Source organism: Anolis carolinensis, chromosome 4 (assembly GCF_035594765.1).
Source record: "Anolis carolinensis isolate JA03-04 chromosome 4, rAnoCar3.1.pri, whole genome shotgun sequence".
Taxonomy (NCBI): domain Eukaryota; kingdom Metazoa; phylum Chordata; class Lepidosauria; order Squamata; family Dactyloidae; genus Anolis; species Anolis carolinensis.
The window spans coordinates 3672347-3744435 of NC_085844.1; the positions used below are offsets into that span (position 1 = coordinate 3672347).

Below are 72089 nucleotides of genomic sequence, written 5' to 3' on the forward strand. Positions count from 1 at the left end.
CACAGAAAGGAGAAGGAAAAGCAAACCCAAGATACAGGAATATGAAATAAAGTAAATATGCTGAAGATGTTTCATTCATTGATCTTATGGTTCTTTATAGACATAGAAAGAGATTCCTTTTAAAGGAAGTGGATAAAAACTTACTTATTAACAGAAACTTGCCAAGGATTCCAGATAATCTGATGATTAATGATCCTATAAGGGAGATTTGCATGTGATGCCTAAAACTTAACAGGAAAGACACATGGATGATGTAACACTCAGATCTAAAGACAAACTTGGAACTATAACTAAAATATCCATTAATATCAGTATGAAATTACAACAATTTTAGGCGAAGGTCTAAAAACAGTTCGGCGGGATCATATTCGAAGCGGCAACAGTCTTCTTAGAGGCAGAAAAAGCTTTTGATGGTGTCAACTTGATCTATTTTGTTTAGAGCCGGGGTCTAAACAGGGCCAAGTGTCGGCGGTGGCCGGGAGGGCTTTCGCACAACTCAAGCTTGTGCGCCAACTGCGACCATACCTCGTGAAGTCTGACTTGACCACGGTGGTCCATGCCTTAGTTACCTCTAGACTGGACTACTGTCATGCGCTCTACGTGGGGCTTCCCTTGAAGACGGCCCAGAAACTACAACTGGTCCAGCGGTCGGCGGCCAGACTAATAACTGGGGCGAGTTACAGGGAGAGATCCACTCCCTTGTTCAAGGAGCTCCACTGGCTGCCTTTTATTTTCCGGTCCCAATTCAAGGTGCAGACCATCTATATATATAAAAGAGTGATGACATCAGGGCAGTGGACAAAACAACAAAACTACAGGCCCCCCAACCTCGAAATTTGACAACATAACCCATCATCCACGCCTCTAGGTTGATACAACAAAAAGAAAAGAAAAATAAAGTCCTAATTAGAGGGAAAGGAATAATTGTTTTTATCCAATTGCTGCCAGTTAGAGGGCTAAGCTCCGCCCACTTGGTCTCCTAGCAATCTACTCAGTCCAGGGGACAGGCACAGTTACGCCTCAGGCCTCTTCCACACTGCCTATAAGATACAGATTATCTGATTTGAACTGGATTATATGACAGTGTAGACTCAAGGCCCTTCCACATAGCTATATTACCCATTTAGATTTATATGATCTGCTTTGAACTGGATTATCTTGAGTCCACACTGCCAGATAATTCAGTTCAGTGTGCAGTTTATACAGCTGTGTAGAAGGGGCAGTTCTAGGCAGATAATATAAGATTACAAATATACAGTACAGTCTCACTAATTCAACATAAACGGTGTCCTCTATCCTCACCACTTTCACAGTACACAAACAACCAAATGCATACTAAACATAAAGACAAACATACAACAGACATTCAATACCACCACTACCTCAACAATTTCTCACCAACACCACCAGACAAGGCCACAGCCACGCGTGGCCGGGCACAGCTAGTCATTTATAAAGCCCTAAACGGTTTGGGACCCACCTACCTTCGTGACCGTATCTCCTATCATAAACCTGCCCGATCTTTGCGATCATCAGGGGAGACTCTCCTGTCGCCACTGCCGATATCTCAGGCCCGCCTTGTGGGAACAAGGGAGAGGGCCTTCTCTGCTGTGGCCCCCCAACTGTAGAACTCACTGCCCATTGAGATTAGGCAAGCCCCCACTTTAGCAGCCTTTAAGAAAGACCTGAAAACATGGCTCTTCCGTTGTGCCTTTGGAGAGTAATCACTACATACATCCCTTTTGCTGCTCTCCTTCAATATTGGTCCTCCAGATCGCACTGCCACTTTATGACCCTTTCCCCTGTGGTTTTTACTCCTACTTCCTTTCTCACCCCAAGTTTTAACCAGTGTTCATGTGGCCCGCCCTTGGTTTTATTGCTCTTTTGATCTTGTTTAATGTAGTGTATATTTTCTTTTATTGTGTTGTTTAATGTGCTATGATTTGTTGTTCTATTATATTTTGTTATATTGTATTGTTCTGGGCATGGCCCCATGTAAGCCGCCCCGAGTCCCCGTTGGGGAGATGGTGGCGGGGTATAAATAAAGTTTATTATTACTATTGACACAACAACGTTGTATGACACAGCAAACAAGATAGATATGCTGGATTTCGTTTCACAAAACCACAAGTCGAACACTTCCCAAGTGTCTAGGACTGTGTGATGTATTTTCGGATGATGAGTGCAGATCCCAGTAAGGTGGCCTTTTGCAGTTGGCAGATCGTGATTTTGTCTATGCCTATTGTTTCCAAATGCTGGCTGAGGTCTTTAGGCACGGCACCCAATGTGCCCATCACCACCGGGACCACCTGCACTGGTTTCTGCCAGAGTCTTTGAAGTTCAATCTTGAGGTCCTGAGAGCGGCTGAGTTTTTCCTGTTGTTTTTCGTCAATGCGACTGTCACCTGGGATGGCAACATCAATGATCCAAACCTTGTTCTTTTCCACAACTGTGATGTCTGGTGTGTTGTGTTCCAGAACTTTGTCAGTCTGGATTCAGAAGTCCCACAGTATCTTTGCGTGTTCATTTTCCACGATCTTTGCTGGTTTGTGATCCCACCAGTTCTTTGCTGCTGGGAGGTGGTACTTGAGGAATAAGTTCCAATGAATCATTCGGGCCACATAGTTGTGCCTCTGTTTGTAGTCTGTCTGTGCAATTTTCTTACAGCAGCTGAGGATATGATCAATGGTTTCGTCAGCTTCCTTGCACAGTCTGCATTTTGGGTCATCAGCTGATTTTTCGATCTTGGCCTTAATTGCCTTTGTCCTGATGTCTTGCTCCTGGGCTGCAAGGATCAGGCCTTCTGTCTCCTTCTTCAGGGTCCCATTCGTGAGCCAGAGCCAGGTATTATTATTATTATTATTATTATTATTATTATTATTATTATTATTATTATTGTTGTTGTATGTAATACAATGGACAACTTACGAAAAAGTGGCAAGAAGAGGTTACCTTGATTCTGAAGGAGAGAAATGCAAAAGAAGAAGAATTAGGATGCTTCTACCAAAGAAAAATATGATGAAGCAAATTTAAATTGTATAGCTAGTAATATTAATAGCACGACAGATAGAGAACTATGCAAATCAGCATGCAAATAAACCAGGAAAATGGTTGGCACAGAAAGGAGAAGGAAAAGCAAACCCAAGATACAGGAATATGAAATAAAGTAAATATGCTGAAGATGTTTAATTCATTGATCTTATGCTTCTTTATAGACATAGAAAGAGATTCCTTTTAAAGGAAGTGGATAAAAACTTACTTATTAACAGAACTTGCCAAGGATTCCAGATAATCTGATGATTAATGATCCTATAAGGGAGATTTGCATGTGATGCCTAAAACTTAACAGGAAAGACACATGGATGATGTAACACTCAGATCTAAAGACAAACTTGGAACTACAACAAAAATATCCATTAATATCAGTATGGAATTACAACAATTTTAGGCGAAGGTCTAAAAACAGTTCGGCAGGATCATATTCGAAGCAGCAACAGTCTTCTTAGAGGCAGAAAAAGCTTTTGATGGTGTCAACTTGATCTATTTTGTTTAGAGCCGGGGTCTAAACAGAGGGCCAAGTTCATGGTCCCTCAAACTATTTGGGGCCCAGAATATAGTTTGTTGTTGTTGTTGTTTGCTCTCAAGCCGTTTCAGACTCAGAACAACCCAAGGCAACCCTCTCACTAGGTTTACTTGTCAAGATTATTCAAAAGGTATTGTTGGCCCCATTTTAGGAGGCAGTGAGACTGTTGTGACTCAGACACAGTATAGACAGAGTGAGGATGAAGAAGGGGATTCTGGGTTTCAGATACAAGAGCCAGTTGAGCCAGAAGATGGGCTGCAGGAAATACAGGCTGATTCAGAGGCTCGAGAATTGCACTTTGAGCAGAATTAACTGTTGACCCCAGAAGCCATAGATAACAGCCAGGATGACATTCCCATGGGAATTAATGAGCTCGAGCTCTCAAGTCCCAGTTCAGGTGCAAGATAACGAAGACCTTGAATCATCTAGGGCTGACCGTTTGTTATGGAGAGGATTTCAGGTCCGTAGGAGTGAGAGGCTAGCAGGAAAGAAAGAGGCCACTTCTGGGAAAAGAAATGCCTTCCTGGGGTGCTTTTAAAAGTGTGTAGTAGTAGTAGTAGTAGTAGTTGTTGTTGTTGTTTGATCTCGAGCAGTTTCAGACTCGAGGCCACCCAAGGAAACCCTCTCACTAAGTGTACTTGTCAAGATTTATTCAAAGAGGATTGGTCTTTGTCTCTTCCTCTGAGACTGAGAGTGAGACTTGCCTAAAGGCACCCAGTGGGTTCAAAGCCACAGTCCCAGCTTCAAACCACTCAGCCACACTTTCTGGATTCCTTTCCTCTCTGTTTCCTAGTTACCTTTCTGTCTTCCCTTTCTCCCTCCCTCCTTTTCTTTTTCACTTTTTCCATTCTTTCTCCCTTCCTCTCTCGCTCCGTCTTGGGGGAAATTAGAGAAGAGAGGAAAGGAGAGTCAAGAAGCAAGAGGAGGATGGTTTAGATGCAGGCATGGGCCAACTTCGGTGCTTTGAACTTCAACTCCCACATTTCCTAACAACCTGTTGTTGTTTATTCGTTCAGTCGCTTCCAACTCTTGGTGACCTCCTGGACCATCCGAGGCCAGACATCCTGGTCAGCTGTGGTCACCACAGTTCCTTCAAGGTCAAGCCAGTCACTTCAAGGATACCGTCCATCCATCTCGCCCTTGGTCGACCTCTCTTCCTTTTTCCTTCCATTTTCCCCAGCATCATGATCTTCTCCAAGCTTTCCTGTCTTCTCATGATGTGGCCAAAATACTTCATCCTTGACTCCAAATCATAGAATCATAGAATAGTAGAGTTGGAAGAGACCTCATGGGCCATCTAGTCCAACCCCCCGCTAAGAAGCAGGAAATCCAATATCCTTCCCTCCAGGGAACAGTCGTGTGTTCTTTCCTGGAGGATGGGCTGGTGAGCAGCCGGCTGCAACAAATCACTCTGACCGGGAGGTCATGAGTTCGAGGCCCGCTCGGAGCTTATGTTTGTTTTGTCTTTGTTCTATGTTAAGGCATAGAATGTTTGCCTTATATGTGTAATGTGATCCACCCTGAGTCCCCTTCAGGGTGAGAAAGAAGGGCGGAATATAAATACTGTAAATAAATAAAATAAATAAATTATTACTACTATCAACATTTTCCTGGGCCATTGTAAATGCTAGGACTTGAACACCCATGGATTTCCGCATCCTAGAACCGAACCCAGCAGGTACTGGGGGTGACCCAAGCGTCATAAATGGAAACCATTGAAAAATATATCCTATCTCTCCTGCAACGTTCCCTAAAACACCTCGCAGCAGAGGTTTATCTGCCCATTTAGTACCACGGAGTTGGAAAGCACCCTGAAGTTCACCCAAGTCCTACCCTGAGGTCAATGCATGTCAGAGCGCGCGGTTTGGTTAAATACACATGCAGCGGAAGATCAATGAAGAATCACTGTCACCAATAAAGAGGCTGAAGCCTGTTTGGCTATCTACAAAAAGGTTTACTAACAAACGGAAAACTCTCAAGACGATATATACAGACAGAAGTGAGGCAGAGAGCAGAGGGCAGAGCAGATAACACAGGGAGCTATTTATAACCACCTCTGCTGTCTGATGCAATACACAGTTAACTCTACACACTCGCATAGTGGACAGCAGACAGTGCATGATGCAATTTCCAGCTCACATTGCAACACTATAACTCAATTACATTTAAACAACTCTATATACAATCATTCCCACTTCAACAATTCCCCCTCTTTAAATGTAATTGAGTTATAGTGTTGCAATGTGAGCAATGCTATAGGAATTATCCAGCTACGGGGGTCTGGAGTTATTTTCGTGAGCTTGCTAACCCTTCTTCCATGTTTCAGACACAAAAAACCAGGGCTATGTTGACTTTGACAACAGATACCTTGGTGTGTTTTTCTGGAGAAACTGTGTTCAGTGATTATCAAGGAGAGAACAGGTGGCTCTCGGGAGGAGAAGAGGCATGCTTCCTGGAAGGCAGGGATTCAGGTATGTAAACAACTAATACTCAGCTAAATTGTACTGATTTGCATAACTTAATAGTAATTCTTTTCTTCCTTGAAGGTGGTCTTTAAAAAGCGTGGCTCAGAACGAGACAGGCATCATCTTGAGCTTCCTCTGAGCCTCTGGTTTTGAGCAACCCATCTTCCATTTTGGACTGGTAAGTATTCCCTCCTTGGCATTCGCTCCTGGATCTTCCTATATTAGGTGTTCAATCAAGTAGTCATTAAGGAAGACGTTATACTCCTGTGTTTTTAATTGTATTGATTTCTTGAACTCTTTTCTCCCACTCCTAGTTTAAGGACAAGAAGTCCTGTTTTGTGGTTCACCAAGAAGGGCCACCAACATCTCTGTCTCCAGGTGAGTTTCATCTTCTTGCTTATCTGTTGGGAGGGCTTGGGTTGTGTCATCCGCATGGCAGAAAGAAGGTTGACTAGATGGCCTGCAACAGTTTTACAGGAACACTTAGGTGAAGTATTGCCAAATTAAACATCCTTATGTTAAGGACAAAGCAAATCCAATTGAACAATTATATAGTTACTAGCTGTACCCAGCCACGCGTTGCTGTGGTGTTGTCTGGTGATGTTGGTGAGAACTTGTTGAGGCTGGATGGCCCTCTGTCAGGAGTGCTTGGATTGTGTCATCCTGCATGGTAGAAGGAAGTTGATCTGGATGATCACTCCAAACCTTAGGATTGTATGATGATGTTGTTATTATTATTAGTATTAGTATTGAGAGGCTGGGTGGCCATCTGTTGGGAGTGCTTGGATTGTGTCCTGCATGGCAGAATTGGGTTGGGCTGTATGGCCTTTAGGGGTGTCTCCTAACTGTCTGATGCTATGATTTGATGTGTATTATTATTGTGCAGATATTGGATGGGCATCTGTCAGGAGTGGTTGGATTGTGTCCTCCTGCATGGTAGAAGGAAGTTGAACTGGATGACCCTTAGGGGTATCTGCTAACCTTAGGATATTATTATTATTATTATTATTATTATTATTATTATTATTATTATTATTATTATTATTATTATTGAGAGCCTGGGTGGGCTGAGTAGGTTGCTAGAAGACCAAGTGGGCGGAGCTTAGCCCTCTAACTGGCAGCAATTGGATAAAAACAATTCTTCCTCTCCCTCTAATTAGGACTTTATTTTTCTTTTCTTTTTGTTGTATGAACGTAGAGGCATGGATGAGGGGTTGTGCTGCCAAGTTTAGTGTTTCTGGGATGTGTGGTTTTGTTGTTTTGTCCTAGGCCGAAACTTCATTACTCTTTTATATATATATAGATTGGATACCTTAACAAGAATATACGTTGCTTTTGTGGAACAGATACTGCAAATACATTACTATTAGTTGTTGGATATACAACAGGGACGGGACTAGGATTTATCACCGACTACATTTAAATCCAGTTCAGACCTAAGTAGGTACGTCACCGCAATCCCTTTCATATACAAGTTGGAAAAGATTTTTTTTGCCACAGTTTGTATATATTAAAGATTATATTACTATAGAAATATAGAACTTATAGTTACTTTAAACTATATTATATACAGTAGAGTCTCACTTATCCAACATAAACAGGCCGGCAGAATGTTGGATAAGCGAATATGTTGAATAATAAGGAGGCATTAAGGAAAAGCCTATTAAACATCAAATTAGGTTATGATTTTACAAATTAAGCACCAAAACATCATGTTAGACAACAAATTTGGCAGAAAAAGTAGTTCAATACGCAGTAATGCTATGTAGTAATTACTGTATTTACGAATTTAGCACCAAAATATCACGATGCATTGAAAACATTGACTACAAAAATGGCTTGGATAATCCAGAACGTTGGATAAGCGAGTGTTGGATAAGTGAGACTCTACTGTACCATACTTTTCCTTTTCTCGTTCTACTTTGGATTATTTATTTATTTATTTATTTGCAGTATTTATATTCCGCCCTTCTCACCCCGAAGGGGACTCAGGGCGGATTACAATGAAACATTCAATGCCAACAGACAAACAACATTCAGTTTTAGACAGACACAGAGGCATTTTTAACATCTTTCCAGCTTCACGATTCCAGCTTCACGATTTTAGATATTATACTGATTATACCACAGATTATAGACATCTGCGCGTTTTGCTTCATATTTGCATTGTCTGGGGACCCTTTATGTTTTTTTCCAGAATCTCTTCCTTCTGGCCATTTTGCACTGACCAGTTTGGAAAGAGGTCCAGCTCTTCAGACAACTGACCCTTGGTCTGGAGCCAGCACTTCCAGCCCACTGCCCAAATGCATTAGAATCATAGAATCCTAAAGTTGGAGGAGACCCCAAGGGCAATCCAGTCACACCCCGTCTGCCAATACAGGGATATTCAATCAAAACCTACCTAATAGATCAGGGGTCCTCAAACTTTTAAAGCAGAGGGCCGGTCCACAATCCTTCAGACTGTTGAGGGGCCGAATTATCATTTGGGGAAAAAAAATTCCTATGCACACTGCACATATCTTATTAGTAGTGCAAAACAACAATAACAATGAAAGAACAATACAATATTTAAAAATGAAAATAATTTTAACCAACATAAACCTATCAGGATTTCAATAGGAAGTGTGGGCCTGCTTCTGGCCAATGAGATAGTCAGGTTAATTAGGGTTGTTGTTGTTGTTGTGTCTTCAAGTCATTTCAGTCCAAAATTATTTATTTATTCATTTACTACATTTATATCCCACCCTTCATGCGGGGACATGAGAGAAGCCTCCCACAAGGATGGTAAAAACATCAAAACATGCGGGCGTCCCCTGGGCAACGTCCTTGCAGACGGCCAATTCTCTCGCTCCAGAAGCAACTCCGGTTGCTCCTGACACGAAAAAAAAAAATCCCACCCTTCTCACCCCGAAGGGAACTCAGAGCAGCTGTATGTACATACAATATATTATATTATTAGCATAGCACAATATTAGCATTATATATTACTACTAGCTGTGCCCGGCCACGCGTTGCTGTGGCAAAGTGGTGGTATTGGTTAAAAGTTGTTGTGTAATTTTTATTTGACGTTATTTGTATTTTTTTAATTAATTTTATTGTAACTTATCTTTTTTATTTATTATATTTTATTATTTTGTTGTATTATTTTTAGTTATTTTATTGTAGTATTTTATTGTATTAATTTTTTAGTGTTTTTTATTATTTTTATTGTATTATTTGTATTTATTATATTTTTTATTCTTTTATTAACACTGGGCTCAGTGGGTTGCTAGGAGACCAATGGGCGGAGCTTAGCCTTCTAAGTGGCAGCAATAGGATAAAAACAATTATTTCTCTCCCTCTAATTAGGAATTTATTTTTCTTTTGTTTTTGTTGTATCAACCTAGAGGCATGGATGAGGGGTTGTGATGTCAATTTTCGAGGTTGTGGGGTGTTTACTTTTGTTGTTTTGTCCGCTGCCGTGATGCCATCACTCTTTTATATATATAGATTAGCATAGCACAATATTAGCATTATACTATATTGAACTATACCACTATACTGTAATATTATATGTAACATATAATTAATATGATTATATGGTATTATTGTTAGCATTATATTGTATAAAATGATAATATTCTTATCAATATTATATGTATATACAATATATTATATTATTGAAACTGATATAAAAATCTTATATTATAAATGAGGGCGGGGGCCAGGTAAATGACCTTGGAGGGCCACATCCGGTCCCCGGGCCTTAGTTTGGGGACCCCTGTAATAGACGGCCATTCAGTTGGGGAGATGATCTCCATTTTACCAAGAGGGGTTAACCACTGGATCCCTCTGATTTCCACCTCGGCTTCCCTTTCCTTTGGCAGGATGGTCAAGATCTGGATGGGCCTGCTGGCCACCATGGCGATCCTGGTTGGACGCGGAGAAACTTTGACCTGCAATCCCTGGCACTACAACCGTGGTAAGAACAGCAAGGGGAGGTCTTTCTCCATAGGGCTTGGTGAATTTCACCCCACTGACCATCTCTGGAGACCTTGACTGCATGGTGGTGTCCAGAACGGGACCTTGGCTCTTGCCTACCATGTCACTATCTTCAACACAGCACTTCCCCAGAGGTTTAGACCAGGGGTCCCCAAACTAAGGCCCGGGGGCCGGATGCGGCCCTCCAAGGCCATTCACCTGGCCCCCACCCTCAGTTTTAGATTGAGGCACATGACCTTGGAGGTGTCTACGGACAACGCCGGCTCTTCGGCTTAGAAATGGAGATGAGCACCAACCCCCAGAGTGTGAGTAGATCAATAGGTACTGCTCCGGCAGGAAGGTAACGGCACTCCATGCAGTCATGCCAGTGGCCACCTGACCTTGGAGGTGTCTACGGACAACGCCGGCTCTTCGGCTTAGAAATGGAGATGAGCACCAACCCCCAGAGTGTGAGTAGATCAATAGGTACTGCTCCGGCAGGAAGGTAACGGCACTCCATGCAGTCATGCCAGTGGCCACCTGACCTTGGAGGTGTCTACGGACAACGCCGGCTCTTCGGCTTAGAAATGGAGATGAGCTCCAACCCCCAGAGTGTGAGTAGATCAATAGGTACTGCTCCGGCTGGAAGGTAACGGCACTCCATGCAGTCATGCCAGTGGCCACCTGACCTTGGAGGTGTCTACGGACAACGCCGGCTCTTCGGCTTAGAAATGGAGATGAGCACCAACCCCCAGAGTGTGAGTAGATCAATAGGTACTGCTCCGGCAGGAAGGTAACGGCACTCCATGCAGTCATGCCAGTGGCCACCTGACCTTGGAGGTGTCTACGGACAACGCCGGCTCTTCGGCTTAGAAATGGAGATGAGCACCAACCCCCAGAGTGTGAGTAGATCAATAGGTACTGCTCCGGCAGGAAGGTAACGGCACTCCATGCAGTCATGCCAGTGGCCACCTGACCTTGGAGGTGTCTACGGACAACGCCGGCTCTTCGGCTTAGAAATGGAGATGAGCACCAACCCCCAGAGTGTGAGTAGATCAATAGGTACTGCTCCGGCAGGAAGGTAACGGCACTCCATGCAGTCATGCCAGTGGCCACATGACCTTGGAGGTGTCTACGGACAACGCCGGCTCTTCGGCTTAGAAATGGAGATGAGCACCAACCCCCAGAGTGTGAGTAGATCAATAGGTACTGCTCCGGCTGGAAGGTAACGGCGCTCCATGCAGTCATGCCAGTGGCCACCTGACCTTGGAGGTGTCTATGGACAACGCCGGCTCTTTGGCTTAGAAATGGAGATGAGCTCCAACCCCCAGAGTGTGAGTAGATCAATAGGTACTGCTCCGGCAGGAAGGTAACGGCACTCCATGCAGTCATGCCAGTGGCCACATGACCTTGGAGGTGTCTACGGACAACGCCGGCTCTTCGGCTTAGAAATGGAGATGAGCACCAACCCCCAGAGTGTGAGTAGATCAATAGGTACTGCTCCGGCTGGAAGGTAACGGCGCTCCATGCAGTCATGCCAGTGGCCACCTGACCTTGGAGGTGTCTATGGACAACGCCGGCTCTTTGGCTTAGAAATGGAGATGAGCTCCAACCCCCAGAGTGTGAGTAGATCAATAGGTACTGCTCCGGCAGGAAGGTAACGGCACTCCATGCAGTCATGCCAGTGGCCACATGACCTTGGAGGTGTCTACGGACAACGCCGGCTCTTCGGCTTAGAAATGGAGATGAGCACCAACCCCCAGAGTGTGAGTAGATCAATAGGTACTGCTCCGGCAGGAAGGTAACAGTGTTCCATGCAGTCATGCCAGTGGCCACATGACCTTGGAGGTGTCTATGGACAACGCCGGCTCTTCGGCTTAGAAATGGAGATGAGCACCAACCCCCAGAGTGTGAGTAGATGAATAGGTACTGCTCCGGCAGGAAGGTAACGGCACTCCATGCAGTCATGCCAGTGGCCACATGACCTTGGAGGTGTCTACGGACAACGCCGGCTCTTCGGCTTAGAAATGGAGATGAGCTCCAACCCCCAGAGTCAGACACGACTGGACTTAACGTCAGGCGAAAACCTTTACCTTTACTTTTAAATCATGAATTATAAAATTAAAAAATGTACGTGTAGTTAAATTTGTCCACTCACACCTTCGTGTGCACCTTGATTCACGTCATATCGACCTCAGATGTTACTCCTCGAACGCTTGAGTACATATTGTAGACTTTTCCTCTGGGTGGATCTTTGTCTTTACTCTTGTGCCTTGCTCTTGTTTCAGATATGTGGGCCATTGTTATGCAGACAGATTTTAGTTCAAATAGGAGTAAATGCTGCAGCTCCCTTGGTGTGCCATCAGTTCTTGGTGATTTTCTCCCATGTGCTCTGAGTGAAGCTTCTGTTTTGCTTTCTAACCGTCACATCGTTCTTCAAATGAACCCATTATCCCAGGGGTCCCCAAACTTTTTAGGCCAAGGGCCGGTCCACAATCCTTTAGACTGTTGAGGGGCCGGATTATCATTTGAAAAAAATACAAATAAATTCCGATGCACACTGCATATGTCTTATTTGTAGTGCAAAAACAACAACAAGAACAATGAAAGAACAATACAATATTTAAAAATAAAAACAATTTTAACCAACATACATTGATCAGGATTTCAATGGGAAGTGTGGTCCTGCTTCTGGCAAATGAGATAGTCAAGTTAATTAGGGTTGTTGTTGTTGTTGTTGTTGTTGTTGTGTGCCTTCAAGTCATTTCAGACTTTGGGTGAGCCCAAGTCTAAAATGTATTTATTTATTTACTGCATTTATTTACTACATTTGTATCACACCCTTCTCACCCCAAAGGGGACTCAGAGTGGCTTACAAATTATATGTATATACAATATATTATATTATTAGCATAGCACAATATCAGCATTATATATTACTATATTGAACTATACCACTATACTGTAATATTATATGTAATATAGAATATATAATTAATATTATTATATGGTATTATTATTAGTGTTATATTGTATTACATTATAATATTATTATCAATATTATATGTATATACAATATATTATATTATAAAACTGAGGGCGGGGGCCAGGTAAATGACCTCGGAGGGCCGCATCTGGCCCCCGGGCCTTAGTTTGGGGACCCCTGCATTATCCTTTCAGCTCTTTTCCACCCCTTTTCAGTGCATTCTTTTCATTGCCTATTTATCTCTACTTCATCATGTAATGCAGGGGTCCCCAAACTAAGGCCCGGGGGCCGGATGCGGCCCTCCAAGGCCATTGACCTGGCCCCCGCTCTCAGTTTTGGACTTAGGCTCCCCCAAAGTCTGAAATGACTTGAAGGCACAACAACAACAATCCTACTTGATTATCTCATTGGCCAGAAGCAGGTCCACACTTCCCACTGAAATCCTGATAAGTTTACAGTCTGTTGGTTAAAATTATTTTTATTTTTAAATATTGTATTGTTCTTTCATTTACCAATACAGTAGAGTCTCACTTATCCAACATTCTGGATTATCCAACGCATTTTTGTAGTCAATGTTTTCAATACATCATGATATTTTGGTGCTAAATTTGTAAATACAGTTATTACTACATAGCACTACTGCCTATTGAACTACTTTTTCTGTCAAATTTGTCATCTAACATGATGTTTTGGTGCTTAATTTGTAAAATCATAACCTAACTTGATGTTTAATAGGCTTTTTCTTAAGCTCTCCTTATTATCCAACATATTCGCTTATCCAACATTCTGCCGGCCCGTTTATGTTGGATAAGTGAGGCTCTACTGTATTGTAAATGAAATATTGTAAATGAATGATATGGTAATAATATAATGTATTGTGTATACATTTAATATTGATAATAATATTATAATGTAATACAATATAATATTTATTTATTTCAGTATTTCTACCACCGCCCTTCTCACCCAATAGGGGACTCAGGGTGGCTAATAATAATAATACAATATAATAATATTATATAATATAATAATATTAATTATATATTATATATTAAATTTAATATTACTTATAATATTACGGTATAATGGTATAGTACAATATAGTAATATATAATGCTAATATTGTGCTATGCTAATAATATAATATATTGTATGTACATACAACTTGTAAGCCGCTCTGAGTCCCCTTCGGGGTGAGAGAGGGTGGGGTATAAATGTAGTCAATAAATAAATAAGTAATTGTTGCTGGGGGCGTTTTTTTGCACTACAAATAAGACGTGTGCAGTGAGGATAGGAATTCGTTTGTTTTTTTTTTTTTTCAAATGATAATTCGGCCCCTCAACAATCTGAGGGACCATGAATTGGCCCTCCACTTAAAAAGTTTGAGGACCCCTGGTTTAGACCGTTTCCCTTCTTCTTCCCTGCTTCTTCTATTTTTCCTTGCTTCCACGCTGGGCTTCTTTCTTATGCAGATCAACAGCTTCGCTCTCACTGCGCCTTCTCTCACACCCAGCTTACACAGGAGCTACACACAGGAGCTTTACACACAGCAGCCTTCACACTGGAGCTTCACTCATGAGGCCTTCAACCTGGGGATTCTCTCATCAAAGCTTCTCACACTGAGGCCTTCTCACACTGAGGTCTATTAAGATACAGGCACACCTGCTAATATTGAACTGCAGCTTTTGCTGAATCATTGCAGCCATTTAACCTTTTAGAGACAAAAAAAAATTGGAATTAATAAAATTAGAAATTAAACTTCAGATTTAAAAACCAGAGTACCAAGCCGTTCCCAGATTCCAATTTCATTTTTTTTTTGGTGCCCAGTGGTTTATATATCCCCTTCTCTATATGTTTGAGAGCATAAATAGGTCTCTAGTTGTTTTTTGAAGGACAGCAAGGAGGGGGCCATTTTAATGTCCTTAGGGAGGGAGTCCCAGAGGCAGGGGGCGACCAGAAAGAAGGCCCTTTCTCTCAATCCCATCAGACGGGGGTGGGACCGAGAGCAGGGCCTCATCCACTGATCGCATCACCCGGGCAGGCTTTTGCGGGGGTGGGACCGAAAGCAGGGCCTCATCCACTGATCGAAGCACCAAGGCAGGCTTTCACGGCGGTGGGACCGAGAGAAGGGCCTCATCCACTGATCGCAGCACCCAGGCAGACTTTCACGGGGGTGGGACCGAGAGCAGGGCCTCATCCACTGATCGTAGCACCCGGGCAGGCTTTTACGGGGCTGGGACCGAAAGCAGGGCCTCATCCACTGATCGAAGCACCAAGGCAGGCTTTCACGGTGGTGGGACCGAGAGAAGGGCCTCATCCACTGATCGCAGCACCCAGGCAGGCTTTCACGGGGGTGGGACCGAGAGCAGGGCCTCATCCACTGATCGCAGCACCCGGGCAGGCTTTAACGGGGCTGGGACTGAGAGCAGGGCCTCATCCACTGATCGCATCACCCGGGCAGGCTTTTGCGGGGGTGGGACCGAGAGCAGGGCCTCATCCACTGATCACAGCACCCGGGCAGGCTTTCACGGCGGTGGGACCGAGAGAAGGGCCTCATCCACTGATCGCAGCACCCAGGCAGGCTTTTACGGGGGTGGGACCGAGAGCAGGGCCTCATCCACTGATCGCAGCACCCGGGCAGGCCTTTACGGGGGTGGGACCAAGAGCAGGGCCTCCACTGATCGCAGCACCCGGGCAGGCTTTTACGGGGGTGAGACCGAGAACAGGGCCTCATCAATTGATCTCAGCACCCGGGCAGGCTTTTATGGGGCTGGGACCGAGAGCAGGGCCTCCTCCACTGATCACAGCACCCGGGCAGGCTTTTACAGGGCTGGGACCGAGAGCAGGGCCTCATCAATTGATCGCAGCACCCGGGCAGGCTTTTACAGGGCTGGGACCGAGAGCAGGGCCTCCTCCACTGATCACAGCACCCGGGCAAGCTTTTACGGGGGTGGGACCGAGAGCAGGGCCTCATCCACTGATAGCAGCACCCGGGCAGGTGTTTACGGGGCTGGGACCGAGAGCAGGGCCTCATCCACTGATCCTAGCACCCAGGCAGGTTTTCACGGGGGTGGGGCCAAGAGCAGGGCCTCATCTACTGATTGCAGCACCCGGGCAGGCTTCTACGGGGGTGTGACCGAACGCAGGGCCTCATCTATTGATCGCATCACCCGGGCAGGCTTGTATGTGGTCGGCCAAATAGTCTGGGCCCGAACCATTATTCTGAAGGTATGGGTGCAGCTGGCACACAAGTTTTAATTGTGCAAAGGCTTTCCTGGACACCGCCGACACCTGAGGCTCCAGGGTCAGCAATGAGTCCAGGATGACCCCCAAGATGCGAACTTGTGTCTTCCGGGGGAGTGGGATTCCATCCAGCACAGGCTGTATCCCTAAATCCTGATCTGCCTTCTGTCTGACCAGAAGCTCCTCCGTCTTGTCAGGATTTAATTTCAATTTATTGTCCCTCACCCAGTCCATTACCAATGACAGGCACCTGTTCAGGATCAAGACAGCATCTGTGGCTTTTGGTTGATAGGAGTAATAGAGTTGGGTGTTGTCTACATATATGTGACACTGAACTCCAAAACTCCGGATGATCTCTTCCAATGGTTTCATGTTGATATTAAACAGCATGGAGGACGAAATATTGCCCTGAGGGACCCCACAGGCCAGGGAGTCAAATTGGAATTCCCCAGCACTGCCATCTAGGTCCGATTCTCTGGGAAGGAATGAAGCCACTGTCGAACTAGGTCTCCTAGCTCCATCCCAGAGAGGTGGCCCAGAAGGATACCATGGTTGATGGTATCCAACACCACTGAGAGGTTGAGGGACACACTCCTTCTGTCTGGCGCTCTTCGTAGATCATCTACCAAGGTGACCGACCAGTGCTTTCTCTGTTCCATAGCCAGGCCTGAAATCAGATTGAAATGGATCCAGATAATCGCTTTCTTCCAAGAAACTTTGGAGCTGAGAGGCCACCACCATCTCCAGAACCTTGCGCAGGGCGGGAGATTTGAAACTGGCCGGTAGTTGTCCAGTTGAGTGCTACTGCAACTCCAAGCATTCCTCTATTGAACATCTTGGGCGGCTGAAAGGCCACCACCATCTCCAGAACCTTGCCCAAGGGCGGGAGATTTGATACTGGCCGGGAGTTGTCCAGTTGAGTGCTACTGCAACTCCAAGCATTCCTCTATTGAACATCTTGGGGGACTGAAAGGCCACCACCTTCTCCAGAACCTTGCGCAGGGCGGGAGATTTGATACTGGCCGGGAGTTGTCCAGTTGAGTGCTACTGCAACTCCAAGCATTCCTCTATTGAACATCTTGGGGGACTGAAAGGCCACCACCATCTTCAGAACCTTGCCCAAGGGCGGGAGATTTGAAACTGGCCGGGAGGTGTCCAGTTGAGTGCTACTGTAACTCCAAGCATTCCTCTATTGAACATCTTGGGGGGCTGAAAGGCCACCACCATCTCCAGAACCTTGCCCAAGGGCGGGAGATTTGAAACTGGCCGGTAGTTGTCCAGTTGAGTGCTACTGTAACTCCAAGCATTCCTCTATTGAACATCTTGGGGGGCTGAAAGGCCACCACCATCTCCAGAACCTTGCCCAAGGGCGGGAGATTTGAAATTGGCCGGGAGGTGTCCAGTTGAGTGCTACTGCAACTCCAAGCATTCCTCTATTGAACATCTTGGGGGGCTGAAAGGCCACCACCATCTCCAGAACCTTGCGTAAGGGCGGGAGATTTGAAACTGGCCGGTAGTTGTCCAGTTGAGTGCTACTGCAACTCCAAGCATTCCTCTATTGAACATCTTGGGGGGCTGAAAGGCCACCACCATCTCCAGAACCTTGCGCAAGGGCGGGAGATTTGAAACTGGCCGGGAGGTGTCCAGTTAAGTGCTACTGCAACTCCAAGCATTCCTCTATTGAACATCTTGGGGGGCTGAAAGGCCACCACCATCTCCAGAACCTTGCCCAAGGGCGGGAGATTTGAAACTGGCCGGTAGTTGTCCAGTTGAGTGCTACGGCAACTCCAAGCATTCCTATATTTGTGATGACCCATGGGCCTTGTAGTCCTGCTCAGGACATTGTAATTCCTGATGAAGATGAAAACTTGGGTTTTTTACCTTCCCAGTCTGAACTGGATTCCTCTCAGCCAGATCTTTCCCAGGCAGATCTGGGAACCTTGCACCTGCAAGAAAGTTGTCTCCCAGAAGTATGTCAAACAAGCCCAGAGCCTACTTCTCCCGTATTCTTGCGCCGGGAGTTTTGTAAACAACAGAGAAGTTTGGATTCAGCTTCGCGCAGGAGTGCGAGGATTGCAGCTAAGAATGTGGCCAATTAAGACTGCTTCTCGTGAGAATCTTTGGGGAGTCTCACATCTGGTCTCAGAGTTAGCTTTCGGTTCTGATTCCCAGAGAACTGCTTCGGCGGGAAGCTAGACTCTATTTAGGTGTTTTACCCGCGTAGTAACTTCGCGGAGTCAATTCGTCAGCCTACGGAGCGAGTTGTGTCTGGACAGCGCGCTCCGGTTCAAGCCTCGCTCCTGCTCAAGCCTTGCCTTGCTATCCAGCCTTCGCCTTGCTTCCCAGCCTTTGTTTATCTACGGACTTTGCCTTGTTTCCCAGGATTAATCCTTGCCTTGTTCCACGGATTTATCAAGTTATTCCACGGACCTTGTTCTTGTTCTTAGTTACCTTGTTCCACGTTCAAGCCTTGTTTCAAGTATCAAGTTATTTCCTAGCCTCGCTCAAGTTTCATGGACTAAAGGACCTTGTCATCTCCCCTCACTTTGCTTGGCAAAGTGAGTGTTTCGGTTATTGGATTACAACTTTGGACCTTAATATTTCTTATTGGACATTGCTTTTTTGGACTAATTCTGACCTTTCCTGAAAGGTCTAATTCTGGACTATTTTCTACACTAGTTTTTATTAACTTTATATAATCCTACAATAAAGATATTAGATAGATTCTGGCCTCTGTGTATGGTTATTGGTGCTCTGCAGCCCGTGACAGTTTGACTCCGCCGCCCTAAGCACCAATTAACCTCGGCCAGAATGTCTACCGGAGTCGTACCTGGGCCGAGCGGCCAGCCGATTACCTACACCATCGACAAGGAAGAGGTGGACCGAATCCGTGATAAGCTCAATGCACAGGATGGAGAAATAAGGGGTTTGAAGGAACGCGGAGTTCGTCTTCCGGCCATGGCGTTGCCAACCAAGTTTACTGGAGAAGCTTCTAAGGTTCATGTCTTCCGTCGCCAATGTCAAGCTTATCTGGAGGCCCGTGCTGCCGAGTTTCCCCAAGAAGACATCAAAGTGGCATGGGTTTACAGTCTTCTAGACGGGCCAGCGGCCAGCTGGGCGACGGCACTGTTCGACCAAGCCTCTCCACACCTAAGATCAGCGCAACACTTCTTGGACCACCTCAAGGAGACTTGGGGAATCGAGGACAATTTGGAGGCAGCCGGTCACAAACTCCGTCGCCTTTTCCAAGGAGACAGACCTATGTCTCAGTATATAGCCGAGTTCCGAGTGCTGGCCCACAACACCGGCTGGAACGATGTAGCCCTCAGGGGACAATTCCGGGAGGGTCTCAACATTGAAATGCTGGAAGAAATCTCCAAGGTGGATCCTCCCCAGACCCTCGAGGCACTCATTGATCAATGTTTACGGGCTGAAGTCATGATTGCCAACAGGAAACAGTGGGTTCGAGGCCAGGGCAGTAGAGCCGGGGCAAAACCCCCCGCTCCCGCCAGCGTTCAGCCACGTCCGGTGTGGAGACCCCCACCGCCAACCCCATACCCCAGAGGTGGCGAGGAGGTGCCGATGCAGTTGGGCAATGTGCGTCCCAGACTAGATGCCGCCGAGAAGGCCCGTCGTCAACGCTTAAACCTCTGCTGGTACTGCGGGAACGGGGGCCACTTCGCCAGAGAGTGCCCAGCCAAAGGGAAGCCTGCCGCCCGTCTTGCGGCGGCGTCCTCCACGGAGACGAAGGCGTCTGAGCCGACTGGCACACAGCCGGCGGGGGAAGCCAACGACCGGGTGTAGAGGGGCTCGCCAACCCGGTCAAAAAATCCATCCAAGAGCCGCCAACCGGGGTCCTGTTCCTTCTCGTGGTCACATTATGGTCAGCAAAAAGGGGACCCGTCATGATCCACGCCATGATAGACTCTGGAGCTACCAACAATTTCATCGATAGAGAGTATGCCGACTCTCTGGGATTACAATATCATGATTTCAAGAATGCCCGTGTGGTGCAAGCCATAGACGGCCGTCCCCTCAAGACGGGCCCCGTAAGTCAGTGGTCGGAACCCACCAGGATGTGGATAAGGGAACATATGGAAGAGATTTCCTTCTTTGTTACCGAGGTTCCCCATTTCCCTGTGATTTTGGGAATTCCATGGCTGACTCTCCACGACCCTAACATCTCCTGGTCCAACAGAGAACTGCAGTTTGCTTCACCGTACTGCCAAAACCATTGCCTCGTAGCCAAGGTCTGCCATGCCACGGACACCGAGCCCATCATCACCTTGCCAAAGAAGTACTCCGAGTATTGGGATGTATTCAATGAGAAAGAAGCCGAAAAATTACCCCCACATAGACCTTATGACTGTGCCATTGACTTGGTGGAGGGGGCCCCGATCCCGCGAGGGCATCTCTACTCCCTGACTGAGCCAGAGCAAGAAGCTCTCAGGGAATTCCTAGAGACAAACCTTCGCAAGGGGTTCATCAGACCCTCTCAATCCCCAGCCGCCTCCCCAGTGATGTTTGTGAAGAAGAAGTCAGGGGAACTACGCTTGGTGGTGGACTACAGAGCATTGAACAATATCACCAAGCGGAACAGCTATCCCCTGCCTTTAATCTCGGATCTACTGGATCGGCTTCGAGGAGCCAAGGTTTACACCAAGCTGGATCTTCGGGGGGCTTACAACTTAGTTCGCATCAGGGAAGGGGACGAGTGGAAGACCGCCTTCCAGACCAAATTCGGATTATTTGAGTCCCGAGTTATGAATTTCGGTTTATGCGGAGCCCCCGCAACGTTCCAGCATTTTGTCAATGACATTTTTCAGGACTATCTAGACAGGTTCTTGATAATCTACCTGGACGATTTTTTGGTGTTTTCCAGATCACAATCAGAACATGAGAACCACGTCAAAATGGTGTTACAACGATTGCGGGATCATGGACTTTATGCCAAGCTGGAAAAATGCGCTTTTGATCTACAAGAGGTAGATTTCCTTGGTTACCGCATCTCGCCTCTAGGGCTTTCCATGGACCCAGCCAAAGTTTCAGCAGTATTGGAATGGCGGGCGCCAACTAACAAGAAAGAGGTGCAGCGTTTCTTGGGGTTCGCGAACTACTACCGCAAGTTCATTCCAGATTTTGCCCGCTGGTCCGACCCCATCACTAGCTGCATCCGTGGAAAGCAGCCTTTCCGCTGGACTGATCAAGCAGAGAAAGGGTTCCAGCAACTAAAGAAACTATTCACCTCCCAGCCAATTCTACAGCACCCAAATCCTGGAACCCCTTTTGTGGTGCAAGCGGACGCCTCTGATGTGGCAATTGGGGCTGTACTCTTACAACCGGTGGGAGATCACCTCCACCCCTGTGCCTTTTATTCTCGTCAACTAACCACACCAGAGAGGAATTACACCATTTGGGAAAAAGAACTACTGGCCATAAAGGCAGCCTTTGAAACTTGGAGACATTGGCTAGAAGGGGCCAAATTTCCCATTGAAGTCCACACTGATCATCGTAATCTAGAACATCTAAGAACTGCCCGCAAACTAAATCAGAGGCAGCAACGTTGGGCTTTATTCTTTGAACGTTTCAACTTCCAGATCCATTATGTGACCCCAGCCCAAACCAAGCAAGCAGACGCCCTGTCACGTAAACCGGAATACGCTGCAGGACGCAAGGAGACCTTTGAATCCCAACTGCTACAACCTGAGAACTTTGCCACGCTCACGGTGGGGAACACCAAATCCATTCCCATTGGTTCAACTTCCCCTACTCCAGGACCCATCTGTGCTCAAGAAATCAGGGCTAGTCAGCAAGCAGATGCCTGGGCGCAGGACCAACTTCGCCAAGGTCTGCATTTCCCCTTTTCGCTTAAAGATGGGCTGCTCTGCTATAGAAATCATGTCTATATCCCACCCGGACCGGGCAGAGAAAAAGCGCTTCGTCTGTGTCATGACTGCAAACCAGCAGGACACTTCGGACTATTTAAAACTATGCATTTGATCCTAAGGGATTTTTGGTGGCCCAAGATCCGCAAGGATGTGGAAAAATATGTCAACACCTGCCCAGTATGCCAGCGCTCCAAGATACGAAGGGAGAAGCCCTCAGGGCTTTTACACCCCCTTCCTACCCCATCTCGCCCATGGGAAATAATTTCCGCGGATTTCATCACTGACCTACCACCTTCCTGTGGATTCACCACGATCTTAGTGGTGGTGGACCTATTCACCAAGTTAGCCCATTTCATTCCCTGCGAAGGCCTCCCCACGGCCAAGGAAACTGCGGATCTATTTCTTCAACATGTCTTCAGACTACATGGATTGCCCAAGAGTTTAGTCACAGACCGTGGATCTCAATTCACCTCTCGTTTTTGGAAGGCACTACAAAAACTATTGGGCATAGACTCTCGCTTATCTTCAGCTCATCATCCCCAAACAGATGGGCAAACGGAGCGCACCAATGCCACTTTGGAGCAGTATCTTCGCTGTTATGTAAACTATCAACAGGACAATTGGGCTTCTCTGTTACCACTGTCTGAGTTTGCCTACAACAATGGAGTTCAAGCTTCTACAAAAGAAACGCCGTTCTTTGCAAACTACGGCTTCCATCCACGTTTCTTTCCCCCTGTCATTGAAACTTCAGAGGTTCCCGCAGCAGAGGATTGGCTGCAGGAACTCACAGCGGTGCAACAACTTTTGCTCCAGCAACTGGACCAAGCCAAGGAGGACTATAAACGCCACGCTGACAAACATCGCCAGCCGGGCCCTGAAATCAAGGTAGGAGATCGGGTTTTCCTGTCCACTCGCTTTCTGCCCTCCCACCGCCCTTGCCGGAAGTTAGATGCCCGTTTCATTGGTCCCTATCCAGTGGTGGCGCAATTAAACCCCGTGACTTTCAAACTCCAACTTCCGCGTTCAATGCGCATTCACCCAGTGTTTCACCGTTCCCTGCTCCTTCCGGCGGATGGTGTGCGACCTGATACAGACCAACCGGCCCCCCCTCCTGTTTTGATGAATGGGGAGGAGGAGTTCGAGGTTGAGGACATTTTGGATTCTCGCTTTCACCGCCGCCGCCTACAATATCTCATTGACTGGGTGGGTTTTGGCCCTGAGGAACGCTCTTGGGAAGACGCCTCCACAGTCCATGCCCCTGATCTAACCCGTCGCTTTCATCAGACCTATCCCACCAAACCGCGACCTCGCGCCTCGGGGAGAGGGCCCCAGTTTGGGAGGGGCCTTGAGGAGGGGGATAGTGTGATGACCCATGGGCCTTGTAGTCCTGCTCAGGACATTGTAATTCCTGATGAAGATGAAAACTTGGGTTTTTTACCTTCCCAGTCTGAACTGGATTCCTCTCAGCCAGATCTTTCCCAGGCAGATCTGGGAACCTTGCACCTGCAAGAAAGTTGTCTCCCAGAAGTATGTCAAACAAGCCCAGAGCCTACTTCTCCCGTATTCTTGCGCCGGGAGTTTTGTAAACAACAGAGAAGTTTGGATTCAGCTTCGCGCAGGAGTGCGAGGATTGCAGCTAAGAATGTGGCCAATTAAGACTGCTTCTCGTGAGAATCTTTGGGGAGTCTCACATCTGGTCTCAGAGTTAGCTTTCGGTTCTGATTCCCAGAGAACTGCTTCGGCGGGAAGCTAGACTCTATTTAGGTGTTTTACCCGCGTAGTAACTTCGCGGAGTCAATTCGTCAGCCTACGGAGCGAGTTGTGTCTGGACAGCGCGCTCCGGTTCAAGCCTCGCTCCTGCTCAAGCCTTGCCTTGCTATCCAGCCTTCGCCTTGCTTCCCAGCCTTTGTTTATCTACGGACTTTGCCTTGTTTCCCAGGATTAATCCTTGCCTTGTTCCACGGATTTATCAAGTTATTCCACGGACCTTGTTCTTGTTCTTAGTTACCTTGTTCCACGTTCAAGCCTTGTTTCAAGTATCAAGTTATTTCCTAGCCTCGCTCAAGTTTCATGGACTAAAGGACCTTGTCATCTCCCCTCACTTTGCTTGGCAAAGTGAGTGTTTCGGTTATTGGATTACAACTTTGGACCTTAATATTTCTTATTGGACATTGCTTTTTTGGACTAATTCTGACCTTTCCTGAAAGGTCTAATTCTGGACTATTTTCTACACTAGTTTTTATTAACTTTATATAATCCTACAATAAAGATATTAGATAGATTCTGGCCTCTGTGTATGGTTATTGGTGCTCTGCAGCCCGGGTCGTGACAATATTGAACATCTTGGGGGGCTGAAAGGCCACCACCATCTCCAGAACCTTGCCCAAGGGCGGGAGATTTGAAACTGGCCGGGAGGTGTCCAGTTGAGTGCTACTGCAACTCCAAGCATTCCTCTATTGAACATCTTGGGGGGCTGAAAGGCCACCACCATCTCCAGAACCTTGCGCAAGGGCGGGAGATTTGAAACTGGCCGGGAGGTGTCCAGTTAAGTGCTACTGCAACTCCAAGCATTCCTCTATTGAACATCTTGGGGGGCTGAAAGGCCACCACCATCTCCAGAACCTTGCCCAAGGGCGGGAGATTTGAAACTGGCCGGTAGTTGTCCAGTTGAGTGCTACGGCAACTCCAAGCATTCCTATATTGAACATCTTGGGGGGCTGAAAGGCCACCACCATCTCCAGAACCTTGCCCAAGAGCGGGAGATTTGAAACTGGACAGTAGTTGTCCAGTTGAGTGCTACTGCAACTCCAAGCATTCCTCTATTGAACATCTTGGGGGGCTGAAAGGCCACCACCATCTCCAGAACCTTGCGCAAGGGCGGGAGATTTGAAACTGGCCGGTAGTTGTCCAGTTGAGTGCTACTGCAACTCCAAGCATTCCTCTATTGAACATCTTGGGGGGCTGAAAGGCCACCACCATCTCCAGAACCTTGCCCAAGGGCGGGAGATTTGAAACTGGACAGTAGTTGTCCAGTTGAGTGCTACTGCAACTCCAAGCATTCCTCTATTGAACATCTTGGGGGTCTGAAAGGCCACCACCATCTCCAGAACCTTGCGCAAGGGCGGGAGATTTGAAACTGGCCGGTAGTTGTCCAGTTGAGTGCTACTGCAACTCCAAGCATTCCTCTATTGAACATCTTGGGGGGCTGAAAGGCCACCACCATCTCCAGAACCTTGCCCAAGGGCGGGAGATTTGAAACTGGCCGGTAGTTGTCCAGTTGAGTGCTACTGCAACTCCAAGCATTCCTATATTGAACATCTTGGGGGGCTGAAAGGCCACCACCATCTCCAGAACCTTGCGCAAGGGCGGGAGATTTGAAACTGGCCGGTAGCTGTCCAGTTGAGTGCTACTGCAACTCCAAGCATTCCTCTATTGAACATCTTGGGGGGCTGAAAGGCCACCACCATCTCCAGAACCTTGCGCAAGGGCGGGAGATTTGAAACTGGCCGGTAGTTGTCCAGTTGAGTGCTACTGCAACTCCAAGCATTCCTATATTGAACATCTTGGGGGGCTGAAAGGCCACCACCATCTCCAGAACCTTGCGCAAGGGCGGGAGATTTGAAACTGGCCGGTAGTTGTCCAGTTGAGTGCTACTGCAACTCCAAGCATTCCTCTATTGAACATCTTGGGGGGCTGAAAGGCCACCACCATCTCCAGAACCTTGCCCAAGGGCGGGAGATTTGAAACTGGCCGGTAGTTGTCCAGTTGAGTGCTACTGCAACTCCAAGCATTCCTATATTGAACATCTTGGGGGGCTGAAAGGCCACCACCATCTCCAGAACCTTGCGCAAGGGCGGGAGATTTGAAACTGGCCGGTAGCTGTCCAGTTGAGTGCTACTGCAACTCCAAGCATTCCTCTATTGAACATCTTGGGGGGCTGAAAGGCCACCACCATCTCCAGAATCTTGCGCAAGGGCGGGAGATTTGAAACTGCCCGGTAGTTGTCCAGTTGAGTGCTACGGCAACTCCAAGCATTCCTCTATTGAACATCTTGGGGGGCTGAAAGGCCACCACCTTCTCCAGAACCTTGCCCAAGGGCGGGAGATTTGAAACTGGCCGGTAGTTGTCCAGTTGAGTGCTACTGCAACTCCAAGCATTCCTCTATTGAACATCTTGGGGGGCTGAAAGGCCACCACCATCTCCAGAATCTTGCGCAAGGGCGGGAGATTTGAAACTGGCCGGTAGCTGTCCAGTTGAGTGCTACTGCAACTCCAAGCATTCCTCTACTGAGCATCTTGGGGGGCTTAAAGGCCACCACCATCTCCAGAACCTTGCCCAAGGGCGGGAGATTTGATACTGGCCGGTAGCTGTCCAGTTGAGTGCTACTGCAACTCCAAGCATTCCTCTATTGAACATCTTGGGGGGCTGAAAGGCCACCACCATCTCCAGAACCTTGCCCAAGGGCGGGAGATTTGAAACTGACCAGTAGTTGTCCAGTTGAGTGCTACTGCAACTCCAAGCATTCCTCTATTGAACATTTTAGGGGGCTGAAAGGCCACCACCATCTCCAGAACCTTGCCCAAGGGCGGGAGATTTGAAACTGGCCGGTAGTTGTCCAGTTGAGTGCTACTGCAACTCCAAGCATTCTTCTACTGGACATCTTGGGGGGGGGGGGCTATACAATACCCACCCTGTTGTATCCCTGTTGTATCATTGTGCTCTTCTAAGTGCTCCAAAGCACAGAGTAACAACTACGCATTTCAAAAATGACTGCCTGTGGTTGACCCAATGCACCCATCCCTCCAAATCCTCATTTCGTCCTTAGAAGAAAAGCTTGTATGTGTGGTTGTCTCTTGGTTCCAAATGACAAGAAGTGCATTGTCTCCATCTTGTTGCCCTTTTCCCCAGTTGCCAACTTGGCCAGAGGCCGTTTGGCCTTCCAGTCCTCTTTATACCCGGACCCGGATTATGGCGTGGCCAGCAAAGCTGTAGATGGGAATTGTAACGGGGACTGGTACGGAAGTAGGTCCTGCACCCACACCAAGCAAGAATATGAGCCGTGGTGGTACGTGGACCTGGGAGACCAGTATGCCGTCAATACCGTGCTGGTGAAGAACCGAGGGGACTGCTGCGGGGAGAGACTCAAGGGGGCTGAGATCCGCGTGGGAAACTACCGAGGGAACCACAAATCCAATTTCCTGTGAGTCCCTTTGCGTTCCTCTATGTGTTGAATATTGTTCGGGCTGCACATCCAAGCATACTTTCCCCATTATAGTCCTCGTGCTTTGCTATTTCATCTTAGTGCTGCATTTCATTACCCAAAATATTTATTTATTATTTTATTTACAGTATTTATATTCTGCCCTTCTTTCTCACCCCGAAGGGGACTCAGGGCAGATTACAATGAACACATACATGGCAAACATTCAATGCCAACAGACAAACAACATACATTAGACCAGGGGTCCCCAAACTTTTTAAACAGGGGGCCAGTTCACAATCCTTCGGACCATTGGAGGGCCGGACTATAGTTGACCACGGAGCAATAATAATAATAATAATAATAATAATAATAATAATAACAGCAATAATAATAAAAAAGAGGGTTGGAAGAGACCCTTTGGGCCATTGAGTCCAATCCCCTTCTGCCTTTGTGCACCGAAAGCACAAGCAAAGCACCCCTGACAGATGGCCACCCAGCCTCAATGCTAATAATAATAATAATAATAATAATAATCATAATAATAATAATAATAATAATAACAACAGTAATAATAACAGCAATAATAATAAAAAAGAGGGTTGGAAGAGACCCTTTGGGCCATTGAGTCCAATCCCCTTCTGCCTTTGTGCACCGAAAGCACAAGCAAAGCACCCCTGACAGATGGCCACCCAGCCTCAATGCTAATAATAATAATAATAATAATAACAACAGTAATAATAACAGCAATAATAACAGCAATAATAATAAAAAAGAGGGTTGGAAGAGACCCTTTGGGCCATTGAGTCCAATCCCCTTCTGCCTTTGTGCACCGAAAGCACAAGCAAAGCACCCCTGACAGATGGCCACCCAGCCTCAATGCTAATAATAATAATAATAATAATAATAACAACAGTAATAATAACAGCAATAATAACAGCAATAATAATAAAAAAGAGGGTTGGAAGAGACCCTTTGGGCCATTGAGTCCAATCCCCTTCTGCCTTTGTGCACCGAAAGCACAAGCAAAGCACCCCTGACAGATGGCCACCCAGCCTCAATGCTAATAATAATAATAATAATAATAATAATAATAATAATAATAACAACAGTAATAATAACAGCAATAATAATAAAAAGAGGGTTGGAAGAGACCCTTTGGGCCATAGAGTCCAACCCCCTTCTGCCTTTGTGCACCGAAAGCACAAGCAAAGCACCCCTGACAGATGGCCACCCAGCCTCAATGCTAATAATAATAATAATAATAATAATAATAATAATAATAATAATAACAACAGTAATAATAACAGCAATAATAATAAAAAAGAGGGTTGGAAGAGACCCTTTGGGCCATTGAGTCCAATCCCCTTCTGCCTTTGTGCACCGAAAGCACAAGCAAAGCACCCCTGACAGATGGCCACCCAGCCTCAATGCTAATAATAATAATAATAATAATAATAATAATAATAATAATAATAACAACAGTAATAATAACAGCAATAATAATAAAAAAGAGGGTTGGAAGAGACCCTTTGGGCCATTTTGTCCAACCCCCTTCTGCCTCTGTGGACCAAAAGCACAAGCAAAGCACCCCTGACAAATGGTCACCCAGCCTTAATGTTAATAATAATAATAATAATAATAATAATAATAATAATAATAATAATAATGTTTGTAAGAGAAGAAGAGAACCCTTGGGTCATTTAGTCAAACCCCCTTCTGCCCTTGTGCCATGGGGGCCGGATAAATGGCTTCGGTGGGCCGCATCTGGCCCCCGGGCCTTAGTTTGGGGACCCCTGCATTAGACAAACTCAGAGGCATTTTTTTTTTAACATTTTTCCAGCTTCACGATTCCGGCCACAGGGGGAGCTGTTGCTTCACCGTCCACTAGTGGCTGTACTTCCTCATTCCTTTCCTCGTGTTTTGCTGGCAGTTTTATGGTGTTGTAAATTAGCCTCCCGCATAAAGCGTCCCTAAATTTCCCTAATTGACAGGTGCAACTGTCTTTCGGGGCTGCATAGGTCAACAGCAAGCCGGGGCTATTAATGGTCGGGGGCTTAACCCGACCCGGGCTTCGAACTCATGACCTCTCAGTCAGTAGTGATTTATAGCAGCTGGTTACTAGCCAGCTGCGCCACAGCCCGGCCCCAATATGTGTGCAATAATATTCCGATTGTCTCCTCCTTTTCCAAACCCAGTTTGGAGACCTGGCATTTCTCTCTCCATCTATGGAGTTGTAGAATTTTGAACATCACTTGATTTTTGAACATGAGCTTGAATGGGAAATGAATGCAATGCTGCTACGGGGACTGCAATGCTTGGTGTCTCCTTTCTGGGGAATCAGAATGAGTTTTTAGCATTGGATTGCTGTGAGTTTTTCCAGGCTTTATGGCCATGTTACAGTAGTATTCTCTCCTGACATTTCGCCTGCATCTGTGGCTGGCATCTGTAGCTCAGAGGTCTGTGGGAATGAGGCAATTGGTGTGTGTGTGTGTGTATACAGCCCGGGGCTGTGGCGCAGACGGGAGAGCAATGAGTCACTGACCAGGAGGTCATAAGTTCGAGGCCCGCTCGGAGCTATGTTTGTTTGTCTTTGTCCTTGTGTTAAAAAGGCATTGAATGTTTGCCTAATATATGTAATGTGATCCACCCTGAGTCCCCTTCGGGGTGAGAAGGGCGGAATATAAATGCTGTAAATAAATAAATAAAATAAATACACACACACACACACATATATACAGTAGAGTCTCACTTATCCAACATAAACAGGCCGGCAGAACGTTGGATAAGCGAATGTGTTGGATAATGAGTCATTAAGGAGAAGCCTATTAAACATCAAATTAGGTTAGGATTTTACAAATTAAAACGGCCAATTCTCTCACTCCAGAAGTGACTCAAGTTGCTCCTGACATGAAAAAATTAATAATAATAATATTAATACAATAGAGTCTCACTTATCCAACATAAACGGGCCGGCAGAATGTTGGATAAGCGAATATGTTGGATAATAAGGAGGCATTAAGGAAAAGCCTATTAAACATCAAATTAGCTTATGATTTTACAAATTAAGCACCAAAACATCATGTTAGACAACAAATTTGACAGAAAAGGTAGTTCATTACGCAGTAATGCTATATAGTAATTACTGTATTTATGAATTTAGCACCAAAATATCATGATATATTGAAAACATTGACTACAAAAATGCGTTGGATAATCCAGAACGTTGGATAAACGAGTGTTGGATAAGTGAGACTCTACTGTAATTATATATTATATATTAAATGTAATATTACCAATAATATTACAGTATAGTGTATAGTATAGTATAGTATAGTACAATATCTATATATATAAAAGAGTGATGGCATCAGGGCAGCGGACAAAACAACAAACTACAGGCCCCCCAACCTCGAAATTTGACAACACAACCCATCATTCATGGCTCTAGGTTGATGCAACAAAAAGAAAAGAAAAATAAAGTCCTAATTACTGGGAGAGGAATAATAGTTTTTATCCAATTGCTGCCAGTTTGAAGGCTAAGTTCCGCCCACTTGGTCTCCTAGCAACCCACTCAGCCCAGTGTTAATAAAATAATAAAAAATAAAACAAATACAAATAATACAATAAAAACACTAAAAAAATTAATACAATAAAATACTATAATAACAAAATAACTAAAAATAATACAACAAAATAAAATATAATAAATAAAAAAGATAAGTTACAATAAAATTATTTTAAAAAATACAAATAACGTCAAATAAAAATTCTACAACAACTTTTAACCAATGCCACCACCACTTTGCCACAGCAACGCGTGGCCGGGCACAGCTAGTATTAATATATAATGCTAATATTGTACTATGCTAATAATATAATATATTGTATGTACATACAACTTGTAAGCTGCTCTGAGTCCCCTTTGAGGTGAGAGAGGGTGGGGTATAAATGTAGCAAATAAATAAATAAGTAATTGTTGTCCCGGGGGGGGGGGGGGGGGAATTCACTACAAATAAGATATGTGCAGTGTCCATAGGAATTTGTTCATTTTTTTTTTCAAATGATAATTTGGCCCCTCAACAATCTGAGGGACCATGAACCGGCCCTCCACTTAAAAAGTTTGAGGACCCCTGATGTAATGTATTCATGGTTTCTTCCTCCTGCTCTCCTTTCTCTCCCTGCAGCTGTGGGACCATCTCAGATGTCCGTTGGGGCTCCCTCAGCACCATCAACTGCTACGGGGCCAAGGGCCACTACGTGAGCATCATCATCCCCGGACGGAGTGAATACCTCCACGTCTGCGAGGTGGAGGTCTACGGCACCCGGGCCCAAAAGAGATAGGGTTAAAAGAGATCACCCATGCAATCCCTTGAAATCCACGATGACGAGCAATAAAGCTCCCTCTGATCCAGCTTTGTTAGTCTGGCCTCTTACTTGTCTTGTGGTTACATACCGTATATACTTGAGTATAAGCTGACCTGAATATAAGCCGAGGCACTTAATTTTATCACAAAAAACTGGGATAATTTATTGACCCAAGTATAAGCCGAGGGTGGGAAATGAAGCAGCTACTGGTATATTTCAAAATAAAAATAGATACCAATAAAATTACATTAATCGAGGCATCAATAGGTTAAATCTATATATATAAAAGAGTGATGGCATCACGGCAATTCACAAAACAACAAAAGTACAGGCCCCCCAACCTCGAAATTTGACAACACAACCCATCATCCACGCCTCAAGGTTGATACAACAAAAAGAAAAGAAAAATAAAGTCCTAATTAGAGGGAGAGCAATATTTTTTTTTATCTAATTGCTGCCAGTTTAGAGGGCTAATCTCTGCCCACTTGGTTGCCTAGCAACCAAGGGACAGCCAGGTTTCAGTTAGGGGACAGGCAGATTTAGGCCTCACTTAGGCTTCTTCCACAGATTATCTAATTTGCACTGGATTATATGGCAGTGTAGACTCAAGGCCCTTCCACACAGCTATATAACCCATTTATAATCTTATATTATCTGCTTTGCACTGGATTATCTTGACTCCACACTACCATATAATCCACTTCAGTGTGCATTTTATACAACTGTGAAGAAGGGGCCTCATATAATCCAGTTCTGAGCAGATAATATAAGATTATCAATATACAGTAGAGTCTCACTTATCCAACGTAAACAGGCCGGCAGGATAAGTGAATATGTTGGATAATAAGAAGGGATTCAGGAAAAGCCAATTAAACATCAAATTAGGTAATTGTTATACAAATTAAGCACCAAAACATCATATTATACAACAAATTTGACAGAAAAAGTAGTTCCATGCGCAGTAATGCTATGTAGTATTTACAGGAGAGTCTCACTTATCCAACACTCGCTTATCCAACGTTCTGGATTATCCAACGCATTTTTGTAGTCAATGCTTTCAATATATCATGATATTTTGGTGCTAAATTCATAAATACAGTAATTACTATATAGCATTACTGTGTACTGAACTACTTTTTCTGACAAATTCGTTGTCTAACATGATGTTTTGGTGCTTAATTTGTAAAATCATAACTTAATTTGAGGTTTAATAGGGTTATCCTTAATTTCTCATTATCCAATATATTCGCTTATCCAATGTTCTGCCAGCCCGTTTATGTTGGATAAGTGAGACTCTACTGTACTGTATTTACAAATTTACCACTAAAATATCACAATGAATTTAAAACACTGACTACAAAAACATTGATTATGAAAAGGCACATTGCGTTGGATAATCCAGAACATTGTATAAGCGAATGTTGGATAAGTGAGATTCTTCTTTAATATGAAATAATTACTGGGATAGAATAATGCAGAACAATATAATCTCTAAAACCAGGACAGTAAATAAACAGGGGAATTCCACACAGGAAACAATCAGGGCCAGCTAACACCTCCCAACAAAGTATTCCCATCATCAAAGTCTGGAAAATTCTCTGTTTTCTCAGGTCCACAGACAGTAGAAGCACATAAAATATCGCAAACAACACCACTCTGAAAACAAGGGAATTCCAGACAGGAAACAATCAGGGCCACCTAACACCTCCCAACAAAAAATTCACTCAGGGAGGAAACAGCCAGGCTTTAAAGCTGCAAGGCCATTACATCCTAATCATTTTTCCTAATTGCAGCATTCATACTTGCCTCCAACAAACAAAAAAAACCAATCAGAAATATTGTATATTCACAACCTTTAGGAAATAATATCCCCTGATGGCGCAGCGTGTTAAAGCGCTGAGCTGCTGAACTTCTGGACTGAAAGGCCACAGGTTTGAATTGGGGGAGCGGAGAGAGCCCCCACTGTTAGCCCCAGCTTCTGCCAACCCAGAAGTTCAAAAACATGCAAATGTGAGTGCATCAATATTTACTGCTCCGGCGGGAAGGTAACGCCGCTCCATGTAGTCATCCCACATGACTTTGGAGGAGTCTACGGACAACGCTGGCTCTTCGACTTAGAAATGGAGATGAGCACCAACCTCAAGAGTAAGACACGACTGTTGTCGACCGCGTTTTAGGGGATCGGGCCCTTAAAGAGAGACCCGATCCGGTCCTGAGAGAACGGACCTTGGCGGAGCCAATAGGAAGATATGAGCCGCAATACAACCTGAAGCCGAAATGAAGAAGGTCCGCCAAAGTTGAAGGAAAATCCGCCAAGGAGTCTTTATTGAGCAATTCAGCTGAAGAGGACTCTAGTAGCGATCATTCAGTCTACTAGGGTACCACATAATCAAAATAAAGCCATATTTATACAAAAGTTTCAGTCTGACAGCCCTTTGAATTTCCCGCCCCGCTCCCCCGCCCATCTGATCGCTGATAGGCTAGAAGGTTGAACGAGGCGGGCTTTCGTTTCCCGCCTTGCTCCGTTGGCCCAATAGGAAGCTGCCTTTTGTCTCTACTCGGGCCAATCAGGAAAGAGAAGGCGGGAGTTATTGAAACAATGAAGTGACAGGGCAGGAAATATCGGATTAATTCCTGCTAGACCGATTTCTAAAGGGATTAATGGCAGCAATCAAGGATGTCCGGGTTTCTGTCACGTATACAGATTTTAGATATGCCTTGGGGTGTCAGAGGTGGAAGCAAAGATGGGTGGTGATGAGCCATATTGACAGGCTCTGCAGGGCGCCTTCCTGAGGTGTCCTGGATTTTCCTTTGGATGAGATATGACAATGTTTGCCTTGGGGCGAATCACCTTTAGGTCAACACTCCGAATTCGGCGACTCAAGCCCTATATTGTCCATGCAATCTGAATTTGATTGGGTTTAGCGGTGGCAGATTATCCTTTTGTTTTTGGGAAGGGAAGCCTGGGTCATAGGAACTGGGATAGGTTCTGGGGTTCAGGTTGAGTTCAAAATATTTCCTATTTGATTTCATGACTTGACAATTATATGAAATAAAATGAAAAATAAAATAAAGTTGGAATATAAACCATGCTGGGAAAAATACATATTTTCCGGGGATCCCAAAGAGTACAAATACATATAGGCAGACAGATAGATTTCATGGAAATAAGGGAGAATCCATAAAAGTGAGTTACATTGTATAAAGGGGAATCATGAATGATATAAACAATTGAAAACATTTGATAAGAACGAAGTTCACAACATCTGGAGAACCCAGCATGGAAATTCATAAAAGTGGAGTTTTAGCAGCATGATTTTACAATTCATGAAGTTGTTATCTCTTGCCTCAGAGTGCAGGGATAATCCACAGTAAACTCCAGTAAAAAGTCTCAATCACCTTCTACTATAAATATATGGAATATAGAACATAAAGTCTTGATTTTTGAACTATCTTTTACAAAGTCCTGGGGGGGAGGGTGGTCACCTCGATCACACGACTGGACTTAATGTCTGGGGAAAACCTTTACCCTTGACCTTAACTACCACCAATTCCTCAATACTTTATTTCCCAGACCACCAGACTTCGCCACAGCAACGCGTGGCCGGGCACAGCTAGTCTATATATATAAAAGAGTGATGGCATCAGGGCAGCAGACAAAACAACAAAACTACAGGCCCCCCAACCTCGAAATTTGACAACACAACCCATCATTCACGGCTCTAGGTTGATACAACAAAAAGAAAGGAAAAATAAAGTCCTAATTACAGGGAGAGGAATAATAGCTTTTATCCAATTGCTGCCAGTTTGAAGGCTAAGCTCCGCCCACTTGGTCTCCTAGCAACCTACTCAGTCTAGGGGACAGGCACAGTTAGGCCTCAATTAGGCCTCTTCCACAGATTACCAGATTTTAACTGGATTATATGGCAGTGTAGACTCAAGGCCCTTCCACACAGCTATATAACCCATTTATAATCTTATATTATCTGCTTTGAACTGGATTATTTTTACTCCACACTTCCATATAATCCACTTCAGTGTACATACTAAACATAAAGACAACCATACAACAGACATTCAATACCACCACTACCTCAACAATTTCTCACCAACACCACCACACAACGCCACAGCAACGCGTGGCCGGGCACAGCTAGTAATTTATATTAATGTAACTTCCTTCCCTTGAGGACATGATTTATTTGCACTTTTAGCACTTTGGCCTAGATTCTTTGAACCTAATCCATGATTTTAACATTTTATCTTGTACAGTAGAATCTCACTTATCCAACACTCGCTTATCCAACGTTCTGGATTATCCAACGCATTTTTGTAGTCAATGTTTTCAATATATTGTGATATTTTGGTGCTAAATTCATAAATACAGTAATTACTGCATAGCATTACTGCGTATTGAACTACTTTTTCTGCCAAATTTGTTGTCTAACATGATGTTTTGGTGCTTCATTTGTAAAATCATAACCAAATTTGATGTTTAATAGGCTTTTCCTTAATGCCTCCTTATTATCCAACATATTCGCTTATCCAACATTCTGCCGGCCCGTTTATGTTGGATAAGTGAGACTCTACTGTATGTGGTTTTTATGACTTGCTTTTATTGTCTGATTATTGGTTTTATTGTTTTGTTTTTATTGTCCTGTTCAGGCTTGGCCCCATGTAAGCCGCCCCGAGTCCCTTCGGGGAGATGGGGCGGGGTACAAGAATAAAATTATTATTATTATAGTAGAGTCTCACTTATCCAACGTTCTGGATTATCCAACGCATTTTTGTAGTCAGTTTTTTCAATATATCATGATATTTTGGTGCTAAATTCGTAAATACAGTAATTACTACATAGCATTAATGTGTAATGAACTACTTTTTCTTTCAAATTTGTTGTATAACATGAAGTTTTGGTGCTTAATTTGTAAAATCATAACCTAATTTGATGTTTATTAGGCTTTACCTTAATCCCTCCTTATTATCCAACATATTTGCTTATCCAACGTTCTGCCGGCCCGTTTATGTTGGATAAGTGAGACTCTACTGTAATTGCTTATAATCCTAGTAGGCCTTAAATACATGTTACAAGTATCAAGTGAAATCAAGTTTGTCATTAATGAAAGGAAGAAACTATTAAAATGAACAAAATCTGTCTTCCAGTATTAAAAAAAACCAGAATCAAGACAACCTTTATATTATGTACTAGCTGTGCCCGGCCACGCGTTGCTGTGGCGTTGTGTGGTGGTGTTGGTGAGAAATTGTTGAGGTAGTGGTGGTATTGAATGTCTGTTGTATGGTTGTCTTTATGTTTAGTATGCACACTGAAGTGGATTATATGGCAGTGTGGAGTCAAGATAATCCAGTTCAAAGCAGATAAGATAAGATTCTAAATGGGTTAGATAGCTGTGTGGAAGGGCATTGGGTCTACACTGCCATATAATCCAGTTGAAATCTGATCATCTGTGGAAGAGGCCTAAGTGAGGCCTAACTGTGCCTGTCCCCTGGGCTGAGTAGGTTGTTAGGAGACCAAGTGGGCAGAGCTTAGCCTTCTAACTAAAACAATTATTCATCTCCCTGTAATTAGGACTTTATTTTTCTTTTCTTTTTGTTGTATCAACCTAGAGCCGTGAATGATGGGTTGTGTTGTCAAATTTTGAGGTTGGGGGGCCTGTAGTTTTGTTGTTTTGTCCACTGCCCTGATGCTATCACTCTTTTATATATACAGTAGAATCTCACTTATCCAACACTCGCTTATCCAACGTTCTGGATTATCCAACGCATTTTTGTAGTCAATGTTTTCAATATATCGTGATATTTTGGTGCTAAATTCATAAATACAGTAATTACTACATAGCATTACTGCGTATTGAACTACTTTTTCTGCCAAATTTGTTGTCTAACATGATGTTTTGGTGCTTCATTTGTAAAATCATAATCTAATTTGATGTTTAATAGGCTTTTCCTTAATGCCTCCTTATTATCCAACATATTCGCTTATCCAACATTCTGCCGGCCCGTTTATGTTGGATAAGTGAGACTCTACTGTATATCTATATATATAAAAGAGTGATGGAATCAGGGCAGCGGACAAAACAACAAAACTACAGGCCCCCCAACCTCGAAATTTGACAGCACAACCCATCATCCATGGCTCTAGGTTGATACAACAAAAAGAAAAGAAAAATAAAGTCCTAATTAGCGGGAGAGGAATAATTGTTTTTATCCAATTGCTGCCAGTTAGAGAGCTAAGCTCTGCCCACTTGGTCTCCTAGCAACCCAATAAAAAATAATAAAAAACACTAAAAAAGAATTAAAAACACTAAAAAATTAATACAATAAAATACTATCATAACAGAAAATAACTAAAAATAATACAATAAAATAATAAAATATAATAAAAAGATAACTTACAATAAAATTAATTAAAAAATAAAAATAACATCAAATAAAAAATCCACAACAATCCACCACCACTTTGCCACAGCAACGCGTGGCCGGGCACAGCTAGTATAGATATAAGCAATAAATCTGTTGTATGATAACACATTTGATGTTTTAATAATAACAACAACATAATACTTTGTGTATCTTTGTTACAGATATGTGTTCCAAATATATATAGTCTCCGCAACCCAGCAGATGCTGAATAGCCATCTATTAGATAGGTTTGGATTGGATATCCTTGTATGGCAAAAGGGGTGGGAATGGATGGCCCTTAGGGTGTTGTGACTGCGGGAATCCTAGTCCCTTCCCTTCTGCTTTGGTTGGGCTTCACCTGGAATAATAACCCTGTGTCCAGCTCCGGGCAAAGCAATTCAAGGAGAAGGGCAGCTTAGAAAGAGGGCAAGACCCTTTTGCCATGCAGGGAAAACACAATCAAAGCACCCCTGACTAATAGCCATCCTGAGTAAAAGCCTCCAAGGAAGCAGCTTCCACCAGCCTCTGAGGCAGAGAGTTCCACTGCTGAACAGTTCTTCCTAAGGTTCAGGTGGAATCTCCTCTCCTGCCATTTGAACCCATGGCTCCGCTGAGTCCTAGTCTCCAGGGCAGCAAAAAGGAAACCTCCTCTCTCTTCCTTATGACATCCTTTCACATGCATGTGGCCTGAAAGTCAAGAAACTTCTGAAAGAAACTGGAAGCTGGCCTTAGCAGACTTGATGGGAGATATTAAGAAATAAAAACACGAGGAATTTATTGAGCTAGAAGTACAGAGGGTTACCATAAACTAAATGTGCACAAACTCTGCAAAGTTCAGTGATGGAAAACAAGGTGGTGGGTAGCACTGAGGGTGGGTTACTGTGAGTTGTGGGTGAGTATCTTTATAATGTGCATTGTGGGTGTATTGCAATGTTAAAAGAAAAAAAGAAAAAAAGGGAAACTCATTCCCAAAAGAGTTGTTATCCTGGGGAAAAGGAGACTCCACTGAAGCTTTATCTCCAATCGTTTTTTATAATAATAATAATAATAATAATAATAATAATAATAATAATAAGGATAAGGAGAAGACCTGGCTCTGGCTCACGAATGGGACCATGAAGAAGGAGACAGAAGGCCTGATCCTTGCAGCCCAGGAGCAAGACATCAGGACAAAGGCAATTAATAATAATAATAATAATAATAATAATAATAATAATAATAAGGATAAGGAGAAGACCTGGCTCTGGCTCACGAATGGGACCCTGAAGAAGGAGACAGAAGGCCTGATCCTTGCAGCCCAGGAGCAAGACATCAGGACAAAGGCAATTAATAATAATAATAATAATAATAATAATAATAAGGATAAGGAGAAGACCTGGCTCTGGCTCACGAATGGGACCCTGAAGAAGGAGACAGAAGGCCTGATCCTTGCAGCCCAGGAGCAAGACATCAGGACAAAGGCAATTAATAATAATAATAATAATAATAATAATAATAATAATAATAATAATAATAAGGATAAGGAGAAGACCTGGCTCTGGCTCACGAATGGGACCCTGAAGAAGGAGACAGAAGGCCTGATCCTTGCAGCCCAGGAGCAAGACATCAGGACAAAGGCAATTAATAATAATAATAATAATAATAATAATAATAATAAGGATAAGGAGAAGACCTGGCTCTGGCTCACGAATGGGACCATGAAGAAGGAGACAGAAGGCCTGATCCTTGCAGCCCAGGAGCAAGACATCAGGACAAAGGCAATTAATAATAATAATAATAATAATAATAATAATAATAAGGATAAGGAGAAGACCTGGCTCTGGCTCACGAATGGGACCCTGAAGAAGGAGACAGAAGGCATGATCCTTGCAGCCCAGGAGCAAGCCATCAGGACAAAGGCCATTAATAATAATAATAATAATAATAATAATAAGGATAAGGATAAGGAGAAGACCTGGCTCTGGCTCACGAATGGGACCCTGAAGAAGGAGACAGAAGGCATGATCCTTGCAGCCCAGGAGCAAGCCATCAGGACAAAGGCCATTAATAATAATAATAATAATAATAATAATAATAATAAGGATAAGGAGAAGACCTGGCTCTGGCTCACGAATGGGACCCTGAAGAAGGAGACAGAAGGCATGATCCTTGCAGCCCAGGAGCAAGCCATCAGGACAAAGGCCATTAATAATAATAATAATAATAATAATAAGGATAAGGATAAGGAGAAGACCTGGCTCTGGCTCACGAATGGGACCCTGAAGAAGGAGACAGAAGGCCTGATCCTTGCAGCCCAGGAGCAAGACATCAGGACAAAGGCAATTAATAATAATAATAATAATAATAATAATAATAATAATAAGGATAAGGAGAAGACCTGGCTCTGGCTCACGAATGGGACCCTGAAGAAGGAGACAGAAGGCATGATCCTTGCAGCCCAGGAGCAAGCCATCAGGACAAAGGCCATTAATAATAATAATAATAATAATAATAATAATAATAATAATAATAAGGATAAGGATAAGGAGAAGACCTGGCTCTGGCTCACGAATGGGACCCTGAAGAAGGAGACAGAAGGCATGATCCTTGCAGCCCAGGAGCAAGCCATCAGGACAAAGGCCATTAATAATAATAATAATAATAATAATAATAATAATAATAATAAGGATAAGGAGAAGACCTGGCTCTGGCTCACGAATGGGACCCTGAAGAAGGAGACAGAAGGCATGATCCTTGCAGCCCAGGAGCAAGCCATCAGGACAAAGGCCATTAATAATAATAATAATAATAATAATAATAATAATAATAAGGATAAGGAGAAGACCTGGCTCTGGCTCACGAATGGGACCCTGAAGAAGGAGACAGAAGGCATGATCCTTGCAGCCCAGGAGCAAGCCATCAGGACAAAGGCCATTAATAATAATAATAATAATAATAATAAGGATAAGGATAAGGAGAAGACCTGGCTCTGGCTCACGAATGGGACCCTGAAGAAGGAGACAGAAGGCCTGATCCTTGCAGCCCAGGAGCAAGACATCAGGACAAAGGCAATTCAGGCCAAGATCGGAAAATCAGCTGATGACCCAAAATGCAGACTGTGCAAGAAAGCTGACGAAACCATTGATCATATCCTCAGCTGCTGCAAGAAAATCGCACAGACAGACTACAAACAGAGGCACAACTATGTGGCCCAAAGGATTCATTGGAACTTATGCCTCAAGTACCACCTGCCAGCAGCAAAGAACTGGTGGGATCACAAACCTGCAAAAGTATTGGAAAATGAGCACGCAAAGATACTGTGGGACTTCCGAATCCAGACTGATAAAGTTTTGGAACACAACACACCAGACATCACAGTTGTGGAGAAGAAAAAGGTTTGGATCATTGATGTCGCCATCCCAGGTGACAGTCGCATTGACGAAAAACAACAGGAAAAACTCAGCCGCTCTCAGGACCTCAAGATTGAACTTCAAAGACTCACCCCTGGGGGGACTCAAAGCAGTTTACAACATAATAAATGGCAAAGTTCAATGCCTTACATATATATAAAAAATATATCATATATATAAATAAAAAGCATACAACTGTAGATTAAAACCATTAAAACTATAAAAACATCAAACACAGACATATGCATGTTAATCCACAACCTGATGCATTTTGTACAAGTAAAAAAATAAGATAGTATATATATATATTGGGGGGGGGGGGAATTTAATGCAGGGATATCCTGAAAATCTTCTATGGTCTATCTATCAATCGACTGATCAATCGATATAGACTACAGAAAATTTTCAAAGATCCCTGCATGAAAACAATGTACAGTAGAGTCTCACTAATCCAAGCCTCGCTTATCCAAGCCTCTGGATAATCCAAGCCATTTTTGTAGTCAATGTTTTCAATATATCGTGATATTTTGGTGCTAAATTCGTAAATACAGTAATTGCAACATAACATTACTGCGTATTGAACTACTTTTTCTGTCCAATTTGTTGTATAACATGATGTTTTGGTGCTTAATTTGTAAAATCATAACCTAATTTGATGTTTAATAGGCTTTTCCTTAATCCCTCCTTATTATCCAAGATATTCACTTATCCAAGCTTCTGCCAGCCCGTTTAGCTTGGATAAGTGAAACTCTACTGTATATATATAGGGGGAGATTTAATGAAGGGATATCCTGAAAATCTTTTATGGTCTATCAATCGACTGATTAATCGATATAGACTACAGAAGATTTTCAAAGATCCCTGCATTAAAACTATGTATGTATGTGTGTATATATATGTGTGTGTGTGTCAAAACTGTATGTTGGTTGCTTGCTCCTCTGTGACTGGATGGATCTGGACCAACCTTGGCACACAGACCCTTCATGGCCCAACTTAAAATAATAATTGCGAGGTTTCAGATAAATAAACCTTGCCCCTTTCAGGACCAGAGCAGAGGGGCTGGACTTGCACTTGAAAAATGTACCTGTTCGGACTTACAAATTCAGTTTAAGAACAGACTGACAGAACCTATCTTGTTCGTAAGGTTGGGACTGCCTATATAGATGAAACATTCCACATCAGGATAAACAGGTAAACAAAATATAATCCATCTCTCAACAGAATGAATCCTCAGGATGCTTGTTCATTTAAAGTATTATTTATTGCATTGACACCCTGATAGGTCCCAGGGGCAGCTTACAAAGTGCCTCTTTTGTTTGTCAACGGTGGGGCTGGTGGAGGAGTTTAACAAGCACCCCAAGAGTCTGAGAGGTTTTCCAGTCCCTTCCGAGGTTCCTTCCTTCCTTCTCTAAGAAATAAATAGACCCCCCCCCCCCACTGCACCCCAGAATTCTTGCAGAGGAAGGTCTGTGATGAAGTGAATGTGACACAGAGAAGCAACACCTGAAAAGGCTTCCGGATCACCCTTACCTCTCCTCCAGGCCCTAAGAAGGCTGCCCTACCCCATCCTTTGCCCCCCAGGATGGTTCTCCGGAGGCTGGCGGTCATCTTCGGAAGGGCAGAGTGTACAGGATGGAGGTGAAGGAGAGGGCCAGAAAAACGACAAAGGCCTTCAAGAAGCCCAGCCTGTCAACCAGGGTCCCTGTCACAGCGCCAAAGATCACTTTGCCCAGGACTTCCAAGGTGGCCAGGAAGCTGTAGTGAGTGGCCTGTGAGAAGAAGGAGCAGAAGGGGCAGCATGTCCTGTTTTGTCTTTCAAGAACAGCCTTAAAACACAGTGGTAAGTAAATGAAAACTGTTTTACTTCAGCAAAACATAAAGAACAGCATACTCAGTGGAATAATGCAAAAGGAAGCAAGGAAGTCTTAAGGCAAGCACAGTTCTTAGTCTCTGATAAATTCCCAAATCAAATAACAGTCTTACTCCAGACAAAGAAACAGCAATAAATCCTTAGGAGCAGTTTCCCAGATGCAGACTCGAAGCAGGCACAAGGGGAGTGTAGGCATTAGTCAGTTTGTTACCAGCAAGAGCTGGCTGCACCTGCTTCTGCTTTATAGCCCTGAATCCCCTCACAGCTGCCAGGGCAGTTCCCAATTACTCAGCTGCATTTCTGGCAGCTCTTTTAGCTGAACAACATCTCTGCTCTGTTTCCTTTTGCTTCTCCTGAAATGAGGGTACTTGCAAAATCTCCTCCGCAGATTCCAACTCACCCTCAGATTCATGAACACTTTCCTACTCCCCTTCCTCTTCTGAAGAAGAGGAATCCCTAACACAGTGTGAGTGGACAGAGGACTGGCCAAGGCTGAAGCAGGCTGACCAGGCCATGGCTGGAGCCAGGGAGGACAGCTGCGGATGTGTTTCTCAATTCTAGGCTGTATCATGAGGATAGTTCCTAGACTTTGGCTCTCATTCCAGGTGTTTTTGGACTTCAATTCCCTCTTCCGTGATTCTAACCTGCCTGCTGCTTCTTCCATTTTTGCACCACTTCTGCTGTTACAACGTAGGATTTACCCCTTTCCTGGTTGCAATAATGTTCTTAATATTTCAGTTCTATGAATTGCTCCAACCATCCATCCAAAGAGCAGATTGTCAAACTCACTGTCAAAGACAGCATCGGCAATTCATTTATGTCTATGTATTATTTTAATTTATATACAGTAGAGTCTTGCTTATCCAACTTTCACTCATCCAACGTTCCGTATTATCCAACAAAGTCTGCCTCCCACCCAGATCCAGAACTGTTTCTCTAGGCAGCAACATACAGCAGGCCAACACACCCAACAACAACACAAGTGCAGCCACGCTCCCAAACAAGTGTCAGACACATGAAGTTTTAGTGCTTAATTTGTAAAATCATAACATAATTTGATGTTTAACAGGCTCTTCCTTAATCCCTCCTTATTATCCAACATTTTCGCTTATCCAACGTTCTGCCAGCCACTCGGCCAGTTTATGTTGGATAAGCGAAACTCTACTGTATTGTTCTTTTGATCTTGTTTAATGTAGTGTATATTTTCTTTTATTGTGTTGTTTAATGTGCTATGATTTGTTGTTCTATTATATTTTGTTATATTGTATTGTTCTGGGCATGGCCCCATGTAAGCCGCCCCGAGTCCCCGTTGGGGAGATGGTGGCGGGGTATAAATAAAGTTTATTATTATTATTATTATTTATTACTGTACCACCTTTCTCCCAAAGTAGGAGCCAAAGCTATTTCCAAACTTTTGTTGAGAATTGCATTGGACACCCAGGGGACCCTGAAAGGCCACATGTTCCAACAGCCCACACACACATAATTTATGCAGTTTAGTTGTATGTTTTCCGGGCTGTGTGGCCATGTTCCAGAAGTATTCTCTCCTGACGTTTCGCCCACATCTATGGCAGGCATCCTCAGAGGCTGTGAGGTATAGATGCCTGCCACAGATGCGGGTGAAACATCAGGAGAGAATACTTCTGGAACATGGCCAGACAGTCTGGAAAACACACAACTACCCTGTGATCCCGGCTATGAAAGCCTTCAACAACACATTTATGCAGTTTATTTGTAGGGACAGTTTCATCACATTTTTGGCCCTCTCCTGAATCACCTACAGCTTTAGGGAATGCCTTTGCCTCCAATAGGAAGTGACTAGAAAGTCAACTTTTGACTTTAAAACCTTTGAAGATGCCATTAGCCACAGACGCAGGTGAAACAAAGAGAGAATGCTGCTGGGAGCATGGCCATAAAGCCCGAAACACTCACAGCAACCCAGTGACTCTGGCCATGAAAGCCTTCGACACCACAGTCAACCTTTGCATTAGTCCCTATATTGGGATAACAATGAGGTGAATAAAAATAATGAAGAATGACTTTTTCTGGGTCCATAAAGAGCTCAGGAAGGGGGCAAAAGCATGACAAAAATGTTCCCCATAGTTGACAATTGACAGCAATTGTCAACAACAACGGATCATATCTAACAGCACACATTGTCCACTCTGATCTAGATACACCATCAACACACTGACTCTGGCTGGAGAAAAATCACAATTCTTACACTTTCCAAAACGAGTTGTTTGCCTGGGCCATAGTAAGTAAAATACCCCAAAGTGTATTGCATGTAAGGTTCTCCCTGTAACTTAAGGGATCACAAGGATGATGCTGTCTATCTATCTACAGTAGAGTCTTACTTATCCAACACTCGCTTATTCAACGTTCTGGATTATCCAATGCATTTTTGTAGTCAATGTTTTCAATATATCGTGATATTTTGGTGCTAAATTTGTAAATACAGTAATTACTACATAACATTACTGCGTATTGAACTACTTTTTCTGTCAAATGTGTTGTATAACATGATGTTTTGGTGCTGAATTTGTAAAATCATAACCTAATTTGATGTTTAATTGGCTTTTTCTTAATGCCTCCTTATTATCCAACATATTCACTTATCCAATGTTCTGCCGGCCCGTTTATGTTGGATAAGTGAGACTTTACTCTATCTATCTATCTATCTATCTATCTATCTATCTATCTATCTATGCATATACATATTGTCCTCTATTAGCATCATTCCTTTCCTCCAAAAATGTTTTGTCACCTGGCATAGAGCAGCAAATGGCACTTGCTATTTGGGCAAGTAAGGCAGAAAGAGCCAGAAAGACCTGCCCATAATCTTGGCAGTGACTTTACCCACTGCTTTAAGGGGAAAGATCAGAACAAAGTAATGTGTATTTATTTGGGATGAGTATGTGAGAAATCCAAAGGCCTGAGCTGTACCTGGATGCTTTCCTTGGCCTTCTGGGAGCAGTGCATCATCAGGCTGAAGGTCAGGGTGGTGATCAGGCCTGCAATCAGGTGCTGGGTGCAGATGCTCATGACAGCGGCAACTGGAAGAAAGAGGGAGGAAGAATGAGGAGAGCTTGACCCAGAGCCAGAGAAAGACCGGGATCAAGCAGCTGAATGGAGCTGCAACATCTGTAACAAGATCTTGGGGACCCTGATTTCTACTGCTTAGTAAAAGGCATGCCTGGGCTTTGTTTACTATATTCCAGTGGAAATACTGAGGAATACTATTGCATATTAAGTAGGCAGTATGGTGTCACAGTAGTTACGTCTATTCCCCTGAAGTACTGTAAAGGTTAAAAGCTTCCTTAAGCTCTGCTTTGGCAGATATATTATCGTATCATTTATATACTGGCATAGAATCAGCCTCTGGTGGCTCAGTGTGTTAAAGCGTTGAGCTGCTGAACTTGCAGACTGAAAGGTCCCAGGTTCAAATCTGGGGAGCGGAGTGAGTGCCCACTGCTAGCTCCAGCTTCTGCCAACCTAATAATAATAATAATAATAATAATAATAATAATAATAATAATAATAATAATAATAACTTTATTCTTATACCCCGCCCCATCTCCCGGAAGGGACTCGGGGCGGCTTACATGGGGCTTTGCCCAACGCAACAGTACAAAATCAAAACAAAAACAAAAACAATAGACAAACCAGCAACCATAAAAACATCAGCATAAGAAAAACAGTCATAAAAAGTCGATACACAGAATAATATTAAAATCATGAATTGGATCAAAAGATCTGGGCCTAGCAGTTCGAAAACATGCCAATGTGAGTAGATCAATAGGTACTGCTCCGGCGGGAAGGCAGTCATGCCGGCCACATGACCTAGGAGGTGTCTATGGATAACGCCGGCTCTTCGGCTTAGAAATGGAGATGAGCACCAACCCCCAGAGTCGGACACGACTGGACTTAACGTCAGAGGAAATCTTTACCTATAGAATCATAGAATAATACAGTTAGAAGAGACCACATGGACCAACTAGTCCAACTCCCTCATAGCGTGAGAGAGCTGTTCAGCAGTGGAACTCTCTGCTCCAGAGTGTGGTGGAGGCTCCTTCTTTGGAGGCTTTTAAGCAGAGGCTGGAGGTTCATCTGTTGGGAGTGCTCTGAATGCAATTTCCTGCTTCTTGGCAGAATGGGGTTGGACTGGATGGCCCACAAGGTCTCTTCCAACTCTATGATTCTATTATTCTACGTATGTCAAACACATGAATTTTAAACTCATGTCCTTGTTCTGGTCTCTGTTCTGTGTGATTAATGTGTATTTTGTAGAAACACTTTGATTTGAATCTTTTATGGAACTGCCTTGGGCTGGGGAGGTTGGTTGCTGCATATAGAATCATAAAATCATAGATTCTATTTCACCTTGATCCAAAGCAAGACAAGACCTAAGGAGCAGCGTGGGAAGGACGGCTGGAATTGGACCCGGGGCCTCACCTTCAAAGAAAGGCTCCTTGTTTTGGTAGAGGGCCATCAGGAGGATCTGGAGGGTCAGGCCACAGAAGCGGACGATCAGGAGGTTTTCCAGGGCAGGCAAGAGGCGCCTGGGGAGAATTAATAATAATAATAATAATAATAATAATAAGAAGAAGAAGAAGAAGAAGAAGAAGAAGAAGAAGAAAATTGCACAGACAGACTACAAACAGAGGCACAACTCTGTGGCCCAAATGATTCATTGGAACTTATGCCTCAAGTACCACCTCCCAGCAGCAAAGAACTGGTGGGATCACAAACCTGCAAAAGTATTGGAAAATGAGCACGCAAAGATACTGTGGGACTTCCGAATCCAGACTGACAAAGTTCTGGAACACAACACACCAGACATCACAGTTGTGGAAAAGAAAAAGGTTTGAATCATTGATGTCGCCATCCCAGGTGACAGTTGCACTGACGAAAAACAACAGGAAAAACTCAGCCGCTATCAGGACCTCAAGATTGAACTTCAAAGACTCTGGCAGAAACCAGTACAGGTGGTCCCGGTGGTGATGGGCACATTGGGTGCCGTGCCAAAAGATCTCAGCTGGCATTTGGAAACAATAGACAGTGACAAAATTACGATCTGCCAACTGCAAAAGGCCACCCGACTGGGATCTGCGCGCATCATCCGAAAATACATCACACAGTCCTAGACACTTGGGAAGTGTTCGACTTGTGATTTTGTGATACGAAATCCAGCATATCTATCTTGTTTGCTGTGTCATAGAATAAAATAATAATAATAATAAAGAGTTGGAAGAGACCCCGGGCGAGGGAGGAGGTGGGAAAGGTGCGCACCTTTCCCTCCTCCCTTGCGCCACACGCACCTTCCAGATAAATTGCTTCAATGGGCCACATGTGGTCCCCGGGCCTTAGTTTGGGGACCCCTGCATTGGACCATAGCTGAAAGTTCCTCTCATCTTATGGAAGCCACACTGGGATTCCTTAGGCAAATCATATTATTTCAGCAAACTACCCCTGAAGAAATCTATAGGAGAAAACCCTATAATAGTGTCCTACAAGTTGACATTTCCTCTCTAAGAAGTTTTCTTTTTGGGAATCTCTAGGTCCCCAGGTGTTCCTCTATTAATCAAATACAGTAGAGTCTCGCTTATCCAACCTTCTCTCATCTGACCTGTATTATCTGATGCAGTCTGCCTCCTGCCCGGATCCACCGCTGTTTCTCTAGGCAGCAACGTGTAGCGGGCCTTTCCGTGTCCTGGGCACATGCTGGGAAGGGCGAGACGCAGCCGGTGCAGACTTTTCCCGTCGGGCACAGCATCCAGCCTGCACTGGTTGTGTCTCGCCCCTTCCAGCATGTACCTGGCATGCGGAAAGGCCCGCTGTGTGTTGCTGCCTAGAAAAACAAACAGTGCATTGCTGCCTAGAAAAACAGCAAAACGTCCAACAACACAAGTGCAGCCATGTTCCCAAACAAATGGCAGACCCCTCCTGCCACCAATCTATCCATGCCCTTTTTTCTGTGTAAGTATGGCGATGAAAAGAAATAAGGTCTTACTGTAAGTTCATTTTATGCAATTCCATCTTTATTTGTAGTCAATTTTTTAGTAGTCAATGTTTTCAATACATTGCAATGTTTTTGTGCTAAATTCGTAAATACAGTAATTACTATATAATGTTACTGTGTATTGAACTGCTTTTTCTGTCTACTTGTTGTAAAACATGATGTTCTGGTGCTTAATTTCTAAAATCATAACATTATTTGACGTTTAATAGGCTTTTCCTTAATCCCTCCTTATTATCCAATATTTTTGCTTATCCAATGTTCTGCCGGCCCATTTATGTTGGATAAGCAAGACTCTACTGTAATTACATTTGCAAACACTAAACTCACAAATGTGTAGGGTTAGCTGTTTTAATAAATTCTCGATCTTTTTGGTTACGGCAATGATAGAGATTTGGGGACTGCAGAACAATTTCAAGGAGCAGAAGCATTGTGATTGGAAGGGCATTGTCTTCATACGGCAGCTACAAATCTATAAATTCTTAACTAATAATCTCATCTAGAATAAATTAATTATATCGATGGGATTTATAAAGGTTTTGACTCTACATCTATGGGTACACTCTATTTTGGAGTATTTATTCATTTCCCATCTTTTTCTCAAGACGGGATGCAAAGCAGCTTATTTTACATTAAAACAAAATAATGATAATATTTTGAAATACTTTCCCCATTCCGGCACATTCTGTACTGGGTTTTATGAATTAGTCTCCTGTTTTAATATTGTATGTTTTTATGTCGATTTTATCGATTGTTTTATTGATAATTGATGTTTTATTGGTATAATTGTTTTATTGTTGTATCATTGATATTTGATTGTTTTATCGGGCCAGGCCCCATGTAAGCCGCCCCGAGTCCCTTCAGGGAGATGGGGCGGGGTATAAAAATAAAGTTGTTGTTGTTATTATTATTATTATTATTATTATTATTATTATTATTATTATTATTATTATAAAGCTGTTTTGATATTCAATTTATATTTTATAAAGTAAATTGACGATTGTGTGTAAAACACTAAAAAATAGTTTCAAAACACATTAGAGTGTAGTAAAAAAGGGCTACAAATAGAACGAAGGCCGTTATGATTATGACGGCATGCTGATAAAGCCCCTAATATGTTCTAGTCTTTGTACAGAAACAGAAGATAAAGACGGGATCACAGTCATAACAGATATGAAACAGGAAAAAGGAGGGAAGGATAAAGGAAGTGCTGAGACTGAAAGCAGACTGCAGGAAGGAAAGTCAGAAGATAAGAAGCTGTGAGTCCATGTGTTTAAAAGACTCTTGCACATAGGATTCAGCATGTTAACAGTTTCAGTGCACAGGCTTTTTTATTCCTTTTGTAGAAGAGGAATACGAAATGTTTTCCTGGGTTTCTCCTGGCCCTATAATGACCCAAGGGGAATAAAAATGGGGTGGAAATAGCCTTTTCCAGCCACTTTAGGGCCAAGAGAGGCCAAGAAATGGGGAAATTTTGATCATGGCAAGTGGCCCTAGCTACACTTTGCCCATCTCTTTCCTAGGAGGTGGCCATGGACACGGTGAGCTTTCAGTGGCTGCTTACCTCCGCCTGGAGATCAAGTGGCCGCCCAAGTAGGAGCCTGCAATGGAGAAAATCATGGCCACGATCCCGTTCCAGAAGCCAAGCTTCTGCGGAGAGAAGTCCCGGTCCAGGAGGAAGAGCGGGAACATGGACATGGAGCCTTGCTCACCTGCAAGGAAAAACATAAGAGCCAGCTCAGTTCTGCACCCCAAAATGAAGCATAGGAAAGTCCTTCTCACAATGTTTGTACATTACTGATTGCTTCAGTTGAGATCTTGCTCTGTTCTAGTTTGTGTCTGCCTAGAGTGAAAGCCAAGCCTGTGTTCGTCTGTGTTCGTCTGTTTGTCTTGTAAAGTAAAGCTTTGTATATACTTTTTTACATCGTCTCTGACGTCTCTTCGTTCTGCGCTCCATTGACAACATACAACTGCTGCTACGCTGCGATTTACTCTGACAGGAATGGCTGTCAGGATATACCCTCCAATGTATCACTGAGGTATTTGTGGCCCAGGTGGCAAAAGTAATTACTGAGGGAAAAGACACAGTCTAGGAGAGGTTGTAGTAGTATGCTGTTACCTGAACTTATTGGGAAGGACACCTCTTCTCTCCCTGGTACTGAATTATATGAGTGAGGACCCCTCCACACAGCTGAATAAAATCCCACATTTTCTGCTTTGAACTGGGATATGTGGCAGTGTGAACTCAGATAACCCAGATAACTCAGATAACCAGGTTCAAAGCAGATATTGTGGATTTTTTTGCCTTGATATTCTGGATTATATGGCTATGTGGAAGGGCACTGAAAAATACTTTTGCATTTGGAACTCAAATAGCAGCAACTGAAGTAAGACAAAGGAGTTATGGGGGCCGTGGTGGTGCAGTGGGTTAAACCCTTGCACTGCTGAACTGCTGACCTGAAGGATGGCAATTTGAATCCGCAGGATGGGGTGAACTCCCGCTGTCAGCCCTAGCTCCTACTAACCTAGCAGTTCGAGAACATGCAAATGTGAGGAGATAAATAGGTACTGCTTCAGTGGGAAAAGGAAAAAAAATGCTCCAAACAATCATGCTGGCTACACAACCAGGAGGTGACAACAACGCAGACTCCTTGGCTTGGAAATGGAGAAAAGCACCTCCCTTAAGGCCAGAGATGAGCACTGCCTCCAGAGCCAGAAATGAAAGGAGAAGCCTTTGCCTGTGTGTGTGTGTGTGTGTGTGTGTGTGTGTGTGTGTGTCTCATTGTAACAAGGCACAGAATATTTGCCTGTTTGTTTGTATACTGTGATCCCCTCTGAGTCTCCTTGGGGAGAAGGGTGGAATATAAATAAAGTTTTGTTGTTGTTGTTGTTGTTGTTGTTGTTATTAAGCAAGAGATTTATCGGGAAATTGGAAAAGTGGGAAGACAGATAACATTAGGTAACAAAATTTGAACAATATTCTGTTCCTGGTTTGAAAGTGTAATTTCCTGTTTAACTGTGTGGTCCTTATTCGGAAAGTAGTTGTTCTACTCCAGAAACTTTGTTTTTGTGGCTGCCACAAACTAGGTTGAATTGATGGAGACGTGATGAGATATTCCATTGAAAAACGAGAGCAAAATGTGCTACTACAGGATGTCCCTCTCATAGAAACAACATTTTTGCAGTGTAATAGCCCCTTTCTCCATGTTTTTGTGATAGAACTAATTAGGAAATAGCATTGGTAACCCAGGAACAAAAATCATGTTACCTAGTGTAATTAATTGGGAAAGTCCTTGCCAAAACAAAAGAACTGGAGAATATAGAGCAGCCATAGATTCAGCCTTGTTTCTTAGAATCATAGAATCCTACTAGAGTTGGAAAGACTATCCAGTCTAACCCTATTCTTCAATGCAGTCATACATGATCAAAGCCCTTCTGACAGACAGCCATCCAGCCTCTAAAAACCTCCAGAGCAAGAAGCTCCACCAGACTCCCAAGCAGCATATTGCCATCAGGAAGTTCTTCCTCATTTTTAGGAGGAACTTTTTCCCCTGCAATGTGTTGTCGAAGGCTTTCATGGCCGGGATCACAGGGTTGTTGTATGTTTTTCGGGCTGTATGGCCGTGGAGGCTCCTTCTTTGGAGACTTTTAAGCAGAGGCTGGATGGCCATCTGTCGGGGGTGCTTTGAATGCGATTTCCTGCTTCTTAGCAGGGGGTTGGACTGGATGGCCCATGAGGTCTCTTCCAACTCTACTATTCTATGATTCTATGTTCCAGAAGTATTCTCTCCTGACGTTTCGCCCACATCTATGGCAGGCATCCTCAGAGGTTGTGAGGTATGGAGAAACTAAGCAAGGAAGGTTTATATATATCTGTGGAAAGTCCAGGGTGAGAAGAACTCTTTGTCAGTTGGAGGCCAGTGTGAATGTTGTAGTTAATCACCTTAATTAGCATTGAATAGCTTCATCTGGCTTCTTCCTGCCTGGGGGCATCCTTTGTCAAGAGTTCTAACCCACCACTGTGGGTCGGGAGTTTGGCTTTGAAATATCATATATGGCAGCCGTATCCGTTGGTTGCATCCAATCCAAGTATTAAGCAGGTCTGACCCTGCTTAGCTTCCAGGATCACATTTGGTGCCCAGTCTCAAATGAATATGGGATCTAGGATGTCTTTGGTAGCCTCATAATTGAAATGGCTTTCCAGCCTCAAATACAGGATGTCTTTACTTTCCAGGGACCAGTTCTGCTTTGTGAAATGATGCAGTAGACAGTGCCACCTACTGACACCCTATTGTTGTTGAGTACAAGTCATACTTAACGTCCAGCTGCCTGAACGCAGCCCCATCATAAGGTTTTCTCTTGGTAAGATTAATTCTTCCTTTGAGCTGAGAGAGTGTGACTTGCCTACGGTCACCCTGTAGGCTTCCATGGCTGACCTGGGATTCAAGTCCTGCTCTCCAGTCATACTGCAAAACTCAAACAGCCATCTAAATGCTGTATTAATGAATCTGAAAGTTTTCTCATTGCTCATTATTGAAAACAAATTCAAACCTATTTTTTTCCTGTAACTGATCTTAGTTTAGGTATCAAATATAAAAACGTTGGTTTTGTTCCAAATGATTCATGATCTGCTTGTGCAAGATCATTTGTGTGGTTTTAACAATTGGTTTTTAAACAAATAGATTTTTTTCCTTAACTTTGATGGCTTAATGCTTATTGTTTTTACATGTTTGTTTATATGGCATTGAATTGTTGCCAATTTGTAAGCTGCTCTGAGTCTTTGGGGTGAGAAGGGTGGGGTATAAATATATAAAATAAAATAAAATAAAATAGTCCTTCCAAAGCACAGGAGAGAACAGTGGGAACACTTTTAATGCAGAGGGGTGCATTTTAAAATGCTTGGCAAAGCTGCACCAGTTGAATTCTGCCTGCTGTACAGGATCGTACACGACTGAAAGGCATGGCCGCGTCTCTCAGAAACTTCTGCCAGGTTGGATAAAGATTAAATTAGACAAGGAGAATCCTGTCTAGAACCACAAATAATACTATGTCCAATTGACCTGCTGTGTCCATGGATTCTGCACCCACAGATAAAAATTATCCCCAATTTGAAAATAGTAAAAATGATCAAAAAAGTAAAGTTGGATTTTGTTGTTTTATATAACCTGGCTTAACAAAAGTACGTATGAAAGGGATCTCGGAGCTTTAGAAGAACACAATCTGAATATGAGTCATGGGTGTGACGAAGCAGCTAAAAAGGCCACTGCAATTGTAGGCTGCATCAGTAGGAGTCTATTGTCTATCAATGGAAGTCCTAGTCATTTCACTATACAGTAGAGTCTCACTTATCCAACATAAACGTGCTGGCAGAACGTTAGATAAGCAAAAACGTTGGATAATAAGGAGGGATTAAGGACAAGCCTATTAAACATCAAATTACATTATGATTTTAGAAATTGAGCACCAAAACATCATGTTTTACAACATTGGTGGTTGTTTGATATTATTACTGTTATATAAACCTTTGTTTTAACTTCTGTTTTATCATCTTCTTGTGTTTTAAAATGTGTATATTGTTTAATGTATTTGCGCTGTTACTTTTGTAACGTTGTGAGCCGCCCCGAGTCCCCACGGGGAGATGGTGGCGGGGTATAAATAAAGTTTTATTATTATTATTATTATTAAATGGACAGAAAAAGGAGTTAGAATCACAGAATTAGAAGTGGCTACAAAAACCATCCAGTCCAACCCGCTGCCATGCAGGAACGCACAAGCAAAGCCCTCCTGACAGATGGAGTTGAAGTCAAAAACACTTGGAGGGAGGGCCGAAGTCTGCCCACGCCTGGGATAAACTCACCCAGCTTGTAGATGAAGACGAACCCCGCTGTCCAGTGTGTGCCGGGCACATGGAAGAGTTCCTTGAGGATGCTCCAGGGGTTCACATTGCCTACCATGATGCGGCTCTCCTGTGAGGGGCGCCACCGCCTCACCCGCAGGTCAGAGACCCAGGTGAGCAGGATGGCCAAGGTGTAGATGACCGCCAGGTAGAGGAAGATGGCAGACCAACCCAGGTGGTAGAGGAAGGCCACCAGGCCGCCGCCGGCCATCACGGAGCCCATCTTGTAGGCCACCACCTGGACGGTGTTGCCGTAGCCGATCTCTTCATAGCCCAGTAACTGGATGGCCACCCCGTCCACCGCTATGTCCTGGATGGAGGCGCAGAAGTTCATGAAGAGGAAGACCAGGGCCACGGGGAGGAAGTTGGTGTCGGGCTCCAAGAGGGAGCAGGCCAGGCAAGACAGGACCAGGCCAGACATGGTGAACAGCAGCCAGGTCTTCTTGGCCAGGTAGTGATCCACCAGCGGGGCCCATAACACCTTGAGGATCCAAGGAGCGTAGAGCACCTTGGCCAGGCTGATCCGGGTGAAGGAGAGGCCCACCGAGCGGAAGTAGATGGGCAGCAGCCCCGACTGGAGGCCATAGGGGATCCCCTGGACAAAGTACAGCATCCCCAGCAGCACATATTTGATGTTCATGCTGCTTCAGCTGCCGGTCAGCACCCTGAGAAGAACACAAAAGAAAAAGAGAGAAGGCTTTTGTTTACTTATTCTTTTTTTTTTTAAAAAAATTAGTTTTATTTCATACGAGTGGCAGACAAAAACAAATATTACAATTTTTGGAGAACTGTGATCTTTGGAAAGGCATGACCTTGTTAGAAATTATAACCTTTTGTAAAATGGCATTCATAACCTTTTGGGAAATGGAAATCTCCTTGAGAAGAATTAAAAACTTGCTTGAGTCAACCTTCTCCTTATTGGTAAATATCCACTAGTATTTATGTAGCACCTTAACTTCCTTCTTGTTTACAAGTTCCACTCAGTGCACTTTGCCCAGCTCATTTTGTGTTTTTATTGCTGTGTTTCTCAAGTGTTTTATAATGATTATGCTTTTTTAATGCCTTTTAAATTTATTTGTGTGTTTTTGTATTTGATATTATTGTATGTTGTTTTTATATCTGTAAGCCGCCCCGAGTCCCTCTGGGGAGATGGTGGCGGGGAACAAAAATAAAATTATTATTATTATATTATTATTAAGGCAATTAGGTTTCTCAGCTGTTAGACTGATATGCCTAGATATCTCTTTGAACTGTTAGGGACAAAGATATGCCAATGCACAAAACACACACACACACACACACATAACAGAGTTTCAGAAGTGTTCTTTCAGTTGCCCAAAAAACATCTACTCTCCCTTAAAACATCCCTCAAGAGACAAAAATAAAGTAGATTTCTTTAAAAGTAACATAGTTGGTTAACTCACAAACTTCATGTATCCAGCATACAGGTACATTGCATATCAATCCAGTTACAGATATGATTTGAAGTGTTTTTTCTGGGCAGATAACGCAGGGCATCTTTCTTATAATCAGGAAAATGCCTATTAAACATCAAATTAGGTTATGATTTTACAAATTAAGCACAAAAACATCATGTTATACAATAAATTTGACAGAAAAAGTAGTTCAATACGAAATAATGCTATGTAGTAATTTCTGTATTTACAAATTTAGCACCAAAATATCACGATTTATTGAAAACATTGACTACAAAAATGCGTTGGATAATCCAGAAAGTTGGATAAGCGAGTGTTGGATAAGTGAGACTCTACTGTATGTGTATATTTATATGTGTGTGTAAATTATATGTGAATTGTGTGTGTACACAAACACATATTTATCCATATAAATGGGATATATATATATATATATATATATACAGTAGTGTCTCACTTATCCAAGCCTCGCTTATCCAAGTTTCTGGATTATCCAAGCCATTTTTGCAGTCAATGTTTTCAATATATCATATTTTGGTGCTAAATTCGTAAATACAGTAATTACTACATAGCATTACTGCGTATTGAACTACTTCTTCTGTCAAATTTGTTGTCTAACATGATGTTTTGGTGCTTAATTTGTAAAATCATAACCTAATTTGATGTTTAATAGGCGTTTCCTTAATGCCTCCTTATTATCCAACATATTCACTTATCCAACATTCTGCCGGCCCGTTTACGTTGGATAAGTGAGACTCTACTGTATATATATATATATATATATATACACACACACACACACACACACATATATAGAGATGTAAATTATATATGGATTGTGTGTACACAAACACGTATTTATCTATATAAATGGATATATATAGTGTATGTGTGTATGCATGTGTGTGTATATGTATACATATAGAGGGAGAGTATATATATAACACTAACATATACATACATATACATACACACAAATATACAGTAGAGTCTCACTAATCCAAGCCTCGCTTATCCAAGCCTCTGGATAATCCAAGCCATTTTTGTAGTCAATGTTTCCAATATATCGTGATATTTTGGTGCTAAATTCGTAAATACAGTAATTACAACATAACTTTACTGCCTATTGAACTACTTTTTCTGTCAAATTTGTTGTATAACATGAAGTTTTGGTGCTTAATTTGTAAAATCATAACCTAATTTGATGTTTAATAGGCTTTTCCTTGATCAGTCCTTATAATCCAAGATATTCGCTTATCCAAGCTTCTGCCGGCCCGTTTATGTTGGATAAGTGAGACTCTACTGTATATATATATATATATATATATATTTATATACACACATATATAGAGATGTAAATTATATGTGGATTGTGTGTACACAAACACGTATTTATCTATATAAATGGATATATATAGTGTATGTGTGTATGCATGTGTGTGTATATGTATACATATACTGTATATAGGGGGAGAGTATATATATAACACAAACATATACATACATATACATACACGCAAATATAGTTATATATACTGTACATAAACACAAACATATGGATGGTGTATGTACACAAACACATATTTATACATATGAAAGGGACATATATACACAATATCTATTCTATCTATCTATATCTCTAGAATATACATATACAAACACATATGTATGTATCTACATGTGTATATACAGTAGAGTCTCACTTATCCAAGCTAAACGGGCCGGCAGAAGCTTGGATAAGCGAATATCTTGGATAATAAGGAGGGATTAAGGAAAAGCCTATTAAACATCAAATTAGGTTATGATGTTACAAATTAAGCACCAAAACATCATGTTAATACAACAAATTTGACAGAAAAAGTAGTTCAATACGCAGTAATGTTATGTTGTAATTACTGTATTTACGAATTTAGCACCAAAATATCACAATATATTGAAAACATTGACTACAAAAATGGCTTGGATTATCCAGAGGCTTGGATTGGTGAGACTCTACTGTATATCTATATGTGTAAGTAAGTAAATACACACACACATATATATGTGTAAATGTATCTATATGTGTAATACACTCACACACATATATACATAACGACAACTCCCATACTCCCCATTTTGGTTGAGAGAGAAGGAGATGGGAGCTATTCTTCCCCTCTAAATAAGATCTTCAAAGCTCTGACGAGGCGCCAACAATCTTTCTGAATTTCCATATGAGGCCTTTCTTTAGAACAAGACTACGAAGGAACTACACTTCCCAGAATTCCCCTAACCGGCCCCTCCACTTGGTTAGTATGGGTCCTTCCGCGCTAAGGATCCTGGGAGTTGGAGTCCCCTCCCCTCCGTTGCCATGGCAGCCTGGACTCACGCCTTTGCCTTTCGGCTACGCAACCGCTAGAGGGCGGACAGGCATCCCGTCTTCTCCGGCTCGTCCTCAGCAGCCGAGAAAAAGAAACGGAAGTGCCCGAAACCGGAAGTCCTCTCCGGCCTACACTTCCGGCGGCGAATCCAAGCCTCCCCGTTGAGGCCGGAAGTGACGCTCTGTGTGTTTCAGAGAGGAAGAATTCTCATTTCAAGGCAGATGTTGCAGATGAGAAGGTCAGAAGGTTCTACTTTCAAGCATTCAGCTCCAGCCATTAACGATTATAAGCGTACTTTATTCGACAAAGAATTACATAACTAGATAAGAAGGTTAACAAGGCCTAACTAGGGAACTGACTCGCAGCAGACATCGTGTCCCTCTCCATGCTCACAGGAGAAAACAGTAATAATAATAATAATAATAATACCGATGAAACCATTGATCATATCCTCAGCTGCTGTAAGAAAATTGCACAGACAGACTACAAACAGAGGCACAACCATGTGGCCCAAATGATTCATTGGAATAATAATAATAATAATAATAATAAAACTTTATTTATACCCCGCCACCATCTCCCCAACGGGGACTCGGGGCGGCTAACATGGGGCCATGCCCAGAGCAATACAATATAACAAAATATAAAACAACATAACAGCACCATTAAACAATACAATAAATGCATCAACATCAAGAAATTAAAAAAAACAGTAAAACAAGGGCAGGCCACGTGAACACAAAGATAAAACCTGGGGTGAGAGGGACATAGGGGTACTCCACTGCGGGCAGGGACATATGGAAGTGGGGTAATCTAGAGGATAGATGTTCGGGGTGGGAGTAACACAGAAATAACAGAAGTTATTCACCAAAGGCACAGCGGAAGAGCCATGTTTTCAAGTCTTTCCTAAAAGCTAACAGCGTGGGAGCTTGCCTAATTTCAGTAGGTAGTGAGTTCCACAATCGGGGGGCCACAGCAGAAAAGGCCCTCTCCCTTGTACTCACAAGGCGGGCCTGGGATAAAGACAGTGGTGCTAAAAGGGCCTCCCCGGATGATCGTAAAGATCGGGCAGGTTTATGAAAGGAAATACGGTCACGGAGGTAGGTGGGTCCCAAACCGTTTAGGGCTTTATAGATGATAGTCTGCACCTTGAATTGGGACCGGAAAATGAACGGCAGCCAGTGGAACTCCTTAAACAGGGGAGTGGATCTCTCCCTGTAAGTTCTCCCTGGAACGTATGCCTCAAGTACCACCTCCCAGCAGCAAAGAACTGGTGGGATCACAAACCTGCAAAAGTATTGGAAAATGAGCACGCAAAGATACTGCGGGTCTTCCGAATCCAGACTGACAAAGTTCTGGAACACAACACACCAGACATCACAGTTGTGGAAAAGAAAAAGGTTTGGATCATTGATGTCGCCATCCCAGGTGACAGTCGCATTGATGAAAAACAACAGGAAAAACTCAGGACCTCAAGATTGAACTTCAAAGACTCTGGCAGAAACCAGTGCAGGTGGTCCCGGTGGTGATGGGCACACTGGGTGCCGTGCCAAAAGATCTCAGCCGGCATTTGGAAACAATAGACATTGACAAAATTACGATCTGGCAACTGCAAAAGGCCACCCTGCTGGGATCTGCGCGCATCATCCGAAAATACATCACACAGTCCTAGACACTTGGGAAGTGTTCGACTTGTGATTTTGTGATATGAAATCCAGCATGTCTCTTGTTTGCTGTGTCATAACATAATACTTTATTTATATACCGCCCTGTCTCCTCAAGGGACTCAGAGCGGTTTCCAACATAACAGAAAACATAGTCAGTTAAAAAATACAGCAATTAAAACATTAGACACATAAAGAGATGTGCATAAACAGATAATAAAATAAAAACACATAACCCACCATTTAAAACCATTTGATGCCACTTTAACTGCCAGGGCTCAACGCTATGCAATCCTGGGAGTTGTAGTGTAACAAAGTCTTTAGCCTTTTCTGCCAAAAAGTGCTGGTGCCTCACCAAACTACAAACCCCAGGATTCTGTAGCAGTTAAAAGTGGTGTCAAACCACATTAATTTTACGTTGTAGATGTATCTTAAAATGGTCTTAATCCGATGTAAAAACATTCAAAAATGATGGCAGGTAAAGGGCAAGGTTTATAAACAGTTCTGTGCATTTGCATTTGTAGAGGGCTCAGGGGCCTGCCATAGAATTCTAGAGTTGGAAGGGACCTCTAAAGGCCATCTAGACCAGGAATGGGCCAACTTGGGCCCTCCCTCCAGGTGTTTTGGACTTCAACTCCCACAATTCCTAACAGCCCAGAAATTCCAGCCAGTTTACCAGCTGTTAGGAACTGTGGGGGCTGAAGTCCAAAACACCTGGAAGCCCAAAGATTGGGAATAATAATAAATAATATTTTATTTTTCCATCCCGCCACCATCTCCCGGCAGGGATTCGGAACGGCTAACACGGGACAAAAGCCCGAAAATACAGGACAAGTAAAACAGTTAAAACATATTGCAATAAAAACACGGTAAAATCGACTGCAAAACAGAAAAATCCTGCAAATCTCTTGGGAAGACAGGCAGACAGATGTCAGCGCGATGGAAGAAGCAAAGACCACCAGCACTGAAGTGATGCTCCTACACCATCAACTTCGCTGGATTGAATGCCACGTTGTCCGAATGCCCAAAGATCACTGTCTCCCAAAGCAGTTGCTCTACTCCGAACTCAAGAACGGGAAACGTAATGTTGGTGGGCAGGAAAAGAGATTTAAAGATGGTGTCATGGAACCCAGTTACAGGGCTTTGGTAATTCAGCTCTGTAACTGGGAGTCATAACATAAACAATCCCAGAAGCACCTGGCAGAAGAAGATAGAATACGCCTGGGAACTTGGGGCCGAAAGTATAAACAAACATAATTGGTTTAGTGTGTGAAAATGGTAGTAATGTGATATTGGAGGTGGGGCTTGATGATGATATTTACGTGTGGTGTTACGTAGCATCAAAAGTTATAAAAATAGTTGTATGTAAACATTGAGTCATTCCTGACTTTTCCAAAGTCATGTGTTCTTCAATAAAGATTGGATTTGAGAGCAGTTATCTCTAATCTGCGTTCAGACTGATCCTTTGAAGTGAGCAGGACAATTAAGTCAGGAATCCAGTTCTCACCCTCCTGCAAATTTGCAGTGAAGTGATAATGAGCAGGGAAGGAGATCAAAGCCATGACGGAGCAAAGGGGCCTCCGCTGGGAGATCGGCCGTTGGCGGAAGAGACATTGCAAGCCATAGCTTCCTCTACGGGGTACCCCAAGCCGGACGGTGTGACTCAGAGGATTCCCAGAGGGGGAAGAGGCGTTCCGGCGGCGGCAGAAACCAGCTGGGGATCTGGAGGAAGCATGCCGGAGACCGTGGCCCTGCGGTTATCCATCCTGGAAACAAATTTATCCAGGCTGTCGGAAACCGTGGGGAGGTTGGTGCCACTATTGGAAGAGAATCTCCAAAGGGAACCCATCCAATATGGCGCCGAGAGAGAGCCAAGTAAAGAAGGAGATTGGAGCCAGAGGGGCCAGCGAGCGTCAACGCAGAGTCCCGTGGCGACAAGGGACGAGGGGGACGAGGAATACTGGCAGGAACTGCAGTTCCGAGACAGAATGGCGCGCGAAGTGGAGCGCCAGCGAGCTCTGGGAACTCTGAGGCCGCCATCTCCAACAGAGCTCCCAACCCCCCGGATGGGCGTCGGGGTGGAAAGGCCACTGGGGCCAGGGATCGGGTCCAGTGGATTTGCAGACGGAGGCGGAGAGGAGCAGGGGATCCAGGAAGAGGAGGAGGATGTGCCGTACGACGAGGAAAGGCGTGATGAGGGAGCTACAGCGAGGCCAGTATGCGGATGGGCGGAAGGGCCGACAGCGGCGGCAGACTTTCGGGAGCCGCGCAGAATGACCACCGGAGTGGGGCGCGGCGTGTTCCAAGGAGCCACCCGAGGAAACCTGATGCAACCCTTCCCCATGCCTCCCAGACAGCATCAACGGGCCGCAGAATGGATGCCGAGAAGGGAAGATCTCAAACTGGAATACGGAGGGGAATCAGATGAACTGAACTTTTTTCTAATTAGCATCAGAGGATACATGGAAGACAATGCACACACATTCCCCTCCGAAGCAAGCAGGGTTCGAGCCATCGGCAACACACTAAAGCGAGGAGCAGCCAGCTGGTACGTACAACTCCATGCCAGACACGACCCATGTCTGAGGTCAGTACCCCGCTTCCTCGCCGCACTGGAAAACCGGTTCAGAGACCGGCTAGAACAATTGAGGGCTCGAGACCAGCTGAAAGGAATAAAGCAGAGGGACAGAACAGTGCCCGAGTACGCAGAGGAATTCCTCCACCTCGCGGAAAGGGTACCAGAGTGGTCTGAAGTGACCAAAGTGGAGTTATTCAAAGAGGGACTACGCCCCGAGATTTTCAGCTGGGCAGCGCACAGAGATGACCCCGAAACGCTCCAGGGATGGATTCAACTAGCGGGGCGCGTCGAATCAACCCTGACCCAAATAAAGCGCTTCAGAAGCAGCGGCGGCCAGCAAAGACCGGTGGCGAGAGGTCGAGGAGAAACGAGGAAGCAGGAAAGACCCGGAGGGAGGCCGGGGATTCCCTCCAGAGGAGACGACAACAAACCTAAACCGGGATGCTTTGTATGTGGGAAGACGGGCCATCGAGCAGCAGAATGCTGGGCACGGAAGGGGGAGCCGCCAAAACCCCCAAAGCCCAAGCCAGCAACCGGGAGGCGCGCGGAAGAGGAGGTGCAGGCCCCAGAATCTTCAGAAAAATTGGTGAGTCGGGACAAACGCATGATAGTAGTGCCAATCTGCCTCTCGGGACTAGAGAATCAGGCCACCTGCAAGGCATTTGTGGATTGTGGTTGTTCTAGAAATATTATAACTCCGGAATTAGCAGGAGCGCTGAAATGCCAGCAGATGGCGCTTGACTCCCCAATTGCATTTTCGCAGCTAGATGGATCAGTCGCTGCCGGGGAAGTATCTACAAAGGAAATACGGGAGGTCCCATGTAAAATAGGCAAATGGGAAGGAAGAATATCCTTTGTAATAGCCCCTATTGCCACATACCACGTAATATTAGGGATACCATGGCTCGAACAGGCAAATCCTGAAGTAGATTGGAGAGGAAAGAGCTTAGCATTCAAAGAACAGCAGACGCAATGGGAGATAAGCAAAATTGCAGAAGAGGAGGACGAGGAAGATGAAGCAGGTGAGATAAACCCACAGCTATTGCCACCTGAATACAGAGACTTTGTGGATGTTTTCAATCAGAAAGAGGCCAGTAAATTGCCTCCCAAAAGGAATATAGAAGTAGAAATTGAAATAACCCCAGGAGCAGACTTACCAAAACCAAAAGTGTATCCCATGTCCGTGCAGGAGAAGGAGGAATTGAGGAAATATATTGATAAAAACCTGGCGCGAGGCTTCATTAAGCCATCCAACTCTCCTCTCGGAGCCCCAGTGTTATTTAGGAGAAAGAAAGACAACTCCCTACGATTGTGCATTGATTATCGAAATTTAAACGCAATTACTAAGGACAATAAATACCCTATGCCCTTAGTAAAGGATTTAATTACCGTATTGAAGAAAGGGAGCATATTTACTAAACTTGATTTAATTGAAGCGTACCATAAATTGAGAATAAAACCGGAGGATACTTGGAAAACTGCATTTTCCTGTGCATTCGGCCATTTTGAATATGAAATTTTGCCTTTCGGTTTAAAAAATGGAGGGGGTTGCTTTATGCAGCTTATAAATGAAATACTACACCCATTGTTGTACAGAGGGGTATTCATATTTCTTGATGATATCTTGATTGTGACTGAAGATAAGGAAAAGCACGTGAAATTGGTCCGGGAAGTTTTGCAGAGACTAAGGGAAGCAAAGCTATACGCAAAACTGTCCAAATGTGAATTTAATAAAACTCAAATTGACTTTCTGGGGTATCGGATATCTCCAGAAGGGTTAGCTATGGATCCAGCTAAAGTATCAGATGTAAAAGAATGGGGAGTGCCTCAAACAAGGAGGCAATTGCAATCGTTTCTGGGGTTTGCAAATTTTTATAGATCCTTCATAAAAGGCTTCGCGCAAATAACCGCACCCCTTACTGAACTTTTAAAAACAAAAGGGAAAGGAGAGACAGCAAAAGTAAAAGCTCCTGGCGCCAAACTAAGTTGGACGCCAGAATGCCAAAAGGCATTTGAAACCCTAAAAGAATGCTTCACAGAAGGACCCATTCTAAAACACCCCGATATCAGGAGCCCTTTCATAATCCATTGCGATGCCTCAGACTGCGCGTATGGGGCAGTACTATTGCAAAAGGATCAAAATGGGAACTTAAAGCCCTGTGGATATTTGTCCCGGAAGTTCAGCGAAACTGAAAAGTGTTGGCCGATATGGGAAAAAGAGGCACTAGCCATATTAAAAGCCTTAGAATGCTGGCGACACTTTCTCGAAGGAAGCGGAATCCCATTTGAAATTTGGTCTGACCATAAGAACCTCCAGTATTTAAAGTCCCCTCGGAAATTGTCCCCCAAACAGATTAGATGGGCACAATACTTCAGCAGGTTCGATTTCCAATTAAAGTTTTTTCAAGGGAAGCAGAATGTCTTGGCAGATGCTCTTTCACGCATGCCTCAACACGAAGGAATACCCACAGCAAAAGAGGGAACAATATTCTCTGATAAACAATGGGGCTTAGCTGTCAGGACAAGAGCACAAACCCAAAAGGAGAACACTGCTATGGTTGAACTCGACGGAAAAGATAATTGGGGAAACGAGCTGAAACAGTCTTATGAAGGAGACCAATGGATCGCGTCCAATGCAGAACAGGGGGAGCAGAAGGGGGGATTTTGGTTTGTGAACAAGAAACTGTATATCCCAGCAACATTAAGGATCAAGATTTTGCATCGTTTTCACAATAACCAGAGCGCTGGTCATACAGGGATTACAAAAACAACCAAAGCAATAGCAAAACATTGCTGGTGGCCAGGGATGAGGAAGGACATAAAAAATCATGTTGTTCAATGTGATGATTGTGCCAGAAATAAATCGAGAGGAGGGAAGCCAATGGGATTATTACAAACAGTAGCAGAACCTACCAGACCTTGGGAATGTGTAGCTATGGACTTTGTGGGGGAACTACCGGTTAGCAAAGGACATCGTTATATTTGGACAGTATTGGACCTGTTTTCTAAACAGGCCCACTTTATAGCACTGACGAAACTACCATCAGCCGAGAAACTAGCTGAATTGTACATAAACCACATTTACAAACTGCATGGATGTCCCAGTAGAGTAATCAGTGACAGAGGAGTACAATTCACAGCAAAATTTTGGGAAAAATTCCTGGAAATACTAGGAGCAGAAAGGAGTTTAAGTTCTGCTTTTCACCCCATGACAAATGGGGCGGTAGAACGTACTCAGCAGACACTTGGGCAGTTCCTTCGAATGTACTCTAACATGAGACAAAATGACTGGTCTCGGTGGTTGGCTTTTGCAGAACTAGCTTTTAATTCGACTATACATTCAGCAACAAATAAAACCCCCTTTGAAGTAGTTTACGGGTATGAAATACAGCCTCTACCCCGGATGCCAAGATGGACAGAGGATGAGGGAACAGAGGCGGGGAAATGGAAAACACAAATGGTGGAATGCTGGAGTCAAGTGACTGCATCATTGAAGGAAGCACATAAAAAGTATAAAGCGTTCGCAGATAAAAAGAGAGTGGAAGGTGATAAATTGGAGAAAGGAGATTTAGTGTGGTTAAGTACCCAAAACATCAAACTGGGGCTACCTTCGAAAAAATTGGGCCCTAAATATATTGGACCATTTAGAATACAGGGTGTTATCAACGAAGTGACTTTCCAGTTGGCATTGCCAAGAAGTTTGGGGAAAATACACCCTGTATTCCATCGTAGCTTACTGAAAAAATATATGGGTACTTTGGACAAAATGGACACATAGAATTATTGTTTTGTTTCAGGTTTGTGATGAAGGAAGAACTGAAGAGGAGGACGAAGAAAAGGAGGGCACCATGTCATGGAACCCAGTTACAGGGCTTTGGTAATTCAGCTCTGTAACTGGGAGTCATAACATAAACAATCCCAGAAGCACCTGGCAGAAGAAGATAGAATACGCCTGGGAACTTGGGGCCGAAAGTATAAACAAACATAATTGGTTTAGTGTGTGAAAATGGTAGTAATGTGATATTGGAGGTGGGGCTTGATGATGATATTTACGTGTGGTGTTACGTAGCATCAAAAGTTATAAAAATAGTTGTATGTAAACATTGAGTCATTCCTGACTTTTCCAAAGTCATGTGTTCTTCAATAAAGATTGGATTTGAGAGTAGTTATCTCTAATCTGCGTTCAGACTGATCCTTTGAAGTGAGCAGGACAGATGGGCTCAAAGCCAACCTTAAAAACTGTGGCATAGACACTGAGAACTGGGAAGCCCTGGCCCTTGAGTGCTCTAATTGGAGGTCAGCTGTGACCAGCAGTGCTGCAGAGTTCGAAGAGGCACGAATGGAGGGTGAAAGGGAGAAATGCGCCAAGAGGAAGGCCCGTCAAGCCAACCCTGACCGGGACCGACTTCCACCTGGAAACCGATGTCCTCACTGCGGAAGGGAGATCATGCGGATCAAGAATAGGTCTTTTCAGCCATCTACGGATCCATCCCCAAGATAGCGAAGATGGAGGACCATCATCCTCGAACTACGAGGGATTGCCTAAGTATACAAAACAATTACCTTAAACAAAACAATAAATAAAACCATAAAAACTCAGTTGACATATATAATCAGTTAAAAATAAAATAAGATAAAAAGGACTATCCAGGTTGGTGGAGGGAACCACTGGTATAAGGAAATGATTATTTTTTACCCCTACCTATATCCTAGCCTATGCACTTTATCACTGGCCCATGTTATTATTATTCCTAATATATCGCACAGTTATAATTTTATTCCTCTCCCGCAACATTGAAGTACCATTATGTCGCCCTTGGCCACTGGCTACGCTTTTATTTTGTGATGTTGTGGTTTTATAGTTTTGATGTATTTTTATTGTGATTGAAATGCATTTTATATTGTTTTATTTTATTGTATATTGCTGGGCCTTGTCCCCATGCAAGCCACCCCGAGTCCCCAAGAATAAAGTTGTTGTTGTTGTTGTTGTTGTTGTTGTTGTTATTATTATTATTATTATTATTGTATGGCACAGCAAACAAGATAGATATGCTGGATTTCGTATCACAAAATCACAAGTCGAACACTTCTAAAGTGTCTAGGACTGTGTGATGTATTTTCGGATGATGCGCGCAGATCCCAGTCAGGTGGTCTTTTGCAGTTGGCAGATCGTGATTTTGTCAATGTCTATTGTTTCCAAATGCTGGCTGAGATCTTTTGGCACGGCATCCAATGTGCCCATCACCACCAGGACCACCTGCACTGGTTTCTGCCAGAGTGTTTGAAGTTCAATCTTGAGGTCCTGATAGCGGCTGAGTTTTTCCTGTTGTTTTTCATCAATGCGACTGTCACCTGGGATGGCAACATCAATGATCCAAACCTTTTTCCTTTCTACAACTGTGTGTTGTTTTCCAGAACTTTGACAGTCTGGATTCGGAAGTCCCACAGTATCTTTGTGTGTTCATTTTCCAATACTTTTGCAGGTTTGTGATCCCACCAGTTCTTTGCTGCTGGGAGGTGGGACTTGAGGCATAAGTTCCAATGAATCATTTGGGCCACATAGTTGTGTCTCTGTTTGTAGTCTGTCTGTGCGATTTTCTTACAGTAGCTGAGGATATGATCCATGGTTTCGTCAGCTTCCTTGCACAGTCTGCATTTTGGGTCATCAGCTGATTTTTCGATCTTGGCCTGAATTGCATTTGTTCTGATGGCTTGCTCCTGGGCTGCAAGGATCAGGCCTTCTGTCTCCTTCTTCAGGGTCCCATTCGTGAGCCATAGCCAGTTGTTGTTGTTGTTATTATTATTATTATTATTATTATTATTATTATTATTTATAATCCTGGTCAACACACATTTTGGTGCCTCAAATGTTAGCCTTGTTTCTGGGTATATCTGACAACTGCCGATTCCAAATATGGTACCAGTCCCCCTCACCCATCCGCTCTAGTTTGTGAGATACAGAACCTATGCCATAGACCACTTTCTATCTGCTCACGCATAGAAAACCATGATAATCTTATCTAAGATATCAGAGCTGATGCAGTCTATCCAATACATTTCTTTGAATCAGTGCCCAAAGAACTCCAGGAACAGAGCTAAAAACCAAGACAGCAAGAGATGTTATGTTTTTTGTTGGGTTATGTAAATGGATTGGTGTGCCGTCCGCCGGACAATAAAAAACTATAAAACTGAAACGTGCTGTCCTTTATCCGGGCGAACTGCAAATCCCTATAAGCTGTCCTATAGATATTGAACGACTGAGTCTGGATAACTTCAAAAAGGATGTTTATTCATCAAAAAAGGATGTTTATTCATACAAGGTTGTAAACCTGGCACAGATCTTAAAGTTGCAGAAAATGAAACAAGGTTGTAAACCTGGCACAGATCTTAAAGTTGCAGAAAATGAAACAAATTTCTATAGGTTTTAGGTACAGAATTATCCCTGGTTCCAGAAAGCAAAGGTGATTATAAAACCACTATACCCTAATCACGCTGCCTATATTAGAAGGAGAAACTCTTTCCTTCCCTATCTTTACAGCAAAGATTAGTTCTAGAAGCGACAGAATAACCCTGCTCCTATAACTAGATTTCCTATTCCAGATCAATATAATTCAATACTTATCTAATTTGGATAGGCTTAGATTGGCCTGGTTTTGAGGATGATTTGTCCCAGTTAGCCTTGCACAGCTCCAGCACGTTGGAAAACTATAGCCAGAATGAAGCTCCAAAATGGAGACTAGACCCTGGTAAAAAGGGCGGTCCTAAGATGTTGCACTCTTTGACCAATCACTGCAAAGAAAACTGCAGCCAGCTTTTGCAGATTCCAAGCCACTTTTCCTGGGCTTTGCAGCCAGAGGCTGAAACAAGATGCAAAGGAGGGAAAACAAACAAACGACCAATAGGTAAGGCAAACCATCGTCCTGGGGGACGGAACACTCCCCGCTAAATTCCCAGGATGTGGGAATTTACCAATCAAAAACATACAAACACCTTTGTATACACAACAATACAAACACTAGAACTTTAAACATCTCCAATAAGCAACACGAGGTCACTAATTGGTCTGTCCAGGACAGACATTTTGTCCTTACTATGAGTCTTTACTTGAACTTTTCTAACCTTACCGTCAGGGCAAGGAAAGTTCTTTAGTATAATGCCCATAGGCCAGGCATAGCGGGGCAAGTCTTTGTCCTTTGGCAACACAAGGTTTCCCACCTTGGCATTGTCCTTTGGGTTTGCCAGAGTCTTCTGGTTGGAAGCTGGCTTAAGTATTCGGCCTTCCACCTCTTCCAGAAGTGGTTGGCTAAGGTCTGCACATGCAAAATTGGTGCCACGGTCCGACCAAATTAACTTAATTGGCCCTCTGAGGGCTACAAACCTTTTCAAGGGATTATGAATGATGAAGTGTCCATTCCCTCTGCAACCTCTATATGGACAGCTCGTACTGACAAACAAGTAAACAAAACCGCACATCTTTTGTTATTTACAACACCACCCCTGGTTTTCCTAGTGACAACCTCCCATGGACCAAACACATCGATTCCCACATGGGAAAAGGGGGGGGTCTGTCAAAGTCCTGTCCTGAGGTAACTCAGCCATCAGCTGACTCTGACAGTTGCGTCTGAGTCGCCGACATTTGACACACTTAAAAATACAACTGTTGACCAAACTTTTAGCATTTACCACCCACAGACCTTCATTTCTAAGGGCTGCCTCAGTTAGAGTTCTACCCTGATGATGGATTTTCTCATGGTAGTGACGAACCAACAACAAAGCAATATGGCTATTGGGGGGTACAATGATGGGGTTCTTTGTACACACTTTGAGTTTAGCCTTAGCTAACCTCCCTCCCACTCTTAAAATGCCCTCCTTGTCTAGAAATGGGTTTAACTCACGCAAGAAACTCCGGCTGGGGGTGTCAAGCCCTTGTTCTAACCTGGCTATTTCTAGACTAAACTCATGCCTCTGAACTGACCTGAATATTACTCCCTTAGCCTTCAACATGTCCTGAACTTGCAAAGGCTGACTATCTTTGCAGACTAAGCGATGTATAAGCCTAGCAACTGCTCTAAGAAGACTGTGCCATTCCGGAAAACGTTCAAAATGGTGTCGTTCCAGACAAGATCTTTGGCCCATCTTGATTTCTGTGGTTGTCTTGCAAACTTTCACCTCTGCACTTCGTGAGACTTGAGCATTCATAATATCCGAAAACCTTTGCTCATCTTTCGAGAGCGCTGTGGCTTCGTCTCTCTCAGAGACTTTGAAGATGGAGGAATACTCTGGAGTTATTGCTTGGCAGTAGACTGAGATATGACTTAGGCAACTGCGCACAAGTGTAGGACGTCCACCTTTAAGCACCTGTGCTTGATTGGAGTCCAACGACGATGGTGGGTGCATCTTGTTTATGCACACTGGGCCTATGACTGTCCAGCCTAATGGCAATTGTTGTGCGATAGGTGCACCTGGAGGTCCTTTAACTTGGTCGTTCACACAGAACAAGCTCGGGCAGTCCGAGCCAAGCAAAAGGGCAATGTCCACATCTGGCCGAAAGGCTGGTATAGCATTCTTTAACCGTCGCAAATGTGGATGAGCCTCCACAACTTCTCTAGTTACAATTTGTTTTTTGTTCCGAGGGATGGAGGAACACTCAATCAGGTCTGGCAACTTGAACTGTCTCTTCTGGTCGCAAGAGGAGACAACAAAGCCAGATGCTATGCGACCCTGCAACTTCTTTTTTCCTGCACATGTAGTCATGGTGTAATTGACC

General features: G+C 43.7%; 2 protein-coding genes across 4 annotated transcripts; one reads left to right on the forward strand and one right to left on the reverse strand.

Annotated features, from left to right (window-relative positions):
- The first annotated feature begins 6367 nt into the window (after positions 1-6367).
- LOC134298745 (fucolectin-like) lies at positions 6368-31740 on the forward strand. The gene is made up of 4 exons (XM_062979903.1): positions 6368-6426; positions 9915-10009; positions 27034-27325; positions 31513-31740. The coding sequence occupies exons 2-4, from the start codon at positions 9916-9918 to the stop codon at positions 31667-31669; spliced, it is 543 nt and encodes a 180-aa protein (XP_062835973.1). The 5' UTR covers positions 6368-6426; position 9915; the 3' UTR covers positions 31670-31740.
- An 11001-nt stretch (positions 31741-42741) lies between these two features.
- On the reverse strand, positions 42742-59223 carry mfsd3 (major facilitator superfamily domain containing 3). Of its 3 annotated transcripts, none has more exons than XM_003228383.4 (6): positions 59089-59223; positions 55249-55952; positions 50956-51103; positions 47828-47934; positions 46319-46428; positions 42742-43271 (listed from the first exon to the last, which is right to left on the reverse strand). In XM_003228383.4, exons 2-6 carry the CDS (start codon positions 55925-55927, stop codon positions 43107-43109), a joined length of 1209 nt encoding a protein of 402 aa, XP_003228431.3. In that variant the 5' UTR covers positions 55928-55952; positions 59089-59223; the 3' UTR covers positions 42742-43106. The 3 variants fall into 3 exon arrangements, with proteins under 3 accessions (XP_003228431.3, XP_062835972.1, XP_062835971.1); XM_062979902.1 differs by lacking the exon at positions 59089-59223 and adding an exon at positions 58800-58988; XM_062979901.1 differs by lacking the exon at positions 59089-59223 and adding an exon at positions 56712-56888.
- Between the last annotated feature and the right edge of the window lie 12866 nt (positions 59224-72089).

Bases quoted from the DNA above. Each gene is read 5' to 3' on its own strand.
- mfsd3 (XM_003228383.4), bottom strand. From the start codon at position 55,927: ATGAACATCAAATATGTGCTGCTGGGGATGCTGTACTTTGTCCAGGGG. The intron at 47,935-50,955 runs GTAAGCAGCCAC...AATTCTCCCCAG, and splicing joins CACTTGATCTCCAGGCGGAG to GCGCCTCTTGCCTGCCCTGG. The intron at 43,272-46,318 runs GTACAGCTCAGG...TTCTTCTCACAG, and splicing joins AGGCCAAGGAAAGCATCCAG to GCCACTCACTACAGCTTCCT.
- LOC134298745 (XM_062979903.1), top strand. From the start codon at position 9,916: ATGGTCAAGATCTGGATGGGCCTGCTGGCCACCATGGCGATCCTGGTT. The intron at 10,010-27,033 runs GTAAGAACAGCA...CCTTTTCCCCAG, and splicing joins TCCCTGGCACTACAACCGTG to TTGCCAACTTGGCCAGAGGC. The intron at 27,326-31,512 runs GTGAGTCCCTTT...CTCTCCCTGCAG, and splicing joins AACCACAAATCCAATTTCCT to CTGTGGGACCATCTCAGATG.